Below are 72089 nucleotides of genomic sequence, written 5' to 3' on the forward strand. Positions count from 1 at the left end.
CTCTTATGGGTCATATTCCTAAATATTGTGGTTTTTCCTCCAAGAACTGAGGAAGCAATCCACGACATTCCACCCCTAGCTGAGGCTCTATGAGTAACTATTACTCTTGACACTGTTATTGTTGCTTGTTTGTGTGCACATTTTCATCTCCATCATGTTTCTTTAACAGAGGAAAGCCATGCTTGGTATATTAATATTCTATCTCTCCCATGTAGGCAATTATTAATCTTAAGACTTGTCAGTTTATCTTATGTTTTGAAGCTGTCACTATGCCCACTTGTATTTGTGATAATTATATTCCCCCCCCTTAATTTTTATATTTGTACTGGTTCAGTGATCAGGTAACTATTATATTTTAAATAGTATTTTTATATCTTTTGTAGGTTTCTAAGCTGAGTCAAAGTATTCATAAAGTTTAAAATGTCAGTTTAATGCACTTTTTCTTTAGCTGTAGTGAGACATTAAATGTTAAGTTCAAATTAAGAAAGTGAGATGGAAGGAGGGAGGGAGGGAGGGAGAAAGAGGGAGGGATGGAGGGAAGGAGGGAGAGAGAGAGAGAGAGAGAGAGAGAGAGAGAGAGAGAGAGAGAGGTTGTTGGTGAATTTTGAACTGTGTAAGCTCCATGTTGTGTCTGTAAAACTGATTGCTATATTTTATAATACGAATGAGTAGGCTCAGAGACAGGGTCTTAACTCTCAGGATGCATATGCCTCCATCAGGGAAAAAAAATTCAGTACACCACAAGTTATGATTGCTATCTGCCCTTTGTGCTCCACATACCATAGAATCTATTGTAGGTTATTATGATAATCACATGATTTTATATTTGTGTCTTATCTCTTAATGATTTAGACATGTAATTATTTTTATCCACTTTTTTCTTGATTATATATTGTTGGAAATAATGATTATTTTATTATTTATTTGATAAAATTTATCTTACATTTACTTCTTGAATTTTCCATAGCACAATTCACTATTTTTGCTTCATTATTATTCCTTTTTATATTCTGTTTCACTTACATGGTTCTTTTTAACCTTCTTGAACAGCAATATCACTCATACAATTGCCATATTTGATACCAAAATACTTGAGACTATATATTTTCTGAAATTATAATTTCTATATGCAAAACAGTCTTTCTCACTCCATTTGGGATGTTAAGAATGCTAGACTGAATGACTTTAACCATAAGGGCTTGTTTCTCAGAGTTCTGTTGCCAGCAGCAGCAAGGATGATGTTTTGAAGGGATTACTTCCTGATTCAGACATGGTATCTCCTTGCTGTGCCCTTAGTGTGTATGTGGGGTTGTGGGCAATGATGGTGTAGATGGTTAGGGAGGAAATAGAATATACTCTCGCAGTCTCCTGTATTAAGGGCACTGACTCCACTCTTATGACTCACTTCTTGACCTCACCCTGGGCTTAGAATGTGGAAGAAAACAAACTCTTAGCCCATCATAATCTATTTGTATTTGGTTTCTTTTGTTTCAATGAGATTGAACATTTTCGTTTTCATCTCTGTTGGCTATTTAGGCTCCTTAAAAATTATAGTCATTTGTCCATTGTTTAAGTAACTGAGGTGATTTTCTTTGTATTTCTTTAAATTACATGAAAATATCCTGGATATTGATTTTTTGATAATCACGTGTACAGAAGAGAACTTTTCTCTTTCATTCATCTTTGAATTTGAACCATAACCTAAGGTTTTAGTTCTGCACTGTTGTTGAGAAATAGAACACTCTCAGACACTGTTAAAGTGGGGTAGAAAGTCTTTATCTCTGGATGGCAGCTTCACAGGGAAATTGCCCAATTCACCCAGTTCCAAGCCTCCCCATTCTTTGCTTTTTATGCACAAAACTTATATCCTGGTTGACACACTTCAGTTAGGGAGAAAAGTTAGTGAGAAGCAAACCTACAGAAGCCAAAATACAAGATTAGACTTTTCAGAACTCTCCTGAATCCCAGAACTACTAGCTAGGTGTTTGATGAATTAGGTTTTGGTTCCCACTTTGGCAGATGTTGGGTCCTACCTGCTAGGTTCTAAGGTCAAAATGGTGCCTCAGACATAGTGATGGTTGTGTTAAGGTCTCATGACCTGTTAATCTTTTTTTTTTTTAACTCATTTTTCCCTTTCTTTGATCCCTCTCTCCATTAATCACTTACTACAGGGTTACTTATAATCCCCCCCACCATTGTGATGTTCTCATTATTCTCTCTTCCCCCTTTTCTGTCTCATGCCCTTATTCCAACTTTTTCTGTTTAAAATCTCTTCAGTATTTGATCATATTTTTATGCCCTCTAGATATTTTCATTAATTAGTTCACTTATTCACGTTACAGACTGATTGCAGCCCACCTACTCTTCTCCCAGCCCCATCCTCATGCCTCCTTTCTCCCATTCCCCTCTCTCTTTCTTCTATAAAGGTGCCAACTCATCCTGGCACACCAGCTCATAGTAGTGCTAAATGCTTTATCTCCCACCTAGGCCAGAGAAGGCAGCCTAGCTATGGGAAAGGGATTCAAAGGCAGGCAACAGAGTCAGAGACAACCCCCACTGCAATTGTTAGGGGACTCACATGAAGAAGAAGCTGCACATCTGCTACATATATGTAGGGGGCCTAGATACAGCTCATGCGTGCTCTTTGGTTGATGGCTCGGTCTCTGTGAGCTCCCATAGGTCCAGGTTAGGTGACTCCGTAGAACTTATTATGGTGTCCTTGACCCCTGTGGCTCCCTCTATTCTTCCTCCCACACTTTTATAGAACTCCCAGATCTCTGCCTATTGTTTCAATGTGGTTGTCTTCACCTGTTTCCATCAGCTGTTGGTGAAGCTTTTCAGAAGACAGTTGTGCTAGGCTCCTATCTAAAAGCATAGCAAAGTATTAATAGTATCAGGGGTTGGCTGTTTCCCGTAAGGGTATCATGTTGGGTCAGTCATTGTTTGGGTATTACCTCAATCTTTGCTCCATCTTTATAGATATTTTAAAGTAAGAGAATATTCTGGTTGCAAACCCATTGTTAAGACAGATTTACAACTTTTTCTTCATCAGTGGCAACTTTCTGTGGTGTTGTATGGTAGATTGTCTCAGGACTGACAGTGTAATGTGAACAGATACTCACACTTATGGCATGTTAGTGAAACCTATGTGTACGTCCTATCTACTTTTTTCTATTTACTTTTGTACTGGTTGGCTTAAGTGTGTCAAGTTGACACAAGCTAGAGGCAACAGAGAGGAAGGAGCCTCAGTGGAGGAAATGCATCTATGAGATCCAGTTTTAAGCCATTTACTCAACTAGTCATCAGTGGGGGAGGGCCCATCCCATTGTGGGTGATGCCATCCCTGGGCTGGTCATCTTGAGTTCTATAAGAAAGTAGGCTGAGCAAGATATGTAAAGGCAAAACAGTAAGCAGCACACTTCTATGGCCTTTGCATCACTTCCTGCCTCCAGCTTCCAGCCCTGCACAAGTTCCTGTCCTGACTTTTTCCAATGATAAATTATGATCTGCAAGTATAAGCCAAATAAACCGTTTTTTCCCCAAGTTGCTTTTTGGTTATGGTGGTTTTATTGCCGCAATAGAAACCCTAACTGAGTCAACCTCTTAACAAATGACCTTGCTATGGTTTTTTTGTTGTTGTTTGTTTGTTTGTTTGTTTGAAGTTAGGTCAGTTACTTGCTAAAGAACACAAGACTGTGCTAAAAAAAATCTCTTTGTCTTCATAGTGATGTTCTTAAGAAGACTTTAGTGGCCTCCAATAATTTGTCATTGTTGTTAATGAGACACCTTGCCCTTCACAGCACTGACACTATCATATTGGTAAAGTTAAGCTATTTTTATCATGGGCTGGACTCCTTTAAGATTCCCTTTCCTTTGGTATACAGGGAAAATTGACAAGCTTCCATGTCTACAGAAAACAATTCAAATGTTCAGCAGGTGATAGTATGTGTTCTTCCAGAATCCAAAGGTAAACATATCTGATTTAATTTACATGATTCTGGATATTCTCTCTCTGTCTCTCTGTCTCTCTGTCTCTGTCTCTGTCTCTGTCTCTGTCTCTGTCTCTGTCTCTCTCTCTCTCTCTCTCTCTCTCTCTCTCTCTCTCTCTCTCTCTCTGTGTGTGTGTGTGTGTGTGTGTGTGCATGCTAGAGGATGCATACCCAAACATACAGAATACGTGTGAAAGCCCATGCTTTTTTTAATTGCTCTGCATCTTTATTCTCTGAGGCTAATTGAACCCCAACCTTTTACATTCAGTTAGGCAGCATGGTCAGTGAGCTTTAGGAATCTATCTCTCTGCCCTGCCCCTGCCCTCTCTGGGCAGGAGTTACCTATACATACCACCTTGCTTGACTTTTAATGTGGATTATGAGGATTTGAATTCAGACCCTTCTATTACATGGTAAGCACTTTACCAAAGGATTCATTTCCCTAGTCCTATTTTTATTTGCTTAAAAATACTCCATGAATCTAGTGATCTAGTATGTGTATGTATATATACACACTTAATCATTTGCACATACACACCCATGTATACATGCACACCAAGCTATACATACATAGAGAGAGAGAATGTGCACACACACACACACACACACACACACACACACACACACACACACACACACACACATTCTTTCATTCTTTTATGGCTTTAATCAGTCAAAATGACTTTAACATTCATCCATAATGGTGTTGTTGTAGATAGCTCTAGTTTATTCTCTTTTTTTTTTCCTCTTTCTCTTTGGTAAACAAAGATATACTTTCCTATATCGGCCCTCTATAATTTTTATTGACTAGGGATTATTAAAGTCTTCCTATAGATATGGAAAGTGAGCATCATTGTCATCCTCTTCATTTTTGTTTATAAAGGGCAATCAAAAACAAATATTTAATTTCATCAAATGTGTTTTATTTCCTTCTGTGAGAGACATGTATGCTTCTTCTCTTTGATTGTGAGAATGACTGCTACACTCGCAACTGTCATGGCCCATATCTACTTTAGCAGCTCATTATGAGCAAACACATCTCCAGCTGTCAAAGCCCACTTTCTTTACAGAACGTTGTCTTGGAAGGTGCATAGGGCTTGGTGTGCTCTATACAGGGATGGTGGATTTGGATTTTATATTATCTATGGTCCTCCATGAGGTGAAATGCCCTTTTCCAACGCATCTTGTCTCTGTATTTCTTCTCCTTTTCTGCCTGGTCCTGAGCTTTCTAAATAAATTAATTAGAAACAAGCTCTCATCTCCTGTCTACCCCTGGATAATCTATGACTTTGGAGAATGTCCTCAGTGGCTTTTTCAATTTACTTCTCTGGAATGCATTATGTTTATTTCATATGATATATTATGTTTCTCTGGGTTTGTTTTGTTATATTCTATGGTCACTCATATTCTTGAGATAGCGTGAGTTGTAACCTCTATTTCTTTTACATATCATTGTCAAATTTTCTAGCAAGGTAATATTAGTCTCATAAATGAACAAGGGAGTGTACCCTAATGTTGTATTCACTGTGGTAGTTTGTGAAAGACTAGAATTATTATGCTGTTGGGTATCTGAAGATGAATTTGGGGCCAGCTCTTACCCATATTTTTATAGAGTTTATCTACCATTGTGTATACGGTGTATGTGTTCTGAGACCTCAAGGGTGCTCTATTTTTCTTATGTGTTGAAGCCTTTAGTACATTACTCTAGGATCTGGCCAAGAATGCTCTGTGGATAAGACTTGGAGAGTCAATGTCACCTTGAGGATAAGCCAATAATAAAAGGGATGATAATTGTATACCTTCCAGGAATAAAAATATCTTCTTTTTAAAAATCCTAATTACAATAAAGAAGGGCAGAGAAGGAGTGACTTCTTGGCAGGTGTCGAGAATGTGGCTCATTTTCCTCAGGAAGAGCTCCACACCTGGACCAGAAGCTATAATTGTATGCAGCACATGATTGTGCGGTGATTATCCACACTCAAGCCTCAGCTGCCTTTCACGTCACCAAGGACAGGTATAGAGGCTTTATCCTTGGAGCTGATAGTATCACCGTTCCTTCATTTTCCCAGAGGAGATGAATTTGCTTTCTCTTGCCTGTTTTGGTATAGAGGAAAAAATTCAGGGCCCTTTCTTGATTTTTAGCCGCTGCCTGGCAGGACAGAGGAAATTTATGTGGATCCTTTTTTCATTTCTAAAGTTACACATTTCAACTGTGTGTTACAAAACAGGGGAGTGACTGCTGGTAGACACAGTGGCCTCATCAGGCCTGTGAGGACTCTCACATTTTGTTGGTCACATGTCCCCCAAGGCTTGCTGAATACCGTGCCCCAGAGTCCATGGAGTGTAATAGCAATCCTAAGCCACAGTCTGAGAACCCTGGGAAATGTAGGCATTTATCTCTTTTTAATACTTTTTTTTGTTAAAAAGGTTCAATGTGAAATAAGGGTGACAGAAGTATTTCTGCCAGGATGACCAAAACATTTTTAGGATAGGATCTTTCTTTTCCACATCAGGTTCTATGTTCATGAAATGGCTTTGGTGGTGGGCTTAGGAGAGGCTGTAATTCCGTTCTGACTTTGGTGGTGGAGTATATAATTTCATTATAATGTTTAGAGCCCTGGTTTCAAGGAACGGACGATTTTTTTAAAAAAATTAGGTCATGCAAATCAACTGAGGATTGGAGAAAGGAGTCCTCCTTCCTTCAACACTCCACAATCAAGCCACCATTTGGACTAAGTCGGCGGAGTGGCTCATCACTAACTTCTATGTCCCCTTCTTCCTTCGTCCTCAGCAACAGGGGCAGTATGGAACCGGGCTTGCATGCTAAGCTACTGCTCACCCAGGTGGTTCTAGAACATTTGTAGAGGAGAAGTCTGCTGCTGGTTAGGTTTAGTTTAGCAGCCAGGAAAAGAATCTAGATGAAGCACAGACTGCAGACATGGAGAAGATCCCCAGCCCTGGTCACAGGCACTAGCACAGGACAGAGCGCACTCGTCAAATTAATGTGCAATCATCAGCATGAATAGGACAGGACAGAAATGGAAATACTAAAATGAATGAACAAAATAATGGTATAATTCTGCAAATCCTTTCATGTATAGTGAAATATAAAAAAATACTTTATTACTCTTTATATTAAACACAATTTCAAATTTCCGATGGCATACAGTTTGTATTATGCATATGCACTTATAACTTCATGTTTAATTATAGCTGTAGTTGGGGAACACAAGGAAGCATTGCTTGTAAGTTTCCACACCTGGGACTGGCAAGATGACTCAAGAGTTAAAATGCGTACAGCTGTTGCAGATGACCTGAGTTGGGTGCTCGGTACCCTTGTTAGCAGCTGACAACCACCTGACCCTCGAGCTGCAGAAGGTCCAAAGACCTCTTCCTGTGCTTCATGAGCATTTTAATTCACATGTACACACACACACACACACGCGCGCGTGCACACACACCAAAATTAAAAATAATTCTTAAATTAAAACCTTAATTAAAATAAAATAAGACAGTCTATATATCTTAGTTTTCAAAGAACCTTGTCTACTTCAGATTGATTTTTATTGTTTTAACAGTGAAAGTATAACACAACTTAAGATGTTTGTGAGACAAAATTTCCCCTGAAAACACTGTAATCTTTTATTTTGTTTGTTTAGACAAGGCTCTCGTTTTCAAGTCTAGGCTGTCCATGAACTTGTGGTCTTCCTGTCTCAGCCAACAGGCATGCAGGGACACACCTGCCCAGCGCTCAAAACCCCTCACAATTTAATCTATTGTCTTCTGCTGTTTCTATGTGGAGAGCTCCGAGATCTTAATTTCTGAATTTTAAAAATAAGCTGGTGTGTATATGAATGCGTGGACATGTGGTAGAATCAATTCTCCCTCTACTTTAAAAAAAAAACAGTCCTTCAAATAAATGTCTAGGAGTGAGTGTCAGTCCTCCCAATCTGTCTTCCCTTTCCATTTGAATAAAGTAGTCCCTTCTCTCCCGTTCACTACGGAGGGGGACATGTTCCAAGAGCCCCAGTGGCTGCCTGATGCCATGGGCTCTACAACATATATTATATACTGCTTTTTATTCTGTATGTACTTAACTGTGATGTGGTTGGGAACTTATATCTTTTTTGCTTCAAGTAAGCATTTCACAGCTTCTCTTTGTCACAAGTAAACTGTTACCATCAGTTCTCTTGTGAGAGTAGTCAGTTGAACATAATCCCCAGGATACCACTACAATGCATCTGTTAACTGGGATGGGCGATCTGTACCCAATGGGTATCTAGTATGTACTTCTTTAATAATGGATTGATTCACAGGGTGATGTGCAGTTTATTAAACTACTCAGAATAGCATACACTTTAAAACAACACATGCATTCCTTGAGAGTTTGCCATTTACTATTTCCAAGCTATGGTTGAAACAGGTAACTTAAACCGGGGTGCTGGGGGGGGGCCAAATGTACCCATGCTTTTATTTTAAATTGCGTATGCAGTTACAGTAACTAGTTCATTGCCATATTTCAAACAGTCCCAATTATCTTTTCAGTCTCCTCTTTTGCCCCTGAAAAATATCCACTGTATATTAGCATTAAAACCTGTTAATGGCTCACATCTCCTGAATTCCCACAGTGTCAGTGTAAAAGTATAGCCAGGTCGGAACTAGGGAGATGATTTGGTGGGCAAAATCACACAGTGCACAACAATGATGTGGCTGAGAATGCCTGTAAACATAGGAGATAGGACAATCCTGGGCCCTGTGGTCTTCCAGCCTGCTTCCCGGCTCAGTGAGAGACCCTCTCTGAAGAGAAGAAGGTGGTGAATGACAGAGCAAGACAGCTGGCATCCTCCTCTGTCCTCAACACGCACACATGAACACAACACACGTGCACATGTCCATACAGCTCTCACACACACATACTCACACATAAACACACACACATACTACATACACCCACACAAACACGTGTACACACATACAAAAACACACATGCTCACACAGAAATATACAAGCACATATACTCTCACATACACCTACATGTAAACACACTCAAACACACTCACTCACAAGTACAAACATACATACATACACACACACACACACACACACACACACACACACACACACACACAGATACTACAACCAAGTTGGAAACTTTAGTTTCCCAAAGAGTTGCTAATATGAAAAACTGTGAATAAGCGTCAGGATGGCAGCAAAAGCCTGAGAACAGAATACGACTTCTAACTGGGATTTTGGCAAACTCCAGCTCTGCTTTGTTAGCTCCCCTGGGCTCAGAACCCTCAGAAGACCCCGTGCCTGACCCTGCCTTATGCTCTCTCTCATGCCCCTCCCCTGCCTCTTCCTCTGTATGCCCCTGTTCACAGCCTAGGCCTCAGACAACTCTACCTGACATTCGCGTCAGGGGATTGGCCTTGCTCTTCTCTCCCCTGAAGACCCAGCTCTCCAGTCCTCTGTTTCTGATCAGCTAAGATTGCAGGACTGCATTCCCAGAGCAGGCTCCTCTGACCTCCAAGTCACTTGCCTTTTCTCCTCTTACTGGGTTTTCATAGAATTTATTGGCATCACATATTTTATTGCTTTTGAATGCTTCCTGTTGCTTCTCACTACACATAGGAAAACTTCTTATCTATTTCATGGCTGATGAGCTTCACTCTTTACATTTCCTGAAAGGCAGAGTGCTCCCTTTGCTAACGAACAGTTCTAAAAATAAAATTGTTTGGTATAAATATTTGAAACTTAGAGCTCTCATTTTTTTTTTTTTAGCTTCATAGTCTTAATTAAAAAATACAATCATCAGTATATGCATTTTCCCCAAGAAAGATTACATTTACCCTTTGTGAATTTTTTTAATACAAATTAGCACTATAGTCATTTTTTTGTTTTCTATATAGGGTTAGTACAGAAATAATATCTATGCACGTTGCGCAAAATTAAACTAGCCCATTTTATTTTTAATGGATCAAAGTTTCACCATGTAGACAGGTTGGACTTGAACTCCGGATCTTCCTGTTCCAATCTGAGGACTGATATTACAGGGATGTGTCATCATGCCTTTTTTTTTATTAGCAGTTGTTGTAAAATGTCAAGAAATATCTGTTATTCTACCACATGTATCATAAATCTAAAAAATGTCTAGGCTTAACAATATGCTTTTTCCTACCAAATATGTGTGTATGTATGCACACTAATGTAGTTATCTGAACGCATCTTGCTTCTGAGAACTTTTAGGTAAAGAACTTCAAAACACGTAGAATGAAGGACTTCTTAGGTTCTCAAAATCATTTATAGATTTCTTTCTTATCTATATATCTGTGAGATAAACCACAATATTAAATCACTTTGCAGAAGTAAAGCATGCTAAGGACCATCTCCATAAAATGAACAGCAGAAAAACCATCCACGTATCTCTGTCCCCCTTGCATCTGCAGCTAGATGGCTACACATGCCAGTCATTGGCTATCATGCTGTGTGGGTACATGAGTCTTTTAGAAAAAAATGGCACAGTCTCCTGAGGTTGAGTCACTTCTAATTGCTTTGTCTGACACAGCACAAATGCCACACGGATGGTTGCTACAGTGTGCTGTAGGGACAGTTATAACTAGAGCTGGTTCCTAGACTCTAGGAAGCTTGCTTACTAGCTCAGATTGCAGCTTTTGTTTTTAGCAAATTCTATATTTGCACTTAGCTCAGGAGTATCTTTATTTGTCTCCTCTGCTCTTGTCTTTAAGAAGCAAAGTGTAACTTGAACTCATATAAGCAATCTCAGCTTTCTCTAAGTCTACCTTAGAAGAGACACGATATAACCTTGGAAACAAGGTTGAGAAAGCCAGATACTTTAGTTTTTGCACTGATACCCACTTCCATAGTCATGACTACATAAAAAGTTATAGTCCCAAAGGAATAAATATAGTATACAAGTGTTTAGAAAGTCTCATTGATAGGCTGTATTTTCTGCTCTAATATTTAAAGTTCCATACTTTTTGAGTTTGGAGAAAACGGATAGTATGCCGTTTTCTTTTTTCGAAGTGGAGGCTGGGCTGGACTTTGGTCACACAGTGATACACAGGTCTTTATTATTTTGGACACTGATACAATGAATCTAGTGAGCATTCTTCCTAAACTAGCATATGCCCTTTTATTACAAGCATGGTGCACATTACTGATATGGGTACAAGTTTGGCTTGCTGTAGAACTGGCCGATATCGTTACCTGGACAGTCAATAAAAATATAACACATGATGGTTTTTCTCAGTTTGATTGACTTTAAATATATGCCATAATGTATGGAATTCTTAAAGCTCAAAGAGACTGAACAGGTAATATTTACCTATCACTTTATACATCTTTCAGATATTTAACTTTGAAAAAAATACATTTGTATGTTACTAAAGTATCATATTTAAACCTTTATTTTTCTCATTAGAATGAATTAATGAATCAAACAAAATAAGGAAAGTGGCAAGGAAAGATTTAGCATAAAACAATATTTCTTATAAGAGAATGTAAAGAATGTTACGAAAATATGCACATCGCTTATAAGTGCGTGGCAGGGTCCAGTCCTTTCCCTTATAAGAGCAAAAGCATTCATTTTCTACAGGCTACAATTTAGGACCTCCCGTTTGGAATGAACCATTCCTACATATATGGTGTTCTGGTTTTATAATGAAAAGAAAAGAATCTCTCCAGAAGACTATCTGGATGTGTTCTTTCTCAAGCCCTAACTCTTCCACACTACAAGAAGGAATGTATTGATTGTTCTATCTTTCTTTGCCAGAGAAAGATTTATTTATAACAGGTCTAAACAAAACATCACAAGGTTAATAATAATGATGGAATATTTAAAATTATAATTAATGAGTGAAGATTGAACACCTATCTTCTTCAGTATGCTTTGCAAGATTTGCATATTGTATGCAGCCAACAATCACATTTTAATTTTTAATTAGTAGACATTAAAATATAATTAGCAGCAAGTAGCAAATGACAAAGCTACAAAAATTCTCGAAGAACAAAGGAAGCAGCATTATTTAGTCAGACTGTGAAGTGTTCTTCCAGGAACTTGGGGAGTCAAAATGTCTTCTTAAGCCTCCCCACTTGGCCTCATTCTTTTTCTGAGATAGAATATTGATAACATGAAGAGATCTGTCAAAACCAGGATGTGCATTCTTCAGACTCAAGATCCCCAAACCTTAATCAACTCACATATAAAATAACACAGCAAATTCCAACATAGCATACACACAACAAAATTAATTCATTTATCAGAGACATATACAATTTAAAATATGCATTTCCAGGAGGAAGCAGAGGGCAACAAAGACAAATTGTGGCTGTTAAACCAGTGGAACAGAGGAACGCACTACAAAATTCACACAGTGCATGAGTTGCAAATAAAAAAAAATAATGCTTTAGGAAAAGAAGTTGGTGGCTTAATATATGCTCATGTATATATTTGCATATAGAATGAAGAAAGTCGGCTTGCATGAAGGTCATAATCTATCTACCTTTAAGTCATATCACACATACTATAAGCAATTTACAGAGTTTGCCAGGTTTGCATATACAGAAATTGCAAAATGAATTAAAGTACATTGAAATATAGCACACTCAATATGTATGAATATAAACCTCCCAGGATTGACAAGGATTGGCCATAACTGGCAATTGCTACCATTGAACAGGAACAGCAATCAAGGAAAAGAAGGGAAACTCCAAGGTAAATTCCATGGGGCAGAAAAGAAGTTTAAAAAAAAAAACTTTCTTTGATTATTTCTTATGTAAAATAAAGTTTTCTGTTGTTGATTTGCAGTGCTCAGCATTTTGTGTTTTGGTTTTTTCCCTCCCAGCTGGGGTGCTGTTTGAAGATAGTTTGTGTTTCTTCTGCTTTCCGTCTTTGTTTGCTTCTTGCAGGTTAGGTGTCCCTTGGTAGGAAATTGGTGGAATCCATGGAAATATTTACTATACTGATGACTTTCAGGCCAACTCCTGAGCAGTCAGCGAAATGTAGATCTTATTTGTTGAGATAAAAGAAAAAAAAATGGATCTTGTTATTAGAAAATGTCCTGTCACTTCACATTAATTCTCTTGAAATAAAAGATCAGCGACTTCCCAAAGAAAATACTATCAATAAAGCGTGATAGCCTCTTCGCTTATGCTTCCGGAAGCTGATGGTCCTTGTGTACGTAACTAGAGTACAGGGGGTGCGGAATGGTGCTTGGCGTTTAGGGTCAACTTTGCTGTCCGCTCCGTAGATTTTACAGGCGATTTGCTCTTTGCTTTAAGAAGAGAAAGTGATATTGGAAAAAAAGTCAGCACTTTAGATTAAAGCAAAGCACCCTTCACAAAGCCACAAACAAGAAGCAGGACAGAAAGTCCATGGCTTGTAGCCATCCTCGCACCTGCGGAAGAAGTTATAAGATATTCGCTCATCTTGAAGATTTCCAACGCTCCTTATTAGGCTGTTTTAAACATATACACACATATATTTAATTAGCTCGCCAGCTTGGCTCTGGTGCTCATGAATGTCTTGGCATGCACTGCAAACAACAACACATACAAAACATTTCAGTCCCGAGAATCTGGTGGTGTCTGTTTTCAAACAGTGCCGTCCCACGGCTGGGAACTCTGAGAGCAAACGAATCCAAACGCTTTTCTCTTAAGAAATTGTGTGAGAATCACTTCTTACGGACCTTTGGTTATCTCTACCCTTGTCCTTGAGAGCACACTCCCTGTTTTCACTAGTGTGTTAGTGTAAAGGTGCAGGAAAAATGCTAAGCTTAAGGGCAACTGTTCTGCTCAATGCTCAGCACTGTGTGACTTGGTGACTACTTTCAGAGTGGCATTTCCTCAAGATTTTATCCCTCAAGTCTGGAGAAGAGCTAATGATGTCAGTAACTGAATAAGCTGCTCTGAAACTAGTTCTATATGGTGCGGATGGGGATTGAATTGTATTCCACTTATTATCCAAACAATTTCTAGCCTTAATGGTATATGAGTAACTACTAGTAGAAACTAAAAACATGACAAGGGACAAAAAAAAAAACATTCTTCCGTTTAGTTGGAGAATGGTTCTAAGGAATTGGAAAGGGAAAGGGATTAGAATTCAAACTTTTCAATATTTCAGCGAAATCAGGTCAGCTTCCTTAATTGCAATGATTAAAAACAGATGCGCTCAACTAGCTGGTGTAGAAGCGACACGCGAGGCTTTGGAATAACCTATTAGAAGACCCACAATTCTGATTATTTTTTGTCAAGTTGCTTTGCTGCTGACTCTGACTCGCTTTGCTGGGAGGGAGCCTCTGTATGTTACCTGGTATCTCCTTCCACTCATATAAGGACTGGAGACCCAGTAAGTGCCCTGCCTTCAACTCGTGTGAAAAAGTTCAGAGACCAAGAGGTTACTCGCATTCCCCATGTGGCTGTAAGTTACAGAGATCATGCAAGGAAAACACAGATGCTAATCCGCTAACTGCGTCTAAACATGCACCACGGGAGATTTTTGAAGGAAGATCCTTTGACAGAAAGGAAGAGACAAATTACTGCACAGTTCTCTAAACAGCTGCTTGCACTTGGTTTGATACACACATATGTATATATATGCTACCAAGAGAAGTTTTTAAAAAAATGACAAAAGTAGCAAATCTTGGGAAAGGCTTCAGTCTGGGAGATGCTTTGTGAAGTAGCGGTTTCCTTCCCAGGGTGAGTGTGGGAAGTTAGGTCCTAACTGGTGTTTTCCCCTGCTCCTTTCTTATATCTACCCTTTCTAGAACACGCCTTTGACACCTTAATAAAAGAACAGCGGCTTCATTTTGACTCAGCATTTCCTGCCATCTGTATGTCTAGCATGTGCAAGTTAAAGCATAATTTACATGAATATTTTGAGAAGGAAATTAACAACCCAGTCTTACGTGGTTGAAAAATATTTGAAAAAAAAAAAACCACTGGAAATTTGAGTTGCCTTCAGATGCACAATCCACCATTGGAACACGGAACTTGCCTTTCCCAGGCTGGAATCCACTCTACCTCACCGGCACATTAGATAAATTTATTTCTGCCAGACAATCATTAAGACTTCGTTCTACGTGGCAAATTCTATTTCCTGTTTCATCACACCACCACCGAGTGGTTTTCACTTCTTTGGGGTTTTATTTGTGTCTTTAGTGAAGAGAAGGACTCCTCCGTGCAATTTCAGGCTCTAAACTGTTGTGATCTGTTTTAGGTAACTGAACCAAGTTACCGACATCGCTGTTTTTTTTCTTAAGATTCATGCTATTTTCAGGAAACAATATCGTCAGCCAACACACTCTTGTTTATTACATGTAAATATCAAAGTGTTGTTTTTCCACCAAGAGCAACCCAGCAACTCCTCAGGTGCTCTTCTTGTTTTCCCATATGGAACCATTTCACACTTGGGAAACAATAAACCAAGCTGCAGTCAAAAGTCCTGAGTTCCAAGTTCTGTGGTCATTCACCCCTGAGAGTTCAAATGAGGCATTAATTTACTACATGTTTTCTAAAGTTACTTTAATTATGCACTGTTCATGTTTTGGGGGGGCTTTCTCATATTGTTAGGCCAGACCTGCCTTAGACTAGATTCACCTCCTTTGTTTTATTTAGTTTCTTTCCCTTTCTTCCCAGGGCAGCCATATTTCCGATTACTTGCCCTTGTACATTGAAGCAACCATTGCCCTCAGATGACCTGCTGTCTATTGTATTTTTTTTTCCCCTCCGTTGAACTTTTCAACTATTTTGGTTGCGCTTCTCTTGTGCCTTCCTGTAGTTAACATATTTTTTCAATTCACTTTCTTTATATATTATCTCACTGGCCACACCAATGATCCATTAAAAGCAAAGAACTGCATTTTTTAAAAAGCAGTTCCAAAAGACACTGTTCATATAAATAAAATACAAAGCCTTTTGAGATTTTAAACTTTTGACTCTAATATAAAATACTCTGAGAAGGAGAGAGATGTTATTTTGTAAATGACAGAAGAGACTTGATACCCTATGAGTATATAAAGGGGAGGAAGTCCCCCTCAGGCACAGACATAGGGGAGGGGAGTAGGGGGAAAATGGGAGGGAGGGAAGAATGGGAGGATACAAGGGATGGGATAACCACTGAGATGTAACAAGAATAAATTAATAAAAAAAGAAAACAAAAAAATGAAAGTAATGACAGAAAGAAAGAAAGAAAGAAAGAAAGAAAGAAAGAAAGAAAATATGCAGGGATTATGTCTGGGCTGAGAGAGGCCAGATCTGATATGCAGTTTTCTTCCAGGTTCAGAAGGTATGCACCTTAGTTTGTAGCTAGGGAATAATGGCACCAGCCCCACCCCTCAGTCCTTACAGATGGTTTCTGTGGGCACACTTGGATGTCATCCCCATGGCTGTGCAAGCTGGTGGAGGTATCTTCTCTATTATAAGCAGAAAAAGGGTGTCCAAGAAGTGTTAAAAGTTTGTGTTATGCAGACGCCTAGCTCCCATTTCTTTGATTCCTCGGGGTTTTGTCATTGTCTCCAGAGATGCGGATACGCACATGGTTCTCAAGAGTGTAAGAAACGAATCTTACCAAGGAGCAATGAGGAAAAGCTTCAGTAATTCCATCACCCTCCTCATTGTTATATAATATAACAGACTTCACTTACTTAATTTTAAATAAATTGACAAGCATCTAAGCTCATCAGTCAAGACTTGACAACTTCCTCAATGAAGCCAGAAATGGTATGTGTGACACAGCCTTCTAACATTGCCAGTCCCAACAGCCATGCTCTTTCCCAGGTCATCAACAGAGATGGCATTCACAGAGGCTGTTACTCCATCTTCCCCTTGTTTGCTGAGTCTGTGGCAGGCCCTAACTTGTCTCTTTCCTCTTGCCCCTTGCCATTCTCCTCTGCCAGATGGAAGAATTTAACTCTCCTCATACTTTTCATTTAGCATTTATTTGCACTGCACTTCTGACTATGCTCGTGGCTTACAGGATAACTAAGATGCATGCAGGCACTAGTGTGCATCAGTACAGTATGCATGTATAGACACAGTCTTATTCCTCAGAGCAATCCCTGATGCCTAATGCACATGTTAAGCAAACAATATTCAGCCACAGAAACCCACTCACCTTGAGTTATACAGAAAACAGAGTAGGGCAAAGGCACAGGCATTAAGCCCAGGTACAGAGTCAGCAAAGAGCCCTGCGATGCTCCTGATTTAATCCTGGGGGTGCTGGCAGTGCTTCAAGTGCCCCACCATTGTTAGGGCATCATTTGAAGAATATGCCCAAGAGATAAACCTATTTCACATACACTTTACTTTTCTCTATCTATGACTTTATAAGTACTGGCTACAGCAACATCCCCAGGTCCTAAGTGAACTTTAGCTAGCTCTTCATAATGAATGTATCACATAGCACATTACACAATGATTTTCAAATCATAAACTTTTGGTGTTTAATGTTTCTCCAATGCCGCTTAAGTGTTTGAGTGAGATTGGGGCCCACCACTAATCCAATAGGACTTGGCTAAGAATTTCTTCTTCTCAAGGTTTTGATTCAAGACCAAGAAATATTAGGTTGAGTGTTGAACATGCTCTCATTAGTTAGCTATAGAGAAAGAAAGAATAGCAAAGCTTGGAAAAGAAATATCACCAGCTGTGAATATCAAATGACCAAGTGGAAGGAAATACCTCAATATGTAATCCGTGCAAAGCTTATTTAACTATCCACTTTATTTTGACTTTGAATATTTGTATGCATTACTTTCCTATACTCATACGACTGTTACCAGTGTAACAACAAGAAGCACACCTACTATAAGCATCTGTTGTGCACCCGGTGTGCTACCGGACAGCCTACTCTTCTTTTTCTCCCTAACCACCTAAGATCATAAAAGGGAACAGGAAAAAAGGAAGAAAGAAATTATGTCCCTATGTGGCTCCACTAGGCAGAATGTAGAATATTTGTTTTTGTAAGAATGAATATCGGAGATGATCATCATATGATCAGAAGTCCTCTAAGATAAGCTCAATCATAGACTGGTGCTTTGTGTCTGTGAAGAAGTCAGTGCCTCCATGTCCTCTTACAGCCTCTGAGCAGACAGACCCCTTTGACATACTTTTCTTTATTACAGACGTCAGTGTTAAGAAGTGAAAATGATTGTGGAAGAAAATTTGAGCTAACTTTTGAAGAAAATTTTATTCACATTAGCTTGTAATAAATCACTACTAAGAGGAAAGATCAAATAATAGTAGGATTTTCTTCTAACGGTTTTTGAAAAAGGATACCCTTTTATTAGAAATCCTAAGGGTCCAGTGACAATTTCTTCGAGAAAGCTAGCTTTTTATAAAGAAGTGAGCTTCATTTTAACTTAATACATAAATGAATGACTTTGCCATGCCCTGGCATGTTGCCTGCTTAAGATTCTTTTTGCTTTCGTTTGGTAGGCAAATTACAGCCTCTTCTAGTAGAGGGATGTGTACTGAGGATCAGGGAGAAAGTGTAATTGTCCCTGCCCCATTCCAGGTCTAAATGACAAGACACTTGGATGATACCACCCCAGTCACTACAGAATGCTACAGATTTCCTTCTTGCCTAAAACCAGTCACTTCAATATTTTTAGGTATCTACTCTCTAACGAAGACTGGATCTGTAAGAGGAATGCTGCCATCAGAGGTCATCTAACTGAGCACAGTTTCATAGTGATGTCCCCATCTAAGTATAGCTGATCTTGTCAATTTTGTGCCCATATCATAATGAGTTATGACAGGACAAGCTAATATTTCTTGGTCACTTTTGCCACTGGCTATGATCCTGTGAACTAGCCATAGACCTTTCTTAAGAGAGTCGTTCAATTTATTCAGGTTTACTCAGCTGGTAGTCAGTGTCACTGAGTTCCAATGCAGGTTATGTAAATTTTTGGACCTTAGATAATGTCAGTTAATGCATCCCATAATTTCATGTGGTAATTCTTCACACCCGAAAAATCTAAACTTCCTCAATTCTGACTGTTAAAAATAGAAGGTAATGTGACTGCCTTTGACAAAATGGAATCAAGAATAAGACTTGGTAGATAAACAGAAGGTTCTTAAGAAGGAAGTTTGAATATCACACTTTAATAACAATTTTAATGCAGAAGTAAGAATTACTTGTAATTATTACTACATTTCCTGGCATATGAGTAAATGATGCTAACATGTACTCTTAGACTTTATGTTTTCTGCATATATGCTTTCATTATTAGTTAGCAAACCTTCTTACAATGTGAAGGTCTATATCAAATTCAGACCTTGAATAATCAAATTCTACACATGTGACTTTCCCACTCTGATAATATTGAATCACTCTGAATTTAACTAAGGTATTTAGTAAGGGCATTCAAAGTGGGGGGGATGGACTAGAGACAGTGGCAGGACAACTGGCGTTGGCATGAGGTGACAGGGACTATGTACACGAACCCGCTACCTAAGAACAGCAAGGATACTGACCCTGAGTTAGGAAGCCAGTACAAACTGCACCACAGCTAGGGTCACAGAATGCTAAATGTAGCAGCCAGCGAAATGTATTTTCATGTTGCCTGCGTTGATGATGTAGAATCAGCATGAATATTTAGGTGTTTACTCACTAACTGGTGAATTAAAGAACATCTCATATGTTTTCTGCATTCTTATAGACCTCATCCTCAAGGCCGTCAAAGTAAACCCCTTGTCAAATAAAAAAGAAAATACCTCATTTAAAAAAAAAACAAGACAGGCAAAAAAATGAAGAATGAAGAAATAAAAAAAATGGAGAGCAGAAGCTGTCAAGAGACCACTTCACATTTAATGTGTCTTCTTAAGTAGATTGAGATGTAACAAGAAAAAATTAATAAAATAATATATATCTTGAAGAAAAGAAAAGAAATGGCATCACCACAACTAGGAAAATGATAATTTTTCAGAATTTAGAAATTTAATCTTTGATGCTCAGCAATGTTTTTTAAATGTTGGTCTGGCAACTATTGTAGCACCCAATGCCAACAAGACAAAGAAACCATCAGTCTCGTGGCCTTAATGATACACTTCTTCAACATAAAGCAAAGGGGTCAGATTTTGTGCATGCGTTTTCCAGATTAGTGCTAAAAGTTTTACCCATTTTCTGAATCTAGCTGTTTCAACATTTTTGGAATTAAGATTTTTTTTAAAGTGTTTGTACAACAGACATTATCTTCTTAGCTGTAGGCATTAAATAATTAGAGAGTCTAGTGTGAGCACTTTTAAATTTTTCTCCTGATTAAGACATTCAAATCAAAGAATCATCACCACTTGGTACCAGAGACTGTACGTCTAACCTCGTAGACATAAGTTGTCATTCAGTATCACTTGGAATGCCAGTGTAGGTTTATCATTAAGCCTGTAATGAAGGATGGTCCAAGTGCTATTTTCTGGTTTTTCTCTAGGCGTTACTTTATAAGTGGTTTGACCATGTCTTCTTAAATATTTACCAATTTACATAAAAATGTATCCATCTTCTTAACAATAATGTATCCAGAAGTTTGCACTCAGATAACTAAAATGCAAATCTTCAAATTCTAAACATTCATTTTTCTCTAATTCTATTCACTAAATGTTGCTAGGGACTACAATAACATTAAAAGCACCAAGAAAAAAAATTCATAGTTCCAAATCTTCAACTGTATTTTAGATGGTTTGAAATAGAATTTTCAAATTTTGTATTTTGTACTATATTTAATGGTTGTAATTCCATCACCTGTTCCTTTAATGTAACATTTTCCAGATTAATTATTTAGAGGCTAGAAATGAGAAAGTTGCCTCAAACCACATAAGTTTGTTTGATCAGAAAAGTTACAAATGATATATTTTACAATTGGCTACAAAGGATGCACTCACTTATTTATCCATAAGATGTCTAGATGACACAAGAAATAAACTGATGTTACAATAGATACTGTCATAGCTTTACATAAACCTGTCCACAGTGAAAATTTTTACTATCTGACTGCATTATTTTTTTTAAAGATTTATTTATTTATTTATTGTGTATACAGTGCTCTGCCTGCATGTACAGGCCAGAAGAGGGCATCAGATCCCAGTATAGATGGTTTTGAGCCGCCATGTGGTTGCTGGGAATCGAACTCAGGACCTCTGGAGGAGCAGTCAGTGCCCTTAACCTCTGAGCCATCTCTCCAGCCCCCTGACTGCATTATTTAATCTTCACTAAAATGTTTACGATTTAGGAGATAAAACTGCTTTGTTTAATCTCACCTTCTGCCTCTACTTTCCCAATAGTTCCATAGTTGCCTGCTTAATGGAACAAGGAATTTGAAATCCTGGCTTCACAAATTGCTTTGGGTCACACACGGAAAGAGTGAAACAATCGGGTTAAACATAATGCCCTTTGTTTATAAATCTTTCTGTGTATGGACTCACTATATAATCCCAACACTTACACATTACCCAGTGTCTTAGTATTTCTTCAGGATGTGAGGTGAGTGTAGTTCAAAATATTGCATATTTTATTGGTGGCTAATGTCTGCGCTTGACTTACAAATTCATCAGGCTCAAATCTTTCTGCTTAGCAAGAATAATATGATTGACAGAGTAATCTGCTCAGTGCCCAGAAGGTATGCTGTTAAGTATGTATAAAATGGTATGTGGATGTAATATTCCTAACCTTATCCTACATAAACCTTCTCAGTATAACGCTTTCATAACAGTTCTTCATTATAAACATGTACATTCGTGTGAACATGTGTATAACATGCATCTATTGTAATTTTTTTCAGGAGCTCCACAGTTACATAGAAGTATTATTTTACTTCACTTACTACACTGTCATGAGATGTGTATTTTTACTTTTGCATCAGCACATTTTAAACATTAAATTTTTTTCTTATAGCAAAGTGGTAAGTTATTATACTAGCAGATAAATACAAGCAATGTCAAATATTAACATCTTGACTTCTAATATCCAATTTCATGTATCATTTTTACTAGACTTTTATGATCATAATGATCTAAAGTTTTTTTTACATTGATGTGTTTTCACTTCCGTGTTTTGTATCCTATAGTTTCTCATGTTATATTATATGTTGAATCTTTCTATTGTTGTGGAATGTTCTGTAAAATGTGGTTCTTGAAGCTCCATATTTAATGTATTCCTTAATCAGTTGACGTCTCTGGTTTTTGTCGCTGTGCACTTTAAGTCGTAAGAAAGCCTGTCATGAACATGACTGGTCAGAAATCGGCATCTGGTTCACTGCTCATTTAGAAATTTCTTCCCACAAAATCATTTTTTTTTTTTTTAGAATATAGATCTAAAGCCCATGATTGACCTTCTACATCAAATCAAACTGCCCTTGGAAAGGGGTGCTCCATCTCAGAGCTGAGTGGTAGGGCATCCGATTCACTGTGACCTTGATAATCTCACTGTCATGGGCAGTATTTGCCATAATCACATCTGGCCAATCTAGGAAAATAAGATTGGATTTTAATTTCATTAAACATATGAATACCTGTAAAAAATTTTTGACAGATGCAATACTAAGTCTAGCCATCTCAATGCACAGCCTGTTTATTTATTCAGCTTTAAATTATCACAGTAAGTTGCTCCATTCACATTTATGTGACTTATTATTATTTATTCTCTTTTAAAAATGACTCTTTTTACACTTTTCCTTTTGGATACAACTGAGGAATCTGCATTATGTTCTGGCTTGCATTGTGTTTATATGGAGGGTTGACTGAATTTGTACATTAGTCTAGTTTTTATCCTTATCACATGCCTCCCCTGCTGAGTGGTCACATGATCACAGCACATTTTACTGTTGGCATACTCACTTCCTTCTCTAAGAGGTCTACAAAAATACTACCTTGCACGTTGTTCCAATTTTTCATTAAATTTAATTAAACATTTAAGTTAATTATAGTAAAATGTCATTTTCACCTGCTAACTATTTCAGAGCCTCAGATCTCTGACTTGGTCTTCCTATTTTTGGTTTATTTTCATTTGGAAATAGATCCTAAATTGTGGTAAAAATGTTTCTTTATTTCTTTTTAAATTTTATCTTTTAATTTTTGTTTCTAACTCATGTTGTATCAAACAGTTTTAGAATTTGCAATTTTTGTTTTCTCTAGCCGTATTTCCTTTGATTTCTTCTTAAACGATGGCCATCTGATACAGCCTTTGGGGAAAGAGGAAGACGGTGGGGGCACTGACCTCACCTGCAGGCTAGGCTGATTTTGTTAGATGTTTATAGTCAGTCCACCATTTCACTCAAGGCTGAGAAATAGCCTGGGAGACGAGCATTGTCACCACAGAATTTCTAGAGCTCAGAGAGATTCTGCAGGATGTTCATCCACAGTGAATAGCTGGTAGACAGTGAGTCTGGGAATCAGTCTTTATCCACGTGGGATCACACACTAGACTTTCATTATTTTTCATTATTGACGTTTATCTTTTTCCTTACAGTTAAGGCTTCTGAGTATATTTTCATTTCTGTCTATTTTCAGCTGTATCTCTAATCACTTAAAATTTTTTTTTTCAAAGGCTCTTTTGAAAGCTTGAATTTAATTTAGATAAAAGAAGATCTATATGCTTTCAGCTTTCAAACCCTTGCTTCTTATTCAGGTCCATTTCTTAAAGTTCTTTGGAATTTTATTGCACTTTACAATAAGGCTATAATTACAAGCTCCAGCAAAATAGTTGCTGGCCAATATGATATGGTTCTACAATTGGAAAGCTACCATTTATTAATGGCATTGTGAGAGAAGGGAAAAGAGAGCTCGGGAATAGTGTAAGAGACAAGATTTGAAGGCAGCCTCTTCCCCCTTTAACTTATCCTATCTCCAAGCCTCCAAAGAAAAATATCTGACTCATACAACAGGTGGACCTGGCCATTAACAGCCCTTCCTTCTAATCTACAGTGTGGTTTTTTCCCCTGTGTCTCAATTACTCTCCAGAAATTGATATTTATCTTATGTGTCTGGAGAGATTGCTCAGTGGATAAGAGCCCTGGCTGCCCATCTAGGCTTTGATTCCTAACACCCACATAGCAGCTCACAGGTCTAAGCTCCAGTCGCAGGAAATTCAATCCCTCTTTCTGACCTCTCTGTGCACTTCACTCATGTGTTGCGTAGACATACATGCAGTCAAAATGCCCATATACAGAAAATAAAAATAAAGGGAAAATACTAAAAATATTTGTCTTGGCTATTTCTAGAGAGACCACATTGCCTTTGGCTTTTTTTTTTTTTGTAAAAGTTGCTCTAACTTTGTGTTCATTTTTGTTAATCCCTTCCTATTCCTTACTTATAAATTAAACTGTGTTATCAGTATGCAGACAAATGCCGGGAACAGCATCTATCTGGTTCAGATTAGCTGAAGTTTCATGGGTCCTGGAACGCATCCCCTATAAATTAGGATGGACAGGTGTACTCTATCATTTTTGTGCTGGCAATAACGTGCAAACACATGCACTGAGAACCATGCTTACTTTGTAATAGTTTGTTAAGACACTATTAAGTGCCAAGCCTCTAATAGATAATTCTTGCAAGTCTGACAATTGTGCTTTAGTTTCCTGTCAGAGAATGAAGAAGAATTACCGAGCTATACATTTTTGATCATGGCCCAATCTCCTTACTGTTGAATACCATTCCTGTGCTGGCGGCAGAAGCAGAGCAAGGAGTACAGCCCCTGGCCTTCTCAGCTGAGACACGCACTAGCTGCAGACTGCCTTCCTCTCCTGGGCAGCAGCAGCTCTTAGAGGAGGAATGCCGCCCTTCATTTCTCTTTCAGGATGTGTATTCCTTTGACCAATAGGGTAAGTAAGGTATTCCGGTAGCCATCTAACCCTTTGGTTATGCACCCGGGAACATGCCCACATTATAGCAACAGCCTTCTGCAGTTCCAAGGACTATCAGACATACCATTTGAGACACAGCTTAGAGTTCTGACAGATTCTGCTTCCTGTTTTCTTGGCTACAGATGGCTTAAAAAAAAAATCTCAAGTGAAGCTAGGCGCCATACTGCACACCTGTAATCTCTGCAGTTGGGAGGCAGAGGCAGGCAGCTCTCTGTGTGTTTGAGGCCAGCCTGGTCTATGAAGCGAGTTAAGGACAGCCAAGGCTACACAAAAAACCCTATTTCAGAAGGAAAAAAAAAAAGTGAACCTTCGTCGTGATCTGAGACGCGTATCCAGGAAGAAGATACTGAGCTGCAGCTAGTCAAGGTTGCTAATGGTTTCTGGAGAAGCTTACCAGTACCGACTCCTGACCCACTCAGTTCCTAGTCTAACAGCTATAAAGCACTCTTTGGTCTGTGGCCTCCAAATCATTGCCTCTCATCTGCTTTTCTCCTTATTCACTGACACTCCATTTACACAGCTGCTGTTTAGCTGATGTTCTAACAACAGTTCAATTAACTTATTCTAAATATCAACATTAACATCTGCATTGTGCGATGCTTCTGTACCTCAGTGCGGAACGGCGCTTACTCGTACATCAATCTTCATGAAAGCCCCTCAACACCATATCCTACCTTCCCTACTACTCTAAAATTCTGATTTAAGGGCATTTGAACCTAGCTACTCTTGGAGAGCTGCCATGTTTACCAGCAGCTGAGGAGCTTCAGCGAGCCCTGGGCTTCTGGCAGCTATTAGCAGCAGCTGATTTCAGTTCTAAGCATAATATCTTGGTGGAAAAACAAAAATCATGTTTTAGAGTTCAGAGAGCCAGCATTTCCACTGAGCGACTAGAGGCTCTACATGTAGCATCAATACCAGCAGCATCCTTAACTGCTGCCAGCTCTCTTCCCACTCCCAGCTGTTCTACCCTGGAGTGAGGAAAAGCTTTGCAAGCCCTCAACACTAGAAAACTACAGTAGCCAAAGAAAAGTGTCTACCAATATTTTGAGGTGCCAGCCCCTACACTGATAGACTTATAATTTTTTTTTTCTGGTTACAAAGGGCCTTTGAAAACTAGTGATTTTCATAGTTCACAAACAGAAAGGTGTCCCTTTCTTGTCCCATCCTCAGAGGCTATAACTGAATAGGTGCTGGATGAAGTGTTAGCATAGGACAGTAATTCAAGTGCTCCTGTGGGCTCTTTCATAGAAAGTATGCACAATTCACTTCAAGAACCATTGTCAATAGTCTGCATCATTTGGGAGACTGAAGCATAAATATTCACTTCTTCTAGTCATGTAGAGTCCTCTTAAATTTTTATAATATGTACTATTTTTTTCACAATACAAGGTACAACTTTGCCTTCAATGCAAGTATGACCACACAGATGAAGAAAACCTGGTTAAAGAAACAATGGGAGTGAGAGTTGTGTCAAAGGATAACATGTATAGGAACTCACGATCATAGAATGACCAACACTGGAAAAAAACATTTGCAGAGTTGTAGAGGCAAAAGAGCACCTGAAAATACTCATGGAATACTAAGCTAGAAGAATAAGGGCCAGGATGCTGAATGAAGAAAAAGGAAATGACATTATAAAATTAGTGATGGGCACTTTAAAAATAATGTTTGTTCTCTTTTGTAGAAAAGATGGCTTTTAGAAATAACATTTGGGCTGTTATGATATATATCTTATGTTGAAATTGAAATGCAGAGGCTGTTAAGAGATTTAGGATAATGGAACAATGGAGAGTTTGTGATCATAATAAAATCAATGTTTGTAGGATAGAAAAATGCAGTTTTTCAGTGGGAGAACATTACTGGGACAAAATGACTAATTGAATTGACAACTTAAAGAGGGAGAGACAGACATTTCCAAAGTTCTCACTGGAGCTGTCTTTACAATGACATTATTGGATGCTTAGGTACAGGAGAAAAGGTATTTTTTGTTGTTTTTATTTTTTTTTTTAAGTGAGAAAGCTAAAATAATAGCAAAGAGCTCTGAACATCTGATTTTCAGTGGCATATTTGGGTCATCTACTGCTGTGAAGGAACATTCCCATATCCAGAATTTTTAAAAATTTTATTAATTATTATCTTTTCCTGTGCTGTATGATGCCTGGACTGGGGTGGACATTGCTTCTAGGAGATGGAATTGGGGCTGAGGTTAAATGCTGGCTGGGAATAACAGGTGTTTAAGATGACCTCCTCATGGTGGTTGGCCCCAAAGAGGCAAGGACAACGGCTTTGAGTCCTTGTACGGCCTGGAATTGGAGTAGTATAGCTTCCCCAAACTTTATTGATTATATGATTCCAGATCAACTAAAATTCAAGCTGGAGGAAAACAGATTGTACTTCTCAGTAGTTGAGTATCAACAAATGTGTTTCTATCTTAAGTTTGGCACAAGGCTTTGAGGACCTACATTCAGAGATGTTTAAGGGGGGCAATTATGAACCCTGGTCTGAATCTCCTGAAAGAAATTAGAAGGATAAATGTGAATAAAAATGTATTCTAAGGAAAATTAGCAGTCAGCACCACAGGATAAAGTCAAGAAGTTATGGATGATAAAAGAACAGCATGATAGAAGGAACTGATGCCGGGGAGAAAATAAAGCCGTGAGGCAAAACCACAGGGAACCAGCCTGCGCATTCAAAAGAGGTCAGAATGTCAGAGACGGGCACCCAGGAACCTAGTGCTGCCTAGATGCTGGAAAGGAGAAGTTGCAAGAGAAGGCTCAGCCGATATCAGCGACTTTGCAGAAGGCACCAGTGGTAGGTACCATTAAGATGTGAGCAATACTCTGTTGGCCTGAGGTTGGAGATGGAGGACAGACCATAATACTGCCCTTCTGGGAGGAACTGGCTTCAGCTGGACAAACACTCACAGAGATCTGGCTCTGCTCAGTGAGAAGGAAGAGGCAGCCTGTGACTTCCTTTGCCTGTTTGTCAGCTCGGTTGGAATAGTAAGCAGAAGAGAAGGAAACAGGAGAAAGGAGGCAAGCCGACTTGCTCAGTGTGGGAGAAGCTCAGCCTCCAAAGGATTGGTGATGAGGAGTGAAGGAGACTAGCAGCGCAAGGAAAGGAAGGTGACTTTGATTGTTCAGGGATATATGTGGTGGAGGTAGGAAGGAGCTGGAGGGAGTCTCCAACTTCCTGCAAGGCGAGTTAAGCTATTCCACCTTGACAGGGGTCCTGGGTATCCCATCTTGGTCTCCCACTCTCCTCCGAGAGAAGTTTTTCTTTACTGTGTTGGAAAGATGTAAGCCCCATCCCAACCCCTATTCCTGAGCTCTTTCTGAAAAATGAGCCTTTTTTGTTTTCAGACAGGTAGAAAGAGGTTTCTTCCTCCTCAGAATGCCATTAGAAGAGTTATTTAACTTCTATTTCCATGCCCAGATTGTCTCATGCGTTGCATTTGATGGCATTTTTCTCTCTCCAAACTTTGTGCACAATAAATAAAGCATAACAGAGCAAAAAACAGGATGAGAAATCCAGGTTTGGTATGAACAACTTCTGTCTAAGGTACAGAGAACTGGAGAGAGCACTAAAAAACTTAAGATACAAAATTATAAGAAAGTTTTGTCTATCAGTTTGCATTATATTTTCTTTATTATTTCAGCCCTAGATCTGGCTATAAAATAAAAATAAAAATCTAATAATTTTAAAAGTTAAGAATCTATAATTATTTGTCATTTGTAAAATAATTTATAAGGAGAAAAGAAAATAGTTGCATGAAAGAAAGGATAGTGTATAATTTGAGGATATTGTTGAGGAAATAATCAGGATTAGTCACAGTATTATCAGATGCACACCTGGTTATCTATGGGAGATCACAGACATTATTTCCCCCTTCCTTTTTATGTTAATTTTGATTTACAGTTAGATTAAATTTTAAGACAATTTGAAGACTTTATGTATTTATTTCAGCTAATGTTTCCTTCATAAAAATGTAGAAATTATTGACAGGAAAATTATGACTCTAGAGTTGAGCATGTGAATCTAAATAGTCAATTAAGCCAAAGAATGTAATAAAAACAAAGACCTGAATAAACAAATTTATTATGGCACAGGTTACTATGACAATGCCATCAATGTTTAGAAAAGTGGTTCTCAACCTGTGGGTTGTAACCCATCCAGTGGTTGAACAGCCTTTTTACAGAAGTCACATATCAGATATCCTGCATATTAGATATTTACATTATGCTTCATAACAATAGCAAAATTATAGTTATGAAGTAGCAACAAAAATAACTTTATGGTTGGGAGTCACCACAACATTAAAAGGTATCAGGGAGCATTAGGAAGGGTGAGAACCACTATTCTAGATGACGGAAACCTCCTTGTATCCTTTGATAAACTATGAAAGGCTAGCATTCCCCTTTGCCACTTACAGTAAGATTTTCATTTTTATGTCTTTGTTATAAAAATTGCATACTATATGGAATTTATAATATCTTTTTATTTTTATTTTCTTTTAGACATGGCAAACTTAATAAATCCTGTAGGGGGAGGAAGTGTGCCTTTCATTTTTATGTTTCTGTGTTTGCCATGCCTTTAAGAGATGAAAGGTAAATAAATGAGACATTGAAATAAGTTTTACATGAGTCTAATATAGAAGTTTCACAGCAAAATTATCCACTGGGACAGGAGTGCCATGTGTATAATATAATATATGTAACATATAAATATCCATCTCAATTACTGTATTATATGAAATGATCTTACAAACATGAAACTGAGACAAGACACTGCAGTGGCAGGAAAGCCTCCACTTCAAAAGAGATATTACAGAATGTTGATAAAAGTGTATGAAGGATTTTTACACTATCCACTAGTAGAAAAAGAAATATTTAATACTTTGCGATATTTAGGTTCATCTTTGCTACAATCGGGAAAGGAGCAGTGCATAATGTTTTTACTGGGTGGAGATTTGCAGAAGACAACACTCTTCTCTCTTTTAACCTTTAGCAAAAACAATTTTAAGCCTAAGGACAAAGCTGATGGGAAGATGCAAAATGAGCAGTAATTTTACTTGAAAATTGAAAGAAGATACTCAGTTCATAATTTAGTTCTCATCACAACTCTAGGAGAGATAGCAAAAATAAAGTAGATATTTTTAAAGAATATTATTTTATGTCACAAAGTTAATAGGATATTTTAGAAACAACTTCATTCCCTTTAGTCGCTCACATAGGGTAATTGTTAATTTGGCTGTACTGCAGAGATAGATGTATGCTGTCTCTGAAATATTCTACGAAGGCTAACAATTTCTCTTCCAGGGTTTGGTGTTCTCACTAATTTTGTTGTAAATTGACTGCTGACAACACGCTGTTATTCTACAGGTAGTGTTTGGCCTCTTGGTTTATAATGTAAAAGAGGATGAAAAGGTCACAACTTCATCATCACAAAATAACAGTTAAAAAACAATAATTGAGATGTAGGCATTTGTGTACTCTCACATCCAATAAAAGCCATTATTAGCTCTACTGGCTTTGTTCTTGAATTTGGGAAACAAAAGAGATTACAAGGAAAATGAGACAAAGCCAGAAAAATTGAGCTTCAGAAAGGCTCAGCCTTCATGCAGCACACTGGTATGCTACCTACAGGGACTGAAACAGAACCCCAGAGCCTCATTGGCATTTAAAGCCATGGGAATGCACCTGGCCCCATCTGAGCCTTCTGCTTAATCTAAATCATGTCTATTCAAACAAAAAGCATGAAGAGGAAACACACATTGGCATACATTATTTTATTAGTTTTTATAGATTGATTGACTTGTTTTCTATGATGCTGGAGACTTGATCCATGGCTTTCTACAAACTAATAAAGTACTGTACAGTGCAGTATGCTGCAGACCTGCCACATATATTTCGTAAATGCATTGTTAGCAAGCAGGGATTCAGAGCTCTGCTTTGGCCATTGCTGACGACTTTCATGCAGGCCTGGGCCTGTGTCACTGTAGCTCCCAACAGTTGGCATCGGTCACCCTGTCCTCCTATAAAGGCACAGCCTATAAACTCCACTTTGGAAAATGGAAGCTCTTAGACTTCACTTTCTGGAAAAATTGCAGGTAAGAAAACAAAGCAAAATGAACCCCCCAAAACCAAAAATCACCACAACAAGCGATTCTATGTATATCAGATGTGTGCTTGAGCAGGATGCCCCCCATTAACGAATGCTAGGCAAAGCATTTGAGAAAACAGTACAAGGCTGCTTGCTCAATGCAGGCAGTCTTTATCCCGCCTCAAGGTTAGAAGTTCCGTGAGTTTCCATCGGTGGAACGATTGCATAAGTTAATGCCATTCAGAATTACTTTAACTTGCACAGCTGACTCCAGAAATGTGACTAAGCTTCCAAATTGGCATCCAAGGCACATTTGTAGGAGCTGCCTTATCTCTGCACCGTTTCCCTCACCCCCCCCCTCCTTGCCCCTCCTCACTTCCTGCGATTACCACCATCAATTTCATCACAGGCAGCTGAAGTTTCTCCTTCAAAATCAAAAGCCCTTGGAGACATAGCTCTGCTTAAAGCCACACAGGTCACTAAATGTCTGGATGGATTATGGTGAGTCTTTTTCATTTCCATTTTGATTAAGTGAAAGCCTCTTAATTTGGGTCATTATCGATACATAAATCTGTAGAGAAAATGAACATGCATTTGTAATGTAACCAACATTGCATGATTTATTGTTCTTATAATGTGTAAATACAGAGAGAAGGGAGAGAATAAAAGAGTCCGGCTCTCAGATCCCTGGATCGGAAATAGTGCCAGGGACTAATGGAGCAAACTCCTCCTGAACGTCCAGCCTTGCTGCTCTCAATGGCTCATGTCTCCTCATTTCAATCGAACTCAGCCTCCTATTTTGAAAAGCTGTCTAAAATTAATCTGTCTACGCTCCTCAACTGACCTCTCTCGGTGGAGGGTTTGTGAGTGGTAAAATGAAAGGCTCAGAATGGGTTTCCATACCTGATTGTGGACTTTGCTTGGGGATTTTGGCTACGGCTTGAGGGCTGGAGGTGGAATGCGTTCGCTGGTTGCCAGAGCTGTGGACGCTGTTGGAAACCGCTGACGACACATTCTTTCGAGGCTTCATGTCTTGCAGCCACATTGGTGAGGCTTCAAAGGCCTGCATCCTCCGAGCATGGCTGTTGGCATTGACTTTCAGGTAGGCCTGGGCCTTGTGTTCCTGTAGCTCTCCGTAGTTGGCATCTGTCACCCTGCACTCATATAAACCTTCATCCTTTTTCCTCACTTTGGAAATCTGAAGCTTGTGGGAGATATCATTGCCTTGGACTTTCACTGTCTGAAAAATTACAGGTGAAAACCAAAGTTTCACATCAAAGGATTTTTACTCTCAGTCTTTTTTTTTTTTTTTTAAAATATGTATTTTAAAATAAATATATAAATATATAAATTTTATTAATTTATCCATATTAGATCTCAATTGTTATCTCATCTCTTATATCCTCCCATTCCTCACTCCCTCCCATTTTCCCCTTACTCCCCTCCCCTATGACTGTGACTGAGGGGGACCTCCTCCCCCTGTATATGCTCATAGGGTACCAAGTCTCTTCTTGGTAGCCTGCTATCCTTCCTCTGAGTGCCGCCAGGCCTCCCCATCCAGGGGACATTATTCCCGGTCTTTAAGTTTGTTAATGTTAAGAAATTAAAGGGTATTGTTGACTTCATAGCACAAATCTAAAGGCCATATTCATCCTGGTCCGTGAACAATCCCACTCATAGATGCAAGAGATCATGAGTTCAGTTTCAGCACTGTCCACATTTCCCAAACTATCGTATCAGTCCTGGGAAGTTTTCAACATGGGCTCAGTCTCTGCCTGCATGAAGCAATTGACTAAGGAGTACATCACTGCATAGGTTTTTCTTCTGTACGGCTGCAAGACAACTCCCTCAAATATGGGGCAGGGCGGGGGGAGAGTGTTGGGCATAATAGTTTAAAAGAGGGTGCACTTGACCAAAGAATCTCCTAATAGATTTGGTTAGTAAAAATTTTCTTCTCAGTTCTCTATTCACAGAGGATAGCAGAGCTCAGGCTACAGGTAATGGCATGTGAAGCCAAGGCTCAGTCATATGCTCATGCTATTATACAAACTTGTGATGCTATTAATTGAACATTGATTTGATTTTCAAAACTGAAGTCAACCCCATTTACTTGGATAATTTTATCCCAGATTAATAAGGTAATATGTCTAATATATACTTAATATAGATATGTATATCTATACATACATATATGTATATATATAATCAGAGCAGTTAAATTTGGCATATATCATGTTATCCCATTATAGATTGAAAGATTACATAAATCCGTCATGCTTAAGGATTTTATTGATTTATAAACAGTAATGAAGGATGATCAAGAAAAATATTCTAGCATGGCTATTGTAATTATTACAAATAACCCTCATCTTCATATTGTTAGTATGTCAGTCTGGCCTAATAGCAAGTATCCATTTATATTTGCTTTGGCTTTATATTTTTGTTATTATTAGGATACTAGATTTATATACTTTGCATGAATTACGAGTGATATCCAAATTGAGTCATGCTCTTTCATTACATTTCAAAATCCTAGCGCATGGTTTCATTTTTGTTTTCCTGACATTTTCACTTTATGTTAAGAGTAGGTACTCTCATTACTTTGAATTGAATTGAATAACTAATGTTTCAGAACTTCACAGTTATCCTTAGGTGATTGTGAAAACAGATTAAGAAAAACAGCGCTATCGTTAGATAGCAAATAATAATAAATAATAAGAAAAACATTAGCTAGCAAAATAATACTCTAAGCAATTTGTGATTACTTACATGGTCAAACATGCAATTTTATTTATGGACTCTAAATTCGGTTCAATTTTTAGGCATTAAATGAGATAAAAAGAGAGAACTGCCTCTCATTCTGAATTTGCAAAACTACATCTTCAAGCTCAATGAATTAAAAGATTTTAAATCTAAAATCTGTTTTCTACTGGTTATCTTGGGCCGGCTTGGCATTTACTAAAGCGTGCGCCCCCTGTCGATCGTCCCTGTGACACTCACACTAATCTTGGTCCCATCGTTGTCCGGGTCTCTGTCGGGTAAGAGCTCCACCTGTAGGACAAGGGTGCAAATGCTTAACCTCGCCGGAATTCTATCGTTCTGGCGCCGGGAAACCGCAGCGCTGCAACCGCTAGGAGAGATGCCTGCTTTGAAACGCCCCAGCCAAGGCAAATTAAGGGACTGAAGAACGATCTAGGTCCCAACCAAATCCAGTCCCGAGGCCAGGCCAGCGACTGGACTGCCCCCCTCGCCCCTCCTTGGAGCATCCCCGAATCCCCACGCCGGATCCCAAGGCAGTCCCTTAGGTCGTGCCACGTCTTTCCTAAGAGTCACTCCGATCCTAGCTTTCTCCAAGAATCTCTAAGGTCCCTGTGGTTCCCTGAAGAGAGCCTGGCGTCCCTAAGTATTCCTGTGGTCGCCTCGGTCCCCGTTGTTCCCAAGCGCCCCTGAGGTCCCCACGGTCTCCTCTGTCCTATCAGCACCCAGGAGAGTCCTTCTGGTGCCTGCAGGCCCGCATCTGGGCTCCCCCTTGGCTGGCCTGGTGTGAGAGTCAACAGTGCTGCCAGGTCTTCTCCCTCACAGTCAGTCAGCCCGGCCTGCGGGATCCAGAGAGCGTAGGGACAGACACGAAACTAGAAGAGGACAGGAGTGTGGGTGGAAGTTTTCCGGACGAATTTCTGTATGTCTGTCCTTTCGCTGAAGGGTCCCCAGGCTCTCTTCTACAGACTTTCTCGTCCTCTAGGTGTCACGTCCGAGTCCTGTTCCAGCTTCCTGGGTCACCCCTTTCCCGCGCTCTTCCCACTACGGCACTAGCTTTTTCTCTTTACATTTTCCTTCCCATTTTCCTATTTCCCTTCGCCTGCTCTACTTTCCTCTCTAGGGCCTTTCCTTGCTTTTCTGATGCCTATCCCATTCCCTTCCCCCCACCCCTGCTCTTCCCCCCCCCCCCGCCCGCTCCCTCCCTCTCTCCCTTCCTTCCTCCCTCCCGCCAGCTTGATTCTCGCTTCTCTCTTGGAGGAGGGGGTGGAGGAAGAGAGAAGAGAGAGAGAGAGAGAGAGAGAGAGAGAGAGAGAGAGAGAGAGAGAGAGAGAGAGGGAGAGAGAAGGGGGAATGAGAGAAATGACAGAATATCTAGAAAGGAAGTAAAGGCTGAGGAGGATGCCTCCCATCGCTTCGCCTTTGCAAAAACAGAAGGCTGGCGAACAGTGTTCTGGGCTATACCAGAGACACATTGCCAGTTTGCAGGGCTCCACAGTACCGGCTACTAAGAGCTGGTGAATTCCATTCTAAATCTGGAAAGTCCCTACTCTTGTGATTTCCTAGGTGCTTTAAACTTGCTATCAGCAAGACAAATTCAGCTTTTCTTACTCCCATAGAGCAAGGGAGGCGGGGGGGGGGGGGTCCCTGGAATGCATGGGCAGTACCCTGGGCTCTGGCCGCTAGTTAAGATATGCACTGAACTAAGAAAGTGACACGCAGGGGCTCTGTGGGCTTGAAGCCGTGACTACCTGTGCGCCTGTAGCCTCGGTTCCTTGCTCCAGGTCCTCTGGTCCCCGAAGGAACCACCATTGGATCTCCAGGTACACCGAAGCGGAGCCGCTTTGGAAAGCACAGGACATTTCCACATTTTGCCCTTCGGTCGCAGTCACGTTCCGCGGAAACTCCGTAAATTTTGCTGCAAGACAGAAACGCATTGTTTTGGTGTGTCTACACCAGCTTTGCCAATGTCCCTTCCCTGGAGAACTCGACACAAGTTTTTGTTTGTTTGGCCTTTTTCCCCCCGCCCCCGAGGGCCTTGGAAAAGGAAAATAAAAACAGCAATAACAATCCTGTATGACATCCCTGCAGGCCTCCCCAAGCCCATTTCTTTGTCTCTGCGTGTCTTGTTCTTGGTATCATGCCTGGATCACTTTGCTGTTGATCAAGTCCAGATAATGGACAGGTTAATGAGCTTGCCAATGGCTCTCTCTGCTAGCCAAGCTGCCCAGAGTTAGATGCAAACACCTTTTGTCAGACTGCAGCATTCTCTAAAACTTACTGCGAGATCCAGGGAGGTGCAATTTAGACCATCTGTCAAGTTGATATATGACAAAGCTTCTGGATTCTTAAGTTTCTAAACAATCTGTGGCTAACTGGCATGTTTCTTGTTAGGAGTGGGTCGCAAGTATATGTCAAAATGCACATCCTTAATCTATCAAAATAGTGGCTAGCAATTTTGTTCTGGAGCCAACAGTAGTGAAACAAGTTGCACACTATGGAAAAGGCATATGTTTTGTCCCTGCAAGTTAACCTTCACGTTTGCTCCCTTCAAGCCATTATGAACAGCAATATGTCAGGGGATATAAAAATCATATACCCGTGTTTAGTTCAGATCAAAGATTATTTGAAAGACACCATGGAGACTCTGTCTAGCCCCTTTGCTACTAACCTTGACACTGCCAGCTTGTAAGATTAATAGATCCACGTGAAAGTCACAAAAAATAAAATGTCCCCTCCTCCCTAGAGGCATTCCTTGAACATGGGATGATTCTCCTCTCCCCGCCCCCCCCCCCCTTGTTAGCAGGATGATTGTTCTTAGGCTATCTCAGGGGCACTTTGCAAAGAGCTGATGGCTCTCTAGAAGGAGCCTTTTATTGTGAGTGGTGGAAGGGCATAATCACAAGACGGGAAGGCAGGAAGATTAGAGGCACTTTCTCCTCTTTCCTTCAAGACAGTGAATCTGGGTGTCTCTTTTCACTATTTAATGAAATCCCAAGTTGAGCACCACTAATTAAAGGGAACTGTTTATGTCTCAAGGAAATAGCCGCTATTCAGAAGGCATTCTGTCTGAAAGGGGATTTCTGTTCACATTGGGCATCGGAGTGGGGGCATTTCTGCTTGCAAGAAGTGATGCAGTCTTCCGGAGAAGGCAAAAACTGATCTGCCCATGGTGCCGAGGCAACCACTGCAGCCTGCAAAGTCCTGAACAACTGGGCCCAGCAGGCTGCTGCTGCTTATGATGCAATTCCTACCTCCTTGTGGGTTCTCTGGTAAACACTCATGGAGAAGAAGTCACAGGGACCAGAGAAGGGAACTAAAGCTTTCTGCCATCAGGGAGTGCTGGCACTGAGAAGCCCCTTCCAACCACCAGCTCCTAATGATTGTGCATGCATGAGTGAGTGGTTGCCCTGTTCATGTACATGGAACACACACACACACACACACACACACACACACACACACACACACACACCTGTGTGTGTGCGTACTGAGGAACTCACCCCACTGCCCATTGCCAGGCTGGTGTCTACTAGGTTTTTTTCTCTGAAACCTGGCTTGCTTGCAATTAATAAACTTTGAAGAAAAAAAACCCAACCAAACTGAACACTATTCATACCATCCAAGCCCACTATTGGCTTGGTTTGAGCCACTCTCCAGCCGTCTATCTATTCTTCGAGTTGGTACAGCACACACACATCACCACAAATACATTACAAAAACCGGACTTACCTTGAGAAGAAAGCCCTTGTTGTACATATAACACGGAAAAGAACACAAATCCAACAGACGCCAAAAAGATCCCCATCATGCCAAGGGAGGGGGGCACATCCGTGTAGCCCAGAGCCCAAAACCTAAAAAGACAAGAAGGCAAGCGTGTCCACTGGCTGCTCTCAGAGCCCAGGGTGCGACACTGCATACATGCTGCCACTCTCAGCGAAGACTGACTTGGGCACAGGGGATTGCGACTGGAGAGGGTTGGACCAAGCTGGCTGGGATCCGGAGGCTTCAGGCGCAGACCCGAGCTGCCACGCTGCGAAGTGGCTCCGCTGGCGGCTGGCTGCTTCCGCTACCTGGCAGCTCGTCCCACGTCAGCCGCTCGGCTTGCGTGCTCGCCGCCCTCCCCACGCCCAGCGAGCCGGCGGCGAGTGGAGCGGGCACGGGGCTGCGCGGACTGGGCTCGCGCGGCGGCTCCCAACTTTGCCTCTAATGGCTGCGATGATGCCTTTAACTCTGTGCGCGCCGGGGCTGAGCACCTGCCGGACCGGGATGCCCTGCCAGATCTCTGCTCTCCGGTCCGTCTTCACCCCCATCAGCTGGCTCGGGCTTCGCCGGATCAGACGGCTTTGTGCAAAGAGGAGAGGACAGATGTAGGGTCTTGGCGTTTGCTCTGGTTTAGGAGCCAGGGATTTGAGGAGGAAGTTGAAGCATTTTAAAAGACGGAGGAGGAATGGGATGGGTTGGGAGTGACTGCTTTGGGGAGATGAAAACAACTCTCAGAGGCAAAAGGCTCTTAAGCAGTTATTAACTGCTTCAACTAGACCGATCCTATGCTATTATTTCACCAGAATGTATTGTGAGCAGCTTGCAGCCCAGGAAAGGCCTTCGTGAAGGCACCCGATCACTCCAGCTGGCAAATGGAAGGCACAAAAAGTGCAAAAGTCATGTATTAGAGAATGTTCCAGAAGGAAAAGTCCACCATGCTATGCGTATCATATTTTTTATTCTTATATCCATTGCCTGCTTTGCCTCCCTCTCACAGTATTCGGGTGAGGGAGGAATTTCACTAATCATTAAGGTCCCCTTTACAAGATTTATTTCTGTTTGTTCAATTTCTTTTGTGTACTAGTAATTACATAATAGTATTTAGGATTATATGAAGTGAGAATATTGTTTCAGGCGCGCGCGCACGCACACACACACACACACACACACACACACACACACACACACACACTCCTTTAGTAAGTTTCAGAACTAGGAATAAGCCTATTTATTTGTCTTGGAAAAGCTTGAGGCATATACTGTCTTTTTTAAAATGAAGAATCTTAAAGAGAAACAAATAAACCATAAACCCTTTCCCGTTCCTGTCAAATCTAACCATTACTCAATGAGCTTATCTCTTAAAATTTATTTTTCATCAAAACCACAGATTAATTTTAATTATTTTTCTTATTTGATACACCTCAGTTATTCAGTATTAATTGGAAATATGCGTTAGTCTTCAGATTGCTACCAGAAAAACAATAAAGTTTATATATTTCCAGTTAAGTGTTTGTGCTTGGCTGATGCCTTTCTTCAAACAAAAAATTAACCCTCACGTGGCTGTAGGTTTTAAAACCTCTTGTCTCCTACAGCTGAATGCATTGGGAATTTAAAATATCAAAAATGAAGGCACAAGGATTTCATGACAATATAATTTATTTTGTGAAAATATGGTTACTCCCATTGCAGTCAGGCACGGGGGGTATTTTGCTTCTGTTCATGTTTGAGCTAAGCATATTTTGCACGTGGAGAGGGGAAAACTTGAAGTTTGTCATACTTGAAAAAATTTTTTTTCTTCTGTTCTAACATGTCTTGGAAAAGGTGCTCAGTGCATAAAAACACAACACAGGTAGGCACACCTCCTCCATACCAACCAATATTTCTTGGAAAACAAACATCATATTGCAGGCACTAAATGTTCATCTGGCAGATCATCTGCTAACTTAGGTGCTATGCCTAACTTGAGGTGTGGTAAGTGATAACAGGGTTTTAGCTTTCTTTATGGCATTTAGCATAAACAGGAGCTTAGTGTGTCCTGAGAATGGTATAACTTCAAGTTTATCTGCTGTTCAGACAGTTTCCAGAACCAAGAAAGAGCTCCCATTGTGGGCAAGAGGTCTGTCTGAATCAGTTTAGCAAGGCATGTGGCATTACACGGAAAAGCTGATCACTGCAGTCTGATGTGTTTAATGGGACAAACCTGGAAGCGCAAAGAAGACAGGAAAGAGCTGTTATTAGACAGGCAAACCATCAAAATCCACAAACAGGAAGTGATTGCATCCATATTATGCAAAGAGGGAGAAAGGAAAAGAGGAAGCGAGGAAAAACAGAAGGAAGGAAAAACTGGAGAAACATTTGATTCTTCTAAGAAACTTGCCTCATAGATATCTTATTTTCAGCTTTTACATTGTAGAGCATAGTTGGTTTTTTCTTCTTCAAAATATCCACTCCTGCTTCCCAAAAAGTATAAATAGTACTCACAAACGCATCTGCAGCATTCAATAAGAAACCTTTACTTTATTAAAGACAAATATACATGTTAGCAAAGGAGAAGATTTTATTAAAAAGTAAATGTATCCAGTAAAGCAAATGGCATTTCTGAATCAGTCCTTGTTTTATGTTATATTTTTTCATGAGTGGTGGTGAAGTGTTGGGAAAGGACAATTTTCTGCACAAAGATGTGGAAGAAACATTTCCTTCCTCTCCCCAAAGTTGGTTAATGTGTAGTCTTATAAAAATGACTGTAATTTTTTTCTTAATGTCACTTAATATTTTCTACTTTGCTTCCTGAAGATGCAAGCATTTGTATTAGCACAGTTGTTCTTTTCTTCCAAGCATGTGCTACAGAGGACTGGCCGAACATGCTCCTCCTTGGAACATAGTTCAGTGTCTTTGAGTCTTTCCCTTGTTTTCCCATCAGCCTTTTATTTGGGTTCCATTTATGTACTTTTTGCAAATTCAAAGTTGCTCAACTTTGTCTTTCAAGCTGTTCCTTGGCAGCTTTTGCATAAGCTTTCAGAGCTATTGATCACGGAGTCAAAGGGAGAAGAGGGTGTAAGCGCCTCCTGGCTAGGGACCATGTAATCTCTTTATCCTAAGAGGGATGCAAGGGTATTTTTTCCATCGTGAACTTGAAAGGATTCCTCACATTCTGTTCTGCAACTACTTTCGGTTTTACACTTTCAGTTTTTTTTTTTTTAAACTGAGTCCTGTATATCAAACAAAAATTTGAAAAAAGTTCAGAACAATTTAAAGACATAAAAATAGACATTTCCCTCACACACAGCCTTTAAAATGTTTAAAACAGTCATGTGTAGAGCCACAGGTTAATCCATATGGATTGAGGAAGATAAGCTTCCTTCCTTCTCCTTCCTTGCTGGCATCTCCCTGACTTAGTTGAACTGAGTGCACCTGCTTTCCCTTTCTGCACCCCTAGGGTGCTCACTGTGGTGTTTTTTAACACCTTTCTTGGAGATAATGAAAAGTGCCTAAGAAAGGATATGTCAGGGTTGTAAGAAACATTTTTACTCAAAATCTCATGCCCGGATTAATTTACTTCTTACTTGGAAAATAAAGTATTACAGAGATTAAAAGTTGAAGTAATATAAAAAAAATCTACAGAGAAATTTTATTTCAACTGAAGAAAATAATAGTCAAGGTTAAAGTCAGTAACTTAAAGTTATCAAAAATGAGCTTTACAATTTTGTTTTTTAATGAACTATTCAATCCATGTCATGTCACATTTAAATTCTTGGCATGTTAGAGCTGAAAAATACTATAAAGTTAAGGACAGGTAGTTAATGACACAAGAAATGTGACTGTCTCTTTCCGTACGTGTACAGATCACATCCTTAGGAACCATGTCCACTTCTGAACTTGTATGAATTTCAAATGCTTCATGCTGGACCAGTGTATGAAAGCTGTGCTACAAAAGCAAATCCATTTTTTACTTCAAGATGCTAAAGTCTAAAACACCTGAAATGGAGTTGGTTCTACAAGTCACCGGAGAGAAGGCCAGTATGAACTTCACGATTCTTTCCCAAACACCAGTTAACAAGCCACTTGGCATTCCAGACCAGGGTAGTTTTCTTCAACACAATTTCATGCTACCTTGGGGATTGTGCTTTGTCATGCCAACTGTGCCGCGAGCGAGAGTAACTGGTGGACTCTGGGGGAGATTGCGCACGACACAGATGTCTCAAGGAAGTCAATGCCCACTGCTATAGCTACTGTTCATTTAAATCCCCCACAGACATACGCCCCTTACCTTTTCCTCTTGTACATGACAAAAAGTGTAAATTACCTAGAGCTAGCTTTTAGGCTGGGAAATCTTGTGTAACTTGGCAATTGAAGTTCGTGAAGTTAGAATACAAATTATTCCTGAGGTCGTCTTATGTCATTTTAGAACTGTAATGTCTGGCCTACAGGCGACCTCTGGAAAAAGCAAAGAACAGAGCCATATTTTCTTTAAAAGTTAATATCACGATCTGCCTAGCTGCTCTGTACAAAATCTACAACCCGCCCCCATTCATTCTCACTTAAACAATCTTAGATGAACACAGGTTACATAGTTAATTTCATTAGCAACATTTTAACATCTTTTCTTCAAAGCACCTTTAGCTACCAAAGAAGAAAAGCTGAGGATTTTTTTTTTCTCTGAAGCTACTCTGGAAAGACAGCTCCCGCTTCAAAATTACGTTTCAGTCAAAGCTCAGAACTTGTACCTGATATTTACCATTTAAAATTATTTTTTCCATTGCAAATACAGTGGGTTTGATTAGACACAAGTAAGCAGGATGTCCATCTATTTTTGAGAAACAATTATTTGGAAAAAGAAAGCAGAGAAAAAAAATGGTTGCTTTTTTGGTAGAGTTTATAATTTCCAAGCTTTTCCATGATTCCATGCCAATGCTTACAACTCAAATGAACATAACAGGGGAAGAAGGCTACTCAATTGAGATGCAACTTGATAAAGTGGAGTGGGTTGGTAGGGAGGCCTCCCCTTTCCTGAGGGATGGGGGAAGGGAGATGGGGGAAGAGGAAGGGAGGATGGGACCTACAGGAGAGGAAGGAGTAGACTGCAATTGGGATATAAAGTGAATAAATAAATTAACTATTTATTTATTTTTGAATTTTTATTTATTTTATAATAATTTTATTAATTTATTCATATTACATCTCAATTGTTATCCCATCCCTTGTATCCTCCCATTCCACACTCCCTCCCATTTTCCCCTTACCCACCTCCCCTATGACTGTGACTGAGGGGGACCTCCTCCCCCTGTATATTAAGCCTGGAATTTCTTAACATTTAGAAACTGGACCACAAATGCTATTCCTAGCTTGTTTAACCATTGTCCCCAGTTTTATTTGGGCCCCAACAAAGTTATTATTCTTCCCAAGTCAGCCAGAAGAAACCTCAGAGACCTACAGAATATGGCATTTAAAGATGTTTTTATTGTTTTATAGATTCTTTGACAAGAAGACAGGTTAACTCCTGGCAACACTCAGCCTACCTAAAAGAAGATGATGAGCATCAAAGAACCTCCTTTTGGAGATGGCTTCAAATGTGGCAAACCAGCCACTGGGCAAAATGTCTTCTTTTCTGCCACAGACAGAATTCTGCCTAAAAAAATGATAGCCAAACTCTGCCAAGACAGGGTAAGCAAGTCCTCAATTGTTCCTGCCTCACAAAATGTCTGTCAGATATATTGGGCCAGAAGGATGAAGATGATGCTCCAACATTATAAAGAGTTTTGGATGACTGTTCAGGCAGCAAACTGTCTCTGTCATATTCTCCTTTTGGAAGCTGCTAATCTGCACTTCCTGTCTACTCAGATATTTAATTTTATTTCTTCTCAAGTCTCTGATGGGGTTGAAGACCAGATAATTTAGTTTTACAATTAAGCTTAGTAGTTTAGGGGTTAAGATGTTCTTAGGTCTAGATAGATGTTTTAAGTTGATAAAGATGAGATATGACAAATATTGATTTACATTCAGAATTTAAGACACAAGATAGGAAATATGTTTTCTTCAAGGTTGCCAAACACAAATAGCCAAAACACTATGAATGTATCTTTTATATAATTCCTGATTATTTTGTGGTTCTTCTTGTTGTAGATAGTTTATTGTATATATGTGTAATAATATAAATGTATATGTACAAAAAAATAAGAAAAAAGAAAAAAAAAGAAAAGAAAGGATTTAAAACAAACTATCTGTTTCCTGGTAAATAGTCATGACCAAGGTTTTAGAAAGCTCATGTTAAATGAAAAAAGTCTCATTACACTATAGAGAGGTCTTTTTAGGAGTATTGTATTGGAACATTCTGAGATACCCCTGAAGTGCACTGGGAAAATTATATTCTGTTGGTATCAGACAATTAAGAATTTTCAGAATTGAAAAAAACCAAACAAACTAGAACTTAGCACAAACAAGTAGACTAAAATATGCTAATGTCTGAAGACTAGGACACTTAATTGTAGTTGTATGTTTGGCTTAATCAAGTTCAAGAATATAATTATCTTGAGAAAGGGGCACTAGTGTGGCTTTGTAAGTGGCAGCATCCTTAATCCCATCCCCAAGTAAGCCAAGCTAGGGATTTACTAAATAACTGTTAAGTGATTCTGTTTGATAATGCTTTTTATGAAAGCTAATGTAGCCATAAGGAGGGAAAAAGAGTGAGTCAGATAAAGGGTCTACACTCCATAAACATTGACTGCTTGAATTCCTAAAAGCCCAGGACTTCTGGAAGCATCATTGAAATATTAGAATGGATAAAGTATTGTGAACCCGATCCTGACTCGTGGCAGCTGATTGATTAAATAATTGGAGTGAGCTAGTGGCAACAAAGCTATAATATAGAAATGCAGCTTTATTGGAAGCAGTGCTAGAAGGGGAGGGAAAGGGAGAGCACAATGTGGGCGGGGGAGGGGGAGGAGAGAGGGCAGGGAGGTGGGAAAAGGGGAAGGGAGGGCAAAAAGGAAAAAAAAATGTCTGGTTTATACAGTGAGTCTCTGGGAGTGGGGAAGCCCCACCCCCTAGGTAGAGGGCAGGGCAAGCATTCCAAGCCCTGCAGCAGGACCTAAGGGCAACTGCCCCAGCATAGGTATGGAAGGGGCACCTTTGCTTCAGAGTGGAGTCTGTTTTTGATTAAAAAAAAAAAAAATTAAAGAGCAATGGGGCTGGAGGTGCTTAGATGAATTAAGTTAAGGATCATGACTGGGAAACTTGTAAGGTACAAGCTGAAAGATAATGTAAGACTGCTTTAAGAGGTCAAGATTCGGTCCTATGAGGTATTTGAGGTTGGATGAAAGAAGAGTTTGATCCCAGTAAGACTATTCTATATTCAGGGAGTTGGAGTCTGTTTAGCTTTTCTTTAGAGAGCACTCTAGGCCATGTGGGAGTAGCTGTGGATGTCTTCACTGAATCATCAATTAGTCTTGATAATTGCTTAGAAGAAGCAAAAGCACACTGTATTGAGGAAAATGTGAACACAGGAAACTAAACCTTGGAAAAATGCATTGCAATTTAAGAAGCTGGGGGCGGGGGCAAAGGAGACTGAGAAGTTCCTAGTGTCTACTCTTAAGGTAGAGGGCTTGACTGCTAGATGCGAAGGTTCCTCTTCCAAAGTGAGAAGAAAGAGAGGGAGAGGAAAAAGGAGGAGGAGGAGGGAGCATGCTGTGCTATAACAAACAATTTCACACATGCAATGGAAGAGGAGAGAGAGAGGAGCAAATACAGGTTATGGAAACATAGCAACCGGGAGGCGTTGTCTTCTTCCTGACAGTACCTCTCAGATTACCCACCGGTACGTAGACCATAGGTGCACGGCTGAACCCTTCCGTGTTTCTGAGTAATGTTAGGATAGTTGTGCTGAGAAGCTTAGGGAATCATACTGAGGAAGGGGAAGACAAACTGAAGGGAGAACACACTGGGTCTGAGTGTGAGAAGGAAGAGAAGAAAGGGCTAAAACAACACAAAGAGTGTGAGAACAGGAAGTGGGATGAAGTTTGTGAAGTGGAGTAAAACCAGCTTGAAAACAAAACGGTGTGGTGTGGTATCTGAGTGAATTATCATGCAACAATTTTAGGAAAAGGGCAAAATACATGAGACAACGAAGTCAAAAGTTGGAATAGATCCATTTTAGGTTAAAAAAAAAAAAAACACACACACACCAATTTTCAGAATGTTTAAAGAATTATCTTCATCTGAAGACTGAGGTAACCAGTGAAGGATGGTGAGCCACGGGTATTTTGTTCAGGGATAAAGGACCAAATAATTAAAAAGACCATCTGAAAACAAAGACTCAAGTTTGAGACTGAACTACCTGAGTTTCAAAATAACCACGGGTTGCTTAATCCACAAAAAAAACCCCCATACTTTGAAATTCTAATTTTAGTATTTTTGAAGTTAGAATTCAGCCATGGTCGGGCTGGAGAGATGGCCTGGTAGTTAAGAGCACCAGCTGCTCTTTCTGAGGACCTGGGTTCAAATTCTCAGGCAGGTCACATGGCAGGTCACAACTGTCTGTAACTCCTGTTCCAGGGGACTCCAGACCCTCACATAGGCATACATGCAGTCAAACCATCATAAAATAAAATAAAATAAAATAACTACATAAAATAAAATATAATAAAATAAAAATAAATAAGTTATTGAAAAAAATGCAGCCATCGTTAGTAAAAGCTCTTAAAGACAGCATACCATCTTATTAAGGATGGAACATGTATATATGTGTGACTGTGGGTAGGTGTATATGTGTACACTTGCATGCAAGAAAGAGAACTTAATAAAGTAGCGAATCTTGTTTACTGTAGTAGTGATAATTTGAAGTGTAATGTAGGGGAGATGGGGATGTGTTCCCTCTAACACAGAAGGTAGGGCCATGTGCTACACGGGACGTGAGATGATCTAAATTTTGACCATCAGTTGTTCTCCATACGTCTCCATCATCATAAATGGTGGTAGCTCTTCTATGCCTTAAGCATTAGTTGGGCTGGCAAATTTCAGAAGGAAATACATAGTCTTTCGATAAACATACTCTCTGGCCACTTGTAACTTTTGTGGTATTGGAGGCGAAAAGAACTAACATCTGTGGACAGAACAGAGTGACTAAAATATAACTAAATAGAAGTTGCTGTAGGTTCTTGATACAGTATTCATGAGATATGTATGAGAAGGAGACAAAAAGCAACAGTTTGGAATTGTACATTTGATATAGCTTTGCTCTAACTAATTGAGTAAAATGCTTTGGAGTAAATCAAGTGTGTGTGAATGCCCCATTTTTTTTTCATTCTACTGTATCTGAGCATAGTAAGAGGATGTTTGCTTTGGTGTGCGTAATGCCTTGAGTCATGCAAGAGCTAATGTTTTGTTTGTTTTCTCTACTTTTGTAGACAGGTAATACTTTTGAAAATAATCATCCATGCAATTCCTAGTGTCTTAGTAATTGTAATTGGTGTGCTACTAGAGAGAGCCTCCTCCCCTAATTCTCCAGGCATCGTTTTGGCTTAGTAGTAACCTTTTGTTGTTACACATTCTCACCAAACAATGAGCTCTGTATAAGTATCTTACAAGGTTGAGCTGTAACTCTGCTTCCTCAGAGTTGTTCTAATTTCCTGAGACTTTTCATCTTATGATATGCATGGGGTGTCAGTTGAGCCCTCTCCAGCACGAATCAGGCATGGCATAGCTTTCATGAGCCTGCCCTCAGTAACTGACTTCTTTCAGCTTGTTTCTCTTCCTAAACGCCTCACAGTGGTCACACAACACTAGAGGATGGAGACCAAATGCTGAAAAAGTTAGTATATAGGGGATATCATAGATTCAAACCAAATCAGACACAACTTCCATTTATGAGGCTTAGTTGAAACCTCAGCATGAAGACAGACAAATGACATATGACATTAAAATAGAAAACATAGAAATATCCTTCTATACTTATGAAGTTTTATATAGGACAATGATGAGATTTAAAGTAAATGATCAATGAAAGACCTTTTGTTTAACTGGTAATTAACCAATGGACCAAGGAATATATAATCTTTAAATTGTGATGCACAGGAAAATGCCTCAAGCTGACCATTATTTAATAAAGAAACAAGACATCAACATTTCCAGAGGAAAAAAATGCAAACTAAAATATCCTTCCCTTTAGCAGAGTACAACACTACTTAACCTGGTGCAAAACTCACCATTCATTAAAGAGAAATATTAAATTTGAACCCCATTAAGCTGAATAGGTTCTGTTCATTTTAAAACACTATTGATTAAGTAATAATGACAGTAGTTTAGTGTCATGGAGAATTGAGACACTTATAGTAAATAAATAGTTCATCCCCAAAACAAAACAAAACAAAACAATACAAAAATTGGTACAGATCAATAAGAAAAGGACACAAATTCATTTACAGAGACACTATCTTTTAGTCAATGAATATTAGAAAATGTGTCTAGTCATTTTATTAATTACTAAATGCAAATGAAAAGTACACATAGCAGGCAGTCTATAAACTGTAGCAATTATTACTCCTATTGAGTAAGGATCTTTACAAGCAAACCACGAGATTTATTTTTAAATGCTTTTTGCTTAGTGGTTGCACCAATATGGATCAGTAATTGAGAATGTGGAAGAGGGGGAAATTGAAAGTTTTTCCCAACAACCCTGCTGCCTTAAAACAAGCACCTTGAACGTGTTGATGTATTTTAAGAGGAAAGATTTAGACTCTGGTGCTTTTTGTGTCTTGTAATCTTCCAATAGCACTCAATTTCGTTAGTTAGTGTTAATGTGATAAAACATCTGGACAAAAAGCAATTCATGGAAGAATGGGTTTATTTTAGCTCACAAGTTCAGGATATGGTCTATGATGATGGCAAGAACTTAAAAAAATTAGCATTGTCAACTCCATATTCAAGAGCAGAGACAAACAAATGTGTACATGCTTCTTGCTTGCTTGCTTGCTTGTGCTTTGGTCAGTTTCTATACTGACATAGTCAGGACACTCTGCCTAGGGAGTGATGCTGTCCACATTGAGCTGGGTTTATTTATATCATTATTTATGAGAGTTTTCTATAGATATGCCCACAGGCCTAACCAAATGTACACTGTGTCTCACTGAGACTTTCCAAGTGATTCTAGGTTGTGTTAAGTTGACAGCTAGGGCTGACTACCTCATTTCATACACAGTGTTAGCCTGTATCTGAAGTAATTTTGGGAATCTTAAGCAATATGGCAGGAATACAACAGACTCAGCACTAGTTTTTTTAATCACAATTTATATAATTGTTAGATATAACTATATTTATACTAGGGATTCGATTTTCATTCCTGGGTACACATCAGAAAGGTTTGGGCGTATATACAGTATAAAATTAGCATAAGGACATGACATTAGTTACCTTTAAGAATCCACAGAAGAAACTTAATAGTTCAAAAGAGAAAATCAAGTTTTGTGCATCTAAAGTAGAATAGCAAATGGATTATGGTGCATTAATATAATGAAACAGCACGTAGCAAAGGAAATGAACAAATATAGCTCTATAAAATTTGATAAAGCACATAAATACATTGATTATGAGAAGACAGATACAGAAGGATGCATACTGACTAGTAGTACTCCATAAAATTTCAACAACTGATTGACCTACTGTGCTAGAAATTAGTGTTGGAAAAAAGAAGAGGGTTATATGGTATAAGGCTTAAAGGAAGATGACCTTATTCTATTTTTGACATGGGTGTGTTCTACATGGTCATTTATTGATGCAGACGTCAATTTTGTAGGTTTTAAAAACAAAATAAATAGAAGTTACAAATCACTATCATTAAAGTCGCATCAGTGAGCATCAGTTTTGACTGGTTTCCTCAGTCGTACTTCCAACTGTTCTTCCTCACAGTAATAACAGCAAACTTTCCGTGTTTCTGCTTGGGTCACTTCACATTTTCCATAGTTACTATTTCTAACATTTGCCAGTTGCCTAAAATCTCCATCCACAGGCTTCCTCCTTTGTGTGTGCAAATACCTTCTGCTGACATAGCAAATGTTAAGTAGAAACTACGGCAGGAAAAGTTCATCCACTTTGTCACAGAATGAATAAACTTGCCTACATAGTTCAAGCTGTTATTTTTAGAAGACAATCTTATTAATAATGATTAAATTTTCTTTGTGAGAAAACCTACAGATAACAATGCCTCAAATGTCTTTCTTTCTTTCTTTCTTTCTTTCTTTCTTTCTTTCTTTCAGATATATAGTACCTGAGGTCTATGAATCAAGGCTCACCTGACATTCTGCTCTTTAAACACCAGAGAGGCTGAATGTAACCCATGTCCTCATGTCTCAATAAGGCCACAGTACCAGACAGACGTGTAGGTGACAGTAAAGGACTGATAACAAACACAGGAGTGAGCGACAGACTTGTGTTACATAATAGCATCCTCTAGGCATGATTTGAGATTTTTCCAATTATCTATAACACATATCACACAGATAATGTTCAGGACGTGTTTTTCTCCCCACTGTCTTCTTGGACCAACTTGGAATAGTTTTCAGCAGCCCATGTGGTGGATGATGCCTTTAGTCCCAGAAGAGGCAAGTGGCTCTCTGAGTAGAGGCCAGCCTGGTATACAGAATGAGCTCCAGGACATCTAAGGCTTTATAGAGAAACCTCGTATTAAGAAAAGTTGTCAGCTTGCTTTCCGTTTCCCTTGAAATACATCTTACTGGAAGATCTTCTGTAACATGCTGCCGTCTCCATTATAGCCGAGGCCTCCATATTAACAAAGTTCCACAATAAATCATAATCTAGTGCACCATTTCTTTTCGCCACTAGTTCAACGTAATCTGGACAGGGCCAAAACATTTCTCTGACAATGTTTTCAAAAACGTGACTAGATAGCTTGTTTTCAAAGTAAAATGAGTAGGCTTTTAAAAAATGGCTTACCTAGCTTGACCTTTCAACATAGCTGACTTTGGTGGACACCTCCAACACCCAGGTTTTCCCTTTGATCTCTGAAAACCAGCCTTCGACTTTTTTTCCTGCTTTTTTGTCTGTCCTTATACTCTTCTTCTTCTTCTTCTTCTTCTTCTTCTTCTTCTTCTTCTTCTTCTTCTTCTTCTTCTTCTTCTTCTTTTTCTCTGTCACAGGCTTGGGGGAGGATAATAGGGTGAGAGAGGAAGGGAAAGGGGAACGGGAAGATACAAGTGAGGGGATTACGTTTGGGATGTAATCTGAATAAATTATTTAAACTAAAAAGGAAAGTCCTCTTTTCTGTTAAACACTCTCTTCCCTGCCATCTCTCTTCTTTTCATTCTTCATTTATTCCTCAGCACCTTTGGATTCAGTCACATCATTGACAATAAAGACACACGTCCTTCATACAAAAAAAAACTACACCCCTGGCATCTAAAGCTATCTGTCTATATGGTGAAATTTTTCTTTTTAAAATCTCCCAGGCACACAAAACTAAATGTACATATTTATTTAGCGGCCTTAGCATGTTAGTACTTATTTTTTTTACTTCTTAAACTCATTTGAGCTGTTGTCAAACAATTTTTCAGTGAGGAAAACTTTGAGTAGTTCCTCCTGTTGTAAAACCAAGAAACATCCACATTCCAGGGCCATGGGCTTTCCCAGCCCATCTTCAGTGACCAGCACCTGTATCCCAGGCATCACCAACCACCAAACGCAACACATTTCCACTGCCACCATGAGTTGCATGTTCTCCCTGTGCATATGTGCCATGCCCTTTACAATAAAGTCTAGGCCTTCATGGCCTGATTTCTTCTTCTCTTCCATAGGCAGCCCTTTGCATACTCTGGCCCCACTCCCCACCCCACTAATAAATCTCTCCAGTGGGATCTGTTACACGGCATGACTTCGTGGCATGCCACAGTCCTCCAGTTGCTGCAAAATCCCTAACACTTTCTGTTTGCTCTGTCTTTTCTAAGTTATTGTTTATACTACTTGTAGTTTTAGCATCCGCCCACCGTCACCAATTTTTCTATCATCTTTTACCTGGATGGCTGAACAGCCTTTGAACATACTTTCCTTTCTTCACTCTTGATGAAGTCACTCAGTGTCTTTCCAAGCAATCAGCGATAAGGTATTTATTTTCAAAGATTCCAAACTGTATTTTATTATTCTTTTCTGCACAGTCATTAGAATAATTGTTGTAATGGTGTGGGGAGGGTACTGCCCATAGAATTTCATATTCCTCTTTCATGTCTAGAAAAGAACTATTTTCTAAATAGTGTATAGGTTGTTTTATTTTCCTGAGCAAAATGTTATCTCATCTCCCTTTTATAGTTTACACCAGCTTATATTAATTTAATTTAAAGTTGTTTTAATATCCTTTCAGGAAACTCTCATTGATCCATTGTATTAAATATTTGTTCCATGAGTAAACCACCCTATTGTATATATTTAATAACAATTACATTTGGTAATTGGTTATTAATATTTTTGTATTTCTTGATATACTCTTTGATTTGTTATTTACAATTTGAGTTACATTTATTGCAATATGCAGGTTTGTGTCTGTCAGGTTTAAAACATGTACCTATGAAGTATTAATGAATATAACACACTAAAACTGAGTACTGATTACCTAAGTGTAATTTTGCTCAAATTTTATATCATTGGTGAAACAAAAACCTGCTTGCTTTAATAATGAAAGTGGTCCACATCCATTACTGTTGTTACAAGAGACATTAGAATATATCTTACATCATTATTAAAAATACAGATATAATGACACAAAGGGAATTAAGCAGAAAAAAAGATAGCAGTCCTGTAGTTAACAGTAGGATCTTCTTATATGACATATATCTTATACCACTCTCAAAAGCTAGTTCAAAAAGCAGAGTAATTGGCCTGCAAGAAAACCAGGTAGCCTGCCTACAGGTCTCTTCTCCCTTCATGCCCAGATATCTAGGTCTCCAGTCCCCCTACCCAGCTCTGCAGCAAAACGCAAAGTATCTCTCAACCTGCCCTCTGTTCTCCTCTCCCATGGATCCCAAGGATCGTTTACTTCTAATTTCCATTCCATGACTCATTGCTTTGTACCAGCCCACAACTACAGCAGGCACCCCCTGATTACACAGGGCCTTTCCTTCCACGACACCAAATAGGCTCAAGGCTGAGTCATACCTCTCATTTTGCTCCTCCAGTTCCAATATCTCCCTCCAGTCTCACCACCAGATCTGTACCAGAAACATGCTACAGTCTCCCTTTCCTTTTTGGCCCAATTCCCAACACATCCAATGACAGTCTCCTGCAACTTTCCTTCACTTAGCTCATCCCATTGTCCCAACCTCCAACACTAGCAGGGACTCTTCATGAACACACCAGTAGAGCAGGCCAAGAACTCAGGCAACACATAACCATCACACTTTTCAAAAATCCAGACAGGAAAAGAAACCAAGGAACAAAACATGCACCATACAAAGACAAACTCAGAAATAAGTTCCTAGAACCTATAACCAATCCAAAGCTCAGCTGCCCAGTCATCAGCGTAAAAACACAACCAACAGGGCAAGATTCTACCGTAGCTATCCTACCTCAGCAGGCCCTGAATATTTCAACACAGCGGAAGCACAAATAAACCTAAAAACCAACTCTATGAAAATGGTAGAGGTCCTTAAAGAGGAAATAAATACCCTAAAGAAATGCAAGAAAGCAGACAATTTGAGAAATTGAATAAATTCCTTAATGAAATCCAGGAAAACATAAGCAGTTGAAGGAAATGAATAAAACTGTTCAAGACCTGACAATAGAAACAGAACCAATATAGAAAATACAAACTGAGGGAATTCTAAAAAAGAATGAAAAATGTAGGAATACAAAGATAAACCATGGAGGCAAGCTTCACCTACAGAATATAGTAGGTGGAAAAAGAATATCAAGTGTTGAAGAATCCTAGCTCAAAGGCTCAGAAAATAATTTTAACAAAACCATAGAAGAAAAGTTTCCTAATGTAAAAAAGGAGATGCCTATAAGGTACAAGAACCACATATAATACCATAAAGAATGGACCAGAAAAGGAAAATCCTTCACAACATAATTCCTAAACTATTAAACACACAGAACAAAGGAAAATTTTAAAAACTATAAAGTAAAGAGACCTAGTAACATATAAAGGCAGATACATTAGAATTATACCTGACTTCGCAATGGAAACTCTAAAAGCCAGACTCTTACTTTTAAAAAAACCTACATTCAACCAGATTTGAATATCTAAAAGGATTAGATATTTTTCTTGTAGGTATCATGTATCCAAGTTAAATTAATGTCAGACAAAGAATTGAAATAGACATATAGCTTCTTGTAAAATAGAAGCAGTCAGTAAAAGTTTCCCAAGCCTCACCCCACAAAAAGAACATGATGCGATAGATTTAGCACAGAATTAATTCTACTCAACTTTCAAAGAAGAATTAATACCAACATTCCTCAAATTATTCCACAAAAGTAAAGACAGAAGGAATTTTGCACAACTCATTTGTGAGACCACAGTCAAATTACCTTGATACCCAAATAGCATAAATACCCAACAAATAGATAAATACCAATTTCCCTAATGAGTACAGACACAAAAATACTCAACACAATACTTTCAAACTACACCTAAGAACATATCAAAAAGATGATCCACTATGAGCAAGTAGGCTTCATCACAGAAATGCAGGGATGATGATTCAAAATATGAAAATCAATAAATATAATCTACCATATTAACAAAATAGAAGACCCCCATGTGATCATGTCATTAGATGCAAATCCAACACCCCACTCAGGATCAAAATCCTGGAGAGATTAGGAATTCAAGAAATATACTCACTTATATCTGCATATTAGCCCAAGGAGCATGTCCCACGAAAGCCTTCACTTACCAGGAAACTGAGACATTCTAGTGGGACTCTAGATGAGAGAATCATGGGAGAATGGCAAAGTAGAGGGATCCAGAGGGTCCTAGAAACCTACAAGTAGAACATTATGATAGGCAGATTTGGGCCCAGGGGTCCAGCTCAAACTAAGGCACCAGCCAAGGACAATACAGGCGGTAAACCTTAAACCCCTACCCAGATCTAGCCAATGGACAGAACACTCTCCACACTAGAGTGGAGAGTGGGATATGACTTTCTCACATACTCTGGTGCCTCACCTTTGACCATGTCTCCTGGAGGGGGAGACCTGGTGGCACCCAGAGGAAGGACTGCAGGTTACCAAGAAGAGACTTGATACCCTATGAATATATACAGGGGGAGGTAATCCCCCTCAGGAACAGTCATAGGGGAGGGGAATAAGGGGAAAATGGGAGGGAGGGAAGAATGGGAGGATACAAGGGATGGGATAACTATTGAGATGTAACAAGAATAAATTAATAAAGGAGAAAAAAAATAAAAAAAAAGAAATATACTTAAAGTAAAGGGAGTTTGCAGCAAGACTATAACTAGCATCAAATGAAATGGAAAGAAACCAAAGCAGTTCAACTAAAATCAGAAACAAGACAAGGTTGTTCACTCTTTCTAAAGCTAGTTACTATAGAACCTGAAGTATTAGTTAGAGTAACTAGAAAACCAAAGAGGATCAAGAGGATACAAATTGGAAAGGAAGGAGCCAAAGTACTGTTTGCTGGCAGAATGATAGTATATATAAGTGACCCCAAAAATTCCACTGAGGAACTTCTCCAGCTTATAAACTCTTTTAGCAAAATTAACTCACAAAATAAGTAGTCCTATATACAAATGACAAATGAACTAAAAAAGAAGGCAGAGAAACAACACTTTTTTACAATAGCCTCAAATAATATAAAATATCTTGGGGGTAACTCTAATCAAGCAAGTTAAAGACCTGTATGATAAAAACTTCAAGCCTTTGAAGAAAGAAATTGCACAAAACTCAAATCCAAGTGGATCAAAAACCTCAACACAAAGCGAGACACACTGATAGTCTTGGATGTATTGTCACAGAAGAAGAGTTCCTGAACAGAATACCAATAACACAGGCACTAAGGCCAGTTAATAAATGTGACTTCTTGAAGCTCAAAAGCTTCTGTAAGAAGGACATCATAATTTCTACAAAGCAGCAGCCTACAGAATGAGAAAAGATTTTTTTTTACCAACTATACATATGATAGAGGTCCATATTCCAAAATACATAAAGAACTCACTAAACTACATATCAAAAAAACCAAATAACCCAATTAAAATGAGTTACTGTTCTAAACAAAGAATTATTTTTGTAAAGCTTAGCTAACATTAAAATGTTTATTTTTCGATCAAAAAGGCAAAAATTAAAGATACACAGTACAACATTAATTTTCTGCTAGAATATGGAAATTGTTCTACTATACACTATAATAAAAAAAGAGAGAATGCAAAGTGCTATTTTTAGGACATTTTTGTGCATTATAGTTCAAAATATATTGAAAATTCTACTTATATTTATTTGTCCTGCAGAATGAGTCATCTATGTATACAGAGAAACATGTGCACACATGTTCATTAGAATCTGTCTTATATCAGCAAAGTCTCTAGTAACATTTTCCTTGGTATTAAAAAAAAGACTAAATAGGAAAATAACTGTCTATGTGATTTCAGTCCCATTGACAGTAAAATATTGTCCTGTTCAAATGCTTTAGAAACCTCAGTTTCTGACCTCAGTTAAGCAGAGAGTTCTTAATAGAGGAAACTCAAGTGGCTGAGGAACACTTAGACAAATGTTCAACTCCTTAGTCATCAGGAAAATGCAATTCCAGACTTTTTTGAGACTCTATCTCACACCTATCTGAATGGCTAAGATCAATAACAGAAATGACAGCATATGCTGGAGAGGAAGTGGAATAAAGGACGCACTCCTGCACTGTTGGTGGGAATGCAAACGTGTACACCCACTATGGCAATCAATGTGGCATTTCCTCAGAAAGGTGAGACTAGGTCTATGTCAAAAAACAGATGTCTCATTCTTAGGCATATTTCCAAAAGACTCTCCACTCTAGGACAAGGATATCTGCTCAACTTCGGAAACAATCTTTATGTCTATTAACAGAAGAATGAAGAAAAATAATGTGGCATGTTTATGCATGGAGTATTACTCATCTGTTTAAAAAATAATATGATAAGATTTGCAGGTAAATGGATGGAACTAGAGGGAAAAAAGCAACCTGAATGAGGTAACCAAGACCCCAAAAGATAAATATCATATCATATATGTGGATATTAGCTGTTAAATAAATAACAACCAAGCTACAGTTCATAGACCCAGAGATGTTTGATATAAAGGAAATGTCTAGGGTGGACACATGAAACTCGTGGGAGTAAGAATTTGCATAGATTTTACAGGTTTACTGGAGGTGGGTGGAGAAAGGAACAGGAGGATGAAGTGGAGAAGGAGAAGGGAAATATGGTTCAAGTAGAACATGAGGAGAGACAGATAGAAATGAGGGATATTTGAAGGATGATATTGAAACACAGTTCAGTGAAAATTTCCTAAATCTTTGAACATGATTCTAATGAAGTCTCCTAATAATGGGGAATATGGAGTCTCACCTAGCCATCTCTTCTTTCCAAACAGCTTTCCAGTCATGAGACTGGGATACAGTCAATTAAGTTGATGGCTGAGGGAAGTCACGTGGAAATTGCCCAATCAACCCAGGCTATCACCAAGACAATGGATTGCTCTCTGAAAACTGACCATGAGGCAGCTGGCATCGTCCAGGACAACTCCCATACAATTAAGTGAACATGAAGTCCACCTGGTGACTACAGGGAACCTTCATCTTACAGTTTATCTTCTTTGGTTCTTTGGTGTGGGAGGTAGTCTGCAGGCTACCAAAAGAGAAATGCAAACACCAACCCAATCTCAAACCTCTGACCTACAATCTGTTCTGCCTGCAAGATAGTCAAGATCAGTGGTGGCACAGAAGTTGTGTGAGTAACCAACCAACGTCTAATTTGACTTATGGCCCACTCCAGGAGATTGGACCCATACCCAACACTACATGGGTGACTGGAAACCTAAGATTAGATGCCCTGAGACTTAGGGTAAAACTGAACACTACTGGTCTAAAAAGAGTACCAATAAAATGACTCCTAATGATATTCTGCTGTACTCAAATACTAGTGATACATTCAGTCATCATCAGAGAAACTTCATCTGGCAGCAGATTGGAATAGATTCAGAGACCCACAGCCAGACATTACACACACACACACACACACACACACACACACACACACACACACACACACACACACAGAGAGTCTAAATGGGAAGTTTGCATCAAATCCTTCCCCTCAGAGCTCAGGGAATGCTTTAGAAGAGGAAGCAGAAAGAGTGTAAGAGCCAGAGGGAATGAAAGACACGAGGAGAACAAGATCATCTGAATCAACCAATCAAGGTGCATATGAGTTCACAGAAGCAGCTAGTGCAGGCCCTACACAGGTCTGCATCAGGTCCTCTGCATATATATATTATACATTTTATTTTAGTATTTCTATGAGACTACTGAGTGTATGAACAAGTGTATCTTTGATTCTTGTACCTGTTCTTGAGACTCTTTTTTTTCTCCTGCTGGACTGCCCTGTCCAACTTTAGTGTGATGGATTTTGCTTTATCTTATTATATTTTATTTTGGCACATTCAGCTATTACATTTTAGAAGCCTGCTATTTTGTAATGACAGACAGAAAGGGAGTAGATGGGGGGGGACTGGTGGGGGTGGGAAAGAAAGTAGAGAGGATCTGGGAAGGGAAATTACAATCAGGATATACTGTGTGAAAAAAAAAAGATCTATTTTCAATGATGGGAAAAATTCTTGTATAATAAAAGTGTAATATTAAGTGCAAATTCCTAAGACTTTTATTTATAAAAACATAAGAGAAAATGAGCATGGCCTTGGGTTATATGATAATTTTGCTATATATAAAGAAACATTTTAAGGCAAAAACCATCCCTAGGCATTAACAGCAGCGTCTTTTTCTTAAGGGAAAATAGGAAGATGATAGATGGAAAACTACAGATATAAATAAAGTATCTGAAAAATATACATTTAATAAGAATCTTGCATTACAAACATAGAAAACCTTTAAATATGAACTAAAAATAACTAATTTAAAATTTGTAGAAAGACTAACACAGGTTACAGCAAGGATTAAAGATTACAGGTAAGTATGTGAGCATCACTTTCATATGAGGCATGCAATCTATTCAGTAATGAGGTTCCGCTGCAAGTTGACAAAAATAATAAAATGATAAAATTTTAATAGCAATTGGATGAATGTTCAGGGCAATAGGCATTCTCAGTCACTGTGGAGATAAAATATAGGACTACCATATTGGAAAATAATTTGGCAGCTTATTACAGACTCCATCATTGTCTTAACTAGCATGTTTGAGGATATAGACTTCACACAATAAATAGCACAAATGCTAGAAGAAAATTTATTGATATGAGCCAGAAGCACCTGAGATATCTTTCAGTAGCCGAGTAAGTAATAAACCAAGGAACACTCATAAAATTTGTTGCTATTTAGCAGGACAAAAATGGAACTGTAAATATACATAACAGTGTGGATGAGTCTAAAGTCCATGTTACTGAAAGAAACAAAATGTAAATATTTCTATTATGATTCCAGTTATAAGAGTGGATGTTAAGAATTGAAGAGAGAAGAAAAATAAAGTTTTCATTGCCAATTAAAACAGCAGCACCAGACGGAGAAGCCAAAACATAAGCCAATGGGGACATCTCAGATTCAAATCTTAATAGTTAGTACTCAACATTGAATATAATAACATAATATCCGTGTATGATATGATCTCATCAAATAGACGAAAGAAGAGTTGTTGACTTGTGGTAACCTTGGAGATTACTTGAGTCTACAATATCAAAAGAAAGGAAATGAGATAAACTATTCCTTGCTTAATAAAATCTTTCCATGGAATAGGAGATAGCAATTCTGAAAGTATTATGGAAAGCAATTTTAATTATTTAACTGGAAGATATTTGGGAGCTAGGCTTCTCATTGGTGGAGGGAGAACATTTTAACAATCAGAGAGAGAAAGCACGACTGGCCCTTGCAGTAATGGATTGTAATTATTTTATGTTTAATGTAGAAATTGGTTTGTATGCCTGCATGAGTTAGAATACTTTTATATACCATTGCTCTACAGCTGAGGAGCCACAGATGGAAAAACAACACAGTAACAGTGAGACCCTCTATCTCACAGAATTCATGTTCTCATAGCATTCTCCAATGAGAGTAACCAGGGTCCCTGGAGAAATGACAGGGACAGAGCACAGCTTACAAGAGATGAGCACCACAAAGTAAAGAAACAGTGAAGCAACAACAGCCAGTAATGGTAACATGTCACAGGGACACAGGAGCTAAGTGAAAGAATTCTCAATGGTCAAGGTTGAACTAATGCAACAAAAAATAAGCAGGATTTTTGAAATCAAAGAGTAAAATAAATATATTTAAACTAAACACACGGTCACCTAGAAAAACATCCCCCAGCAATTCTGCTCTATTTCTTAAGCCCCTTGAGCATTGTTTTCTCCAACCCACAACCTAAATATAATCATGAGAAAGCTAGTTAGTAATTATGTGTGAAATATTTCACACTTATTAGGTAAGAAGAATTCAAAATTCCCAAGGCCATTCAAAATATGAAAACCTCCTGTGGCCAAAGAAGAACCTCGAAAAGATAGTGAAATGAAATGAAATGTATCAAAGTATACAAAACTGTAAAGAATATTAAACAAAACTAGGAAATCAGGATAAAGTATGCCAGGCAATAATTTCCCAATATTTATGTGCAAATTGTAATAAAAGGCATCATAGACCACGTTTTCAAACTGTCTCCTAACTTCTAGTTAGGGTCATTTCTACAGATTCAGAATTAAGGAGTTTCCTAGCAACAGGAAGCTCCTGATATGCTGGGATGTACGCTTACTCTTTAGCTCTAATATGGTCATGTTACAGGATTTCTCCAACTCCCAATGGCTCCACAGACCCAGTCTTCCTGCATCTCTTACAAATACAGGATGTAAAACTTTCCTTTCAGGGACAGGTAACAGAAACACTAGTGGGTCCAATCAGTACATAAACCCACATGGACCCAGTCTTCATATTATTTACCGATAGGTCCAAAGGCTAGGGGAGAAAGCCAAGAACTCCCAACAGTAAGTCTATCCACATTTTTTCTGAGCAGCTTAATGAGAGTCTCTGGACGTGCTGATGACCTGCTTTCTCATCAAAAGCCAGTATATAAGTGCAATAAGTGTGTCTTCAAAAATATCTAAATAATGGACAGCAGCACAAGGCCCCAAGAACAACAATTGAGGAAACATCAAATTTCTCAATAAACAATATGAAGGTCTGCAAATTGCCCAGCAAAGAATTAAAGAAAACACTCGAAGGAATTCTGTGAGTTAAAACACAACACTCATACAAGAAATAACAGCAAGAAAATTATACATGAGCAAAAGCGGTAGCTAGAAATAATCTGGAATTGAAGTACAATTAGAAAGCTGTTGGCTACTGCTGAGATATGGGGGCCACTACTGAACCTTAGGGTTATCATGCCACAGCGGTCAGTGTGGCTCATAGATGTTGTATTTGGTTGCTTCCCTCCTTCAGAAGCTTGCACAACACATGGGTGTTATGAAAGCTAGCCTGCTTGGAGGAAGCATTCAAGTCAGATCCAACTCAGGATCCTTTGGATCTTGCACCAGAAGGTCCATGGTGTCCTCAGCCATAGGGACTTATGTTCAAACTCTATGGGACAGCCAAGGGACAACAGAAGTCACATACGTAATTTTGAGGGTCACTTCGACTCCCATTCCCATCAGCTCACAAGGAGTGTTCTAATGGCTGGTACTGGGCAGTTCTAAGCCTATGTCTCTTAGGAGTAGCTTCGTCAGAAGTGGTATAATTTTATTTAAACTGAATACATGTACACATAGACTTCTCTGTATTGTGTATAATTTTAGATAAATAAATGATAATATGATACCTTACATCATTTAAAGCCATTTTGTGTTACTAGCTCTCACCACTCATCAAAGAAACTTCTATTTGTAAAAGAAGGAGATAATTATATAAAAAAACCATGACATTGAAAACCAAACCTTTTTTTGCTTAGGGAGGGGAGCCAGCAGCATAGCTACTAGAAAGTTGTCCTTATGCTTCCCCCACCTTTCCAGAAGCCTCAAAATTATGCGTTAACAACTCCAAATCTCTGTATAATAAGGTGAAAGTTTCACACAGAACTCTATTATAAAGCTTCAAGACATACAATTTTATAAGCACCATTTTTATAATCTAGAAATCAGGGGATAAAGTCAATGGAAACTCACACTAAAAACTCTCTCATTCACAATAAAGCAGGCATTTGGATTTTTCACATTTCCCAGTTGCATTGTCAAACAATTTCAGTATTTCTGGAGTGCCAGTGGTGAGATGACAGAAACTGTCGAAAGAAAAACAAAGGTAAAGAAAAACATTCTATGCTCCTCAGTTTGTCATTCTCCGTGAAGAGCAGGGCAGCTATTCCTTTAGGTATCTAAATGGCTTTCATATTTACATGATCCAATAACCATTCAAGCACACTCAACATTGAATTTTTATGGTGTTATTTATCCCTGCCATAAAAACACGAGGAAAAAAAATCTCACTGAATTTGCTTCTTACAAAAATAAATTTTACATAACTAACAATCCCATCTAAAGAAAATAAGCCTGGAGGTCAGAAAGGATATACAAAGGGAGTCATATAACTATTGAATTATCAGTTGCATTTACCATTGGCATGGGATATTCTGTAGTATCACAGCTCAGGTGTCTCTGTTCTGTGTGTATATGCTGTGTGTGCAAAGCATCAGCTATTGAACAGGATCCTTCCAACTGGTGTTATTGTAGGTACTCTGATAGTAAAGACAAGGGTTTATTTCTGAGTTTTCTGTTCTGAAACTAATACACATATTTGGGATGAGTATTTTGGGTTTTATTTAGTTGTCACAAGTTCACCCATATATAATATACTTACAGTACACTTTTGTCATATCTCCCCATGACACACTTTTATCTTTTTCTCCCTCTCACCAAAACCCTTCTCCTTACAAGAAAGTCTCCCTCCGACTTACATATTGGGCATTTATTTATTATGTATTTTTTCTTTTTTTTTATTAATTTATTCTTGTTACATCTCAATGGTTATCTCATCCCTTGTATCCTCCCATTCTTCCCTCCCTCCCATTTTCCCCTTATTCCCCTCCCCTGTGACTGTTCCTGAGGGGAATTACCCTGTATATGCTCATAGGGTATCAAGTCTCTTCTTGGTAACCTGCTGTCCTTCCTCTGAGTGCCACCAGGTCTCCTCCTCCAGGGGACATGGTCAAAGGTGAGGCACCAGAGTATGTGAGAAAGTCATATCCCACTCTCCACTCTACTGTGGAGAGTGTTCTGTCCATTGTCTAGATCTGGGTAGGGGTTTAAAGTTTTACGGCCTGTATTGTCCTTGGCTGGTGCCTTAGTTTGAGCAGGACCCCTGTGCCCAAATCTGCCTATCATAATGTTCTACTTGTAGGTTTCTAGGAACCTCTGGATCCTTCTACTTTGCCATTCTCCCATGCTTCTCTCATCTAGAGTCCCAATAGGATGTCCTCCCCTCTGTCCCAGTTTCCTGGTAAGTGAGGACTTTCATGGGACATGCCCCTTGGGCTAGTATGCAGATATAAGTGAGTATATACCATTTGAGTCTTTCTGCTTCTGGGTTAACTCACTCATTATGATCATTTCTAGCTCAATCCATTTGTCCACAAATTTCGGGAATCCCTTGTTTTTAATAGCTGAGTAGTATTCCATAGTGTATATGTACTACAGTTTCTTTATCCATTCTTCTACTGAGGGACACTTAGGCTGTTTCCATGTTCTGGCTATTATGAATAAGGCTGCTATGAACATGGTTGAACAAATTTTCTTGTTGTGTGCTGGAGCATCTTTTGGTTATATTCCAAGGAGTAGAATAGCTGGGTCTTGAGGAAGCCCTATTGCCAGTTTTCTGAGATAGCACCAGATAGATTTCCAAAGTCGCTGTACTAGTTTGCATTCCCGCTAGCAATGAAGGAGTGTTCCTCTCTCTCCACATCCTCGCCAGCATGTGGTGTTGCTTGAATTTTTGATCTTAGCCATTCTGATGGGTGTAAGATGGAATCTCAGAGTTGTTTTGATTTGCATTTCCCTGGTAACTAAGGAGGTTGAGCATTTCTTTAAGTGTTTCTCAGCCATTTGATATTCCTCTGTTGAGAATTCTCTGTTTAGTTCCAAGCCCCATTTCTCATTTGGGTTATTTGGTTTGGTGGTGTTTAATTTCTTGAGTTCTTTATATATTCTGGATATTAGACCTTTGTCAGATATAGGGTTGATGAAGATCTTTTCCCAGTCTGTAGGCTGTCACTTTGTTCTCTTGACAGTGTCTCCTGCCTTACAGAAGCTTCTCAGCCTCATGAGGTCCCATTTATTAATTGTTGACGTTAAGGCCTGGGCTGTTGGTGTTCTGTTCAGGAAGTTGTCTCCTGTGCCAATGTGTTCCAGGCTCTTCCCCACACTTTCTTCTATCTGACCTAGTGTCTCTGGTTTTATGTTGAGGTCTTTGATCCACTTGGATTTGAGTTTTGTGCAAGGCGACAAATACGGGTCCAGGTGCATTTTTTTACACACAGACATCCAGTTAGACTAGCACCATTTGTTGAAGATGCTATCCTTTTTCCATTGAATGTATTTGGCTTCTTTGTCAAAATCAAGTGACCATATGTGTGTGGATTCATTTCTGGGTCTTTGATTTGATGCCACTGATCAACCAGCCTGTTGCTGTGCCAGTACCATGCTGTTTTAATTACTATTGCTTTATAGTACAGTTTGAGATCAGGTATGGAGATTCTTTCAGAGCACCTTTTATTGTACAAGATTGTTTTTGCTATTCTGGGTTTTTTGTTTTTCCATATGAAGTTCAGAATTGAACTTTCAATGTCTTTAAAAAATTGTGTAGGTATTTTGATAGGGATTGCATTGAATTGTAAATTGCTTTTGGTAGGATGGCCATTTTTATTATGTTAATTCTCCTGATCCACGAGCAAGAAAGATCTTTCCATCTTCTCATGTTATCTTCAATCTCTTTTTTCAGAGTTCTGAAATTTTTTCAAACAAGTCCTTCACTTGCCTAGTTAGAGTAACTCCTGAATATTTTATATTGCTTGTTGCTAATGTGAAGGGTGTGGTTTTCCTAATTTCTTCCTCTGCAAGCTTGTCATTTGTGTATAGGAAGGCTACAGACTTTTTTGAGTTAATGTTGTATCAAACCAATTTGCTGAAGGTGTTTATTAGCTATAGTAATTCTCTGGTGGAATTTTGAGGATCACTTATGTAGACTATCATATCATCTGCAAATAGGGATAATTTGACTTCCTCCTTTCCCAATATGATCCCCTTGATCTCCTTTTGTTGTCTTATTGCTCTGGCTAGCACTTCGAGTACTATATTGAAGAGATATGGAGAGAGTGGGCAGCCTTGCCTTGTTCCCGATTTTAGAAGAATTTCCTTGAATATCTCACCATTTAATTTGATTTTTGCTATTGGCTTCCTGTATATAGCCTTTATTATGTTGAGGAAAGTGCCTTGTATCCCCGATCTCTCCAAAACTTTAAACATGAATGGGTGTTGGATTTTATCAAATGCTTTCTCTGCATCTAAGGAGATGATCATGTGGTTTTTTATTTTCAGTTTGTTTATATGGTGGATTACATTGATGGATTTCTGTATATTAAACCATCCCTGCATGCCTGGCATGAAGCCTACCTGGTCATGGTGAATGATATCTTTGATGTGCTCTTGTATTCGTTTTGCAAGTGTTTTATGAACCCCATTTCTTAATTGTGTCACTTGGTTCAGTGGTGCTTAATTTCTTGAGTTCTTTACATATTTTGGATAGTAGCCCTCGTTCAGATGTAGGGTTGGTGAAGATCTTCTCCTAATCTGTAGAATGTCGTTTTGTTCTATTGACAATGTCTTTTGCCTTACAGAAGCTCTTTAGTTTCATGAGGTCCCATTTATTATTTGTTGACTTTAGAGGCTGAGATATTGGTGTTCTGTTCAGAAAGTTTTCTCCTGTGCCAGTGAGTTCAAGACTTTTCCCTATTTTTTCTCCTTGGTGTAACTCTAACCAAACAAGTGAAAGAGTTGTATAAAAGAAACTTAAAATTGAAGAAGATATCAGAAGATCAAAAGATCTCCCATTCTCATGAATCAGGAGAATCAATATAGTAAAAATGACAATCTTACCAAAAGCAACCTACAGATTCAAATGCAATCCCTATCAAATTAGCTACACATTTTTTTTAAAGACATTGAATGATCAATTGTCACCTTCATATGGAACAACAACGACAGCAACAACAACAACAACAACAAAACCAGAATAGCTAAAACAATCCTGTATAATAAAAGTTCTTCCAGAGGAATCTCCATCCCTAATCTCAATCTGTACTATAGAGCAACAGTAATTAAAATGGTATGGTACTGGCACAGAAATAGGCTGGTTGATCAATGGAATCAAATCAAAGTTCCAGAAATAAATCCACACACCTACGGAGACTTGTTTTTTGACAAAGAAGCCAAATGCATACAATGGAAAATTAGCATCTTTAACAAATGGTGCTTGTGTAACTGGATGTCTACATGTAGAAAAATGCAAATAGATCCGTATTTATCAGCTGCACAAAACTAATGTCCAAGTTGATTATAGACCTCAACATAAATGAGAGTCACTTTTATTTAAGAGTGTGGCCCCAGGTTGGTCAACCACATTCCTCTTGATGGCCACACAGTCAAGATTATATGAGCAGCCAAATTGTACTAAAAATATTTTTTAAAAAGGACACAAAGTTGCTTTGGTAGGAAGTGGAGGTGATATCTGGGAGGAGTTGGGTGACAGTTATGAATATGATTACAGTACATTGTATGAAATACTCAGAGAATAAAGTTATTTTTAAAAGTGACCTTTTAGATGTTGTAATTAGTGTAATTTTTTTCTGACAATTTTTCTGTTTTAATGCATTCTAAGTATAGTGCTGAGAAAATTCAGTTAGACTGAAGTACCTAAGGAAAATGTGTCAGTTTCATTTAGGCAGGAGTTAACATTATGAATGAGAATACATTGTTAGCGTTTCAATAGCGTATGTTTAGAACAAGTCTTCAAATAGAAGCACAAGCAAAGAAAGGCACAATTTGTGGAAATTTGATCAGAGACTTCAGGGAATCTCTTTCAGTGTTTTTTTCTAAGAACAGTGATTTTGTATTTGTACCTTTACTCCATAATTTAATTGAGCCATTTTTATAGAACAAAGTTCTATAAATAGCAAGAAATAAACTACACATAGAAAATGGTAGTCAATCAACTCATGGTGTAGCAATGCCACAACCAAAGCCAACCCTCCCCAAAACAAACAAACAAACAAACAAACAAACATCAAACAAAACAAAAAGCAGCAGAAAACCAGCAGACCTGAAAATAAGCAGTATTATTGAGATAAGCAAGAAGATTCCATCATGATAAAAGTGTTAAGCTATAATAATAAAATAATAAGCTTATGTGTATTTAAAAGTATTTAAATGAAGAAAACAAAATAAAGCTGAGAAAAAGAGATCCATAATTAGTGTTTATATTTCAATGTAACTCTCTCAGTAACAGAATGAAAAATTTAATAACCATGAATTACAAAATTCCTAGACAACTTCAGTAAACAATTTGATCTAGTTGACAAATAGAATAGCTCTCCTATAATCATAGTCTTCACTATATTACTCAATAGATATGTACCTCAGCCACTTTCTAAAATTAACTGAATGAGGGGACATAAAGAAGTTTTTAAATATATGAAAGAAATAGGCCAAGAAAATGATGTCTCTTCTTTCAATGAAATTAAATTACATAGAAATCAACAGCCAAAAAGATCATTTGAAAAGCCCACAACTGGGAAAAGCTCTTCTATATCTGACGAAGGGCTAATATCCAAAATATATAAAGAACTCAAGAAATTAAACACCAATAAACCAAACAATCTAATTAAAATGTGGTACAGAATTAAACAGAGAATTCTCAACAGAGAAATCTCTAATGGCTGAGAAGCACGTAAAGAAATGCTCAACATCCTTAGTCATCAGGGAAATGCAGATTAAAATGACTCTGAGATTCCGTCTTTCACCCATCAGAATGGCTAATATAAAAACCTCAAGTGACAGCACTTTCTGGCAAGGGTGTGTAGAGAAAATACTCCTCCATTGCTGGTGGGAGTGCAAATTTGTACAGCCACTTTGGAAATCAATCTGGTGCTCTACCAGATTGAGGAGTAGCCCTACCTCAAGACCAAGCTATACTACTCCTGGGCATATACCCAAAGGATGATCTACTATACAACAAGGACATTTCCTCAACTATGTTCATAGTAGCCTTGTTCATAGTAGCCAGAAACTGGAAACAACCCAGATGTCCCTCAACTGAAGAATGGATAGAGAAACTCTGGTACATTTATACAATGGAATACTACTCGGCTATTAAAAACAAAGAAATCATGAAATTTCCAGGCAAATGGGTGGAACTGGAAAATATCAACCTGAGTGATGTAACCCAAACCCAGAAACATACATATGATATGTACTCATTTGTAAGCAAATATTAGCCATATATTACAGGATAACCATACTGCAATCCACAGATCCCAAGAAGCTAAGTTATAAGGAAAGCCCAAGGGAGGATGCTTGAATCTCATTCAGAAGGGGAAAGAGAATAGACAGCAGAAAGTGATGAAGAGAGGGAACAGGGTAGGAGATGGTGTGACCAAGGGATCAGATGTGGGAAGAAAGAGAGTGGGAACTGAGAGGGCTGAGAGAGAGAAGGTCTCTGAGGCTGGAAACCTAGGACAGAGTATACTCCTGGGAGGATGTGGGGTGGCTCCAGCTAAGACTCCTAGTCGCAAGAGTCATGGAGACTGAATAGGTCACCTTCTAGCAAGGCAGGACTTCTAGTGGAGGAAGGGGAACACCAAAACATGCCCAAAAACTTCAACCCAAAGTTACCTAGCCTGTAAGATGTGCAGGGTTGTCCAGCATTAGAGCAGAGATTGAGGGAATATCAAACCAAAGCCTGGTCCAACCTGAGATCCACTCCACTGAGAATAGGCAGCCCCTGACATTATGAATAATACTCTGCTATGCATGCAGACAGGAGCCTAGCTACAATTGTCTTCTGAGAAGCTCCAACCAGGAGCAGTTTGAAATAGATGTTGAGACTTACAGCCAAACATTAGGTGGAGCATGGGGAACCTTACGGAAAGTGATGAGAAGGATAGAAAGACCCTGTAGGGACAAGAAAGAAAAATCTGTCATTGATTGAAAGTTGAGCAACAAACAAATTACCCACAGGTAACGTTTACATTGTGATTACAAAATAATCACTGTGACACCTATTTTTTTTTAACAGAAGGAATTTTAGAACAGCAGATTTATGAGATACAAATAAAGATGGCTAAGAAGTTTATGGTTAACATTAGAGAATGAAAGAGAAAGGAAAAGTGGATTCCTAGCAGTGATATATTTTCATTTTAAGAAGTTAAAATACATATTGAATCATCAAAAATGAACAAAAGACAAATGATAGAAAAGGGAGACACTTAAAGAAGAATTCCACTAGCAAGCTAAAATACATTATTAAAAAAAAAAAAAACTATTAAAAGCACCAGTAAGTCCACAGCTAGACCACTGCCAAGAAAGAAAAGGAAATGCAAATTCTCAGTTTCAGGAATGAAATGAGGCAATCACCATGGAGTCTACAGACAGTAAACCCATGGGAGGAGGGCATTATGACAAGAATTTGCACATAAATTGTACACAATAGATGAAATGGAAAAAAAAACCACATTTCTCTTGAAAACACATTTTATTGTAAGCAACAGAGCAATAGTAGAAAGTTAGGACAGGACTATATTTATAGACACTCTGATTCTAGAGAGACTTTGATGTCCAAATGTCTTCAGTGGTAAACTATTTTCTAATGGTTCAGGAAAAAAGTAATGTGAACTTTGTAAAACCTTTTTTTTCGAGAAATAGAAGCAGGCACATTTCCATCACATTTTATGAGGCTAGAATAATCTTGATATGGGCCTGTCAAGGAAAGGAAATCACAGGTAATTACTTTCAGAAATACAAGAAAAAGCATGCAATGGAATAAAAATTCCATACAAACTTCAGTGCATGACAATGCTTGGATGTAGAATGAATTTATATTTTAATATAAATTATTTTAAAAATGAGCCAAACTATATTAACTTTAATAGATGAATAAAATATAGTACACATAAACATTTTCCACTCAGACTTCTGGGTAGTATCATCAAAAGTGATAAGTAGTAACAGATTATCCCTACATAGAACACACATCACATATTTACTCAAAATTCCAATATTTTATTTCACACAGATGAAATGGCATAGGCACAAAGTGGTGCCTATGACACTGAGCTATGAGAGTGTGGGAGTTTTCACGCACTGTTAAGAAGAGTGTAAAATGGTGAGAGCCATTTCTGTGCTAAGAGTGAGTGAGTTTTACTATGCACTTGCTCTGACCTTCCTGCCCACTTATAATATAATTTATATAAACAAAAATTCCTTTCAAACATTTTTATTAGAATGCTTACATCTCCATTATTTCTAATTACTCTGAAGAAGAAATTACCCTGCTTTCCACTATAGAATCAAGGATAAACTGTGATAAATTCATGATATCGACTATTATTGTATGACAAAAAACATAAACTTAACATGGGAGATGAAAGAAGGAGGATTTGATTTCAAGGTTATCCTTAGTGACACAGCAAAAGCTCTCTTTAAAAAACGGAAATGCAACCTGTGCACATACAAAATAAATGAGAAAAATCAGTGTTCTAGCATTGATGGAAACACTTAAATACAAATACAATAGCTTGACAATCAATAATTCTTCTTCTGTGAATTTCGGGTATCGTGAAATGAATTACAGGTGATGAAGTGATGGTCTCTGTCACAGAGAAGAGTTGATTGGAAACAGAATGAGGAATCTTTTAGGATGCTGACAATGTGTTATGTCTTGATTAGAATATTAGATACATACACACACACACACACACACACACACACACACACACACACACACACGTATCACAGATCCTGTACTTCGGTTAGTTTTCTGTCACTATGGCACAAGATAATCAGATTACTTTGGCAAACAATTTTGGAATATTCAATCAATGAATATTTGGCCCCATTGCTCTGGACCTGTGGTGACACAGTGCATCATAGATGGAACAAAACTTTTTACATTGTAATCAAGAAGCAAAGTGACGGGGGGAATAGGTTCCTAAAGTCCTCTTTAAGCAGATGCATCTAATGACAGAGACCTGTGAGGATCCCATTTACTTCAACCATCCATCCCTTCATGATAGCATCACTGTGAATACCAAGTTATTAGCATATGCATCTATGAGGGAGCAGAATTCACTCCAATGCAATATCTCAGCACATAAGTTGTCAGTACATTTTTAAAATATAAAGTTACGCTTATATTTATTTTAGAAACTTGGAAATTTCCTACACGTTAAACCATTCTTTAACATAAAGTCTGAATCCTAGAGAGTGCACCATTAGTTGTGAGGATGTTAATATCATTTTTTAATTAATTAATTAAAATATTTATTTATTCTCCTTCCAGTCCCCCTTCACATACCCTTCCCCCAATTCCTCCCTTCCTTTCTCCTCAGAGAAGCAGAGCACCCCCTCCACCATGGGTACCAACTTGCTTTGGCACATGAAGTACCAGCAGGAGTAGGTATATGCTTCCCCACTGAGGCCACACAAAACAACCCAGCTGTGGAAAGGGATCCAAGGCAGGCAACAGAGAGATAGCCCCCTCAGTTGTTAGAGGACCCACGTGAAGACATCTTCCACACATGTGCAGGGGGGCCTAGATCCAGTCCATGCATGGCATTTGTTTGGTGGTTCAGTCTCTGTGAGCTCTTGCTGGCCCATGCTAGTTGACTCTGAAGTCTTCTGGTGATAACCTTGATCCCTCTGGCTCCTTTAATCCTTTCCCCTTCTCTTACCCAAGACTTCACCAGCTCCATATAATAATGTTTGACTGTGGGTCTCTGCATGTGTTTCCATCAGCTGCCAGAGGAGGCCTCTCATAGCAGAATATCATTAATAATCTCAGGGAATGGCTCTCCCCCATGGATGGGTCTTAAATTGAGCTAGTCATTCCTTCAATATTTTCTTCATTTTTATCCATGCACATCTGGTAGGCAGGAGAAATTTTGGGTAGGTTTTGTGGGTGGGTTGGTGTCCTCATCCCTCCACTGAATGTTCCACCTGGCCGAAGGAGGTGATCATTTCAGGTTCGTTATTCCCTATTGCTAGGAGTCTTAGCTAGGGTCATGTTCATCAATTCCTGGAAGTTTTCCTGTTTTAGGTTTCTAGCTCATCCCAGAGGCTCTCCCTCATATCTACAGATCTTCATTTTTCTCTCTAAGCA

At 38.7% G+C, this 72089-nt stretch overlaps 2 protein-coding genes across 6 annotated transcripts; one reads left to right on the forward strand and one right to left on the reverse strand.

The window, feature by feature from the left end:
• Nucleotides 1–10936: 10936 nt before the first annotated feature.
• On the reverse strand, nucleotides 10937–37780 carry VSTM2A (V-set and transmembrane domain containing 2A). Of its 5 annotated transcripts, none has more exons than XM_084799726.1 (5): nucleotides 37448–37776; nucleotides 35467–35633; nucleotides 33959–34009; nucleotides 31862–32198; nucleotides 10937–13282 (listed from the first exon to the last, which is right to left on the reverse strand). In XM_084799726.1, the coding sequence occupies exons 1-5, from the start codon at nucleotides 37632–37634 to the stop codon at nucleotides 13194–13196; spliced, it is 831 nt and encodes a 276-aa protein (XP_084655852.1). In that variant the 5' UTR covers nucleotides 37635–37776; the 3' UTR covers nucleotides 10937–13193. The 5 variants fall into 5 exon arrangements, with proteins under 5 accessions (XP_084655852.1, XP_084655853.1, XP_084655854.1 ...); XM_084799727.1 differs by lacking the exon at nucleotides 10937–13282 and adding an exon at nucleotides 13289–13405 and having other exon boundaries at nucleotides 37448–37780; XM_084799728.1 differs by lacking the exon at nucleotides 10937–13282 and adding an exon at nucleotides 13417–13543 and having other exon boundaries at nucleotides 37448–37778.
• On the forward strand, nucleotides 37637–41469 carry LOC311607725 (uncharacterized protein; the record flags this gene model as incomplete). Its single annotated transcript, XM_084799731.1, has 2 exons — nucleotides 37637–38010; nucleotides 41323–41469. 2 exons carry the CDS (start codon nucleotides 37637–37639, stop codon nucleotides 41333–41335), a joined length of 387 nt encoding a protein of 128 aa, XP_084655857.1. The 3' UTR covers nucleotides 41336–41469.
• Nucleotides 41470–72089: the final 30620 nt, after the last annotated feature.

This window comes from Acomys minous, assembly GCF_964271855.1.
Source record: "Acomys minous genome assembly, chromosome: 10".
Classification (NCBI taxonomy): domain Eukaryota; kingdom Metazoa; phylum Chordata; class Mammalia; order Rodentia; family Muridae; genus Acomys; species Acomys minous.

What these genes read in the sequence shown, in the direction of transcription:
- VSTM2A (XM_084799726.1), bottom strand. Translation starts at nt 37,634, where the DNA reads ATGCAGTGTCGCACCCTGGGCTCTGAGAGCAGCCAGTGGACACGCTTG. An exon ending in ACAAGGGCTTTCTTCTCAAG is followed by an intron (nt 35,634 to 37,447) that starts GTAAGTCCGGTT and finishes TCTGTCTTGCAG; the next exon opens with CAAAATTTACGGAGTTTCCG. An exon ending in CAAGCAAAGTCCACAATCAG is followed by an intron (nt 13,283 to 31,861) that starts GTATGGAAACCC and finishes CTCTTCTTAAAG; the next exon opens with CAAAGAGCAAATCGCCTGTA.